This window comes from Rhipicephalus microplus, chromosome 7 (genome assembly GCF_043290135.1).
Source record: "Rhipicephalus microplus isolate Deutch F79 chromosome 7, USDA_Rmic, whole genome shotgun sequence".
In the NCBI taxonomy this organism is placed as follows: Eukaryota; Metazoa; Arthropoda; class Arachnida; order Ixodida; family Ixodidae; genus Rhipicephalus; species Rhipicephalus microplus.
In genome coordinates, this window is record NC_134706.1 from 24,475,925 (window position 1) to 24,548,013 (window position 72,089).

The window sequence follows — 72,089 nt, forward strand, 5'->3', positions numbered from 1 at the left end:
AGTCTCGATGCGTGCAGCGAAGGCGAACGAGCACACTGAGACACGTCACACGTGAGACATGAGCGATGTCTGGCAGTTATCTTCGAAAACGAAGCGACAGGTAGGTGCCACCACCATGTTGTCTTAGCAAGGCCTTGGAAGCACGTGCCTTTTCGTGCATAGAATTACATTGTCAGTGGGGCATGATAAATGCTACGGTCCTTTGAATTACTTATGTATCCCTTTTCTAGTACACATAATATTGACGTGTTAATATTATGGCTCTTATGCGCGAAATAATTGATTTTTAATTGGCAATCGCAAAAAGAACCCTGAAACTTGAGCAACATTGGTGGGTGCTGCAGATAAGGTTGTATTTTGGCCATTTTGGGTATCGCTTCGACGGAAAACACACAAGTCAACAGACAGACAGACAGACAGACAGACAGACAGACAGACAGACAGACAGACAGACAGACAGACAGACAGACAGACAGACAGACAGACAGACAGACAGACAGACAGACAGACCATAATGTTTGCTTTGAAGGTCCCTAAGAAAGAACTTTGTATTTAAAAAACGAGAACTTCCATCGCCGGGCGTCCAACAAACGACCTCTCGCTCCACAGTGCGCGGAACAAAACCACTAGGCTCAAATTGAAGTGTGTGTGGTCCGAATTGCTCACAGCGAGCTATTTAAGTACACCATATACTATTGTTGATGCAGTGACCATAGAATGGTATGGTCTCGAATTCCCCTAGACCAGAAGAAGGAACGACAGAAAATGACACTCAAGAAGTCAATCAATGAGCGAGCACTGAGAGGGAAAGTAGGAGAGTTCAGAGTCTCACTTCAGAACAGGTACTTTCTTATTGAGAAAACCAGCCTTAGCGTTAACGCAATTAGTGATAATTTGACGAGTGTCAAAACGGAGTGTGCAGTGGGAGTTGGAGGTATGGTACTTAGACAGGACACTGGCAAGCTGTCCAAGAAAACGAAGAATCTCATTAGAAAGCGTCAATATATGAAAGCCTTGAGCACAACAGACAAATAGAACTGGCAGAGCTTTCGAAGTTCATTATTTAGCGTAGGGTATCTGATTTAAGAAGGTATAACATGGAGATAATTGAAGATGCTCTGAAAAACTGAGGAAGCGTCAAAGCAGTGAAGAGGAAACTTGGGATAGGCAGAGAATTGGACGTACCCACTGAGGGACAAATAAGGCAAAATAACTGCTTATGTAGATCATCATCATCATCATTATTAGCAGCAGCAGCAGCATGACTACGTACACTGCAGGACAAAGGCCTCTCTCATGTTCTGCCAGTTAATCCAGCCCTATGCTTGATGTTGCCAATTTATACCCACAAAATTAATAATTTCATCTGACCACCTAACCTTCTGTGTCCCCCTAACCCGCTCGCCTTCTCTGGGAATCCAGTTAGCTACCCTTAATGACCAGCAGTTATCCTGTCTATGCGCTACATGCCCGGTGCTTGTCCATTTCTCTTTCTTGATTTCAACTATGATATCCTTAGTGGAATTCAAGATGAAGAATATATAGATAAGGTATAGGGCTAAGATATATAGATAGGATAGTTAACCTATATATAGATACAGTTAAAATAACGGAGGAGTTTTACAGAGACCTGTACAGTACCCGGGACAACCCCGACCTTAATACTTTAATGACTAGCTGTAACCCAGATGACACCCCACCAGTAATGATAGAAGAAGTCCAAAAAGCCGTGGAGAGCATGCTAAGAGGTAGAGTTGCTGGCGAGGTCCAGGTAATACCCCTGTCACACGGGCACTTAAATGTCTTTTAAGTAAGCGGTCTTTTTCCGAAAAGGAGTTCCTGACAGCGGACACACGGCAAAGAGCGAACTCCTTTACAGAAGCGGTCTTTTTCGTAAACGGAGTTCGTCGATCTCTTATACGGCTCCGAATGGGTAGCCTAGAAACCAGTGGGCGCCAGTAATTTTCGAGTGCTGAGAAAAAAAGAGCGAATGCTTATTTTTGCGTCCCCAAAACTCTTTGTAAAAACAAATTTCATATCCTGCAAAAGGTGTAATGAACTCTTTTAATGGTTATTTCCTTTTCTACTCTCGTAAGCAGCTTCAACGCGTCGGAAATATCACGCGGTGACGCTCGGTCTCGCGCCGCACCATTTTGCACAAGCGAGGAAAGCGTGGCAGTCGTGCTCACCGAGGTGAGGTACAGTTCCCTCGAACCACCTCTCGTTTCGTCTGAAGGCCCAGATCGATCGATCGCAGGCCTTCTCCGACAGCTCCAGTGCGCACAGCAAGGAATTGATGAACAGCAGTTGCTGCTTCATCCTCTCCTTGGTGGCTTTTGCAGCGTCTGCCTCACTTTCCAGAGCGAGAAGGCAAGCCGTGAGGCTTGCAATCCTCGCTTTTTCTTCCGTACGGTCGCCCATAACGTGTCGAGATCAGTCGAGAGCAGCGAAAAACAAATACGGTAAATAAAAACCTAGTGGTGCCAGACGGACTCGTGCACGTCGCTAGTTATGAGAATGCTTCCTTAACTAGTGCAACAAACTTTCACATTGGTGTTGCTTCATCTCTTATTCTTAAATTTATTTGAAGAAAGGAGCAGTGCAAGAAGTATTTAATTTGTACATCGTGATATATCGTTTAATTTTCATTGCTTCTCTTTTAACTGCTAGCGCCACGCTTTCGCTAGCATCTTTGAACGAAAACACTAAAAGGAGACTGTTGCTGCCGTGTGTCGGCGCCGCAACACCTCTTTGTTAAAAGTCTTTCAACCTCGTAAAAGCACACTTACTAAAAAGACTTTTTGTGCGCCCGTGTGACACAGGTATAACATAACATCTACTGAAAGATGGAGGACAGATTGTGTTAGAAAAACTAGCCACCCTGTTTACGAGGTGCCTCCTAACGGGAAGAGTAGAGTCTTGGAAGAATGCTAACATGATCTTAATACATAAAAAAGGAGATGACAAGGCTTGAAGAAAAACAGGCCGACCAGCTTGCTCACAGCAGTATACAAGCTATTTACAAAGGCGATTGCTAACAGACCTAAAACAACATTATAATTCAATCAAACAAAGTAACAAGCTGGATTTCGAACAAACTACTCAACAATCGATCACATTCATTCTATCAATCAGGTAATAGGAAAATGTTCAGAATATAGCCAACCACTATACAAAGCCTTCATAAATTACGAGAAGGCGTTTGATTCAGTAGGAATATCAGCATTCATGCAGACACTGCGGAATCAGGGCGTCGACGAAGCATATGTAAGCATCCTGGAAGAAATCTACAGGGTATCAACGGCTACCATAGTGCTTCATAAAGAAAGCAACAGAATTTCAATCAAGGAAGGTTTAAGGCAAGGGGATACATCCTACACAATTTTATTTACCACGTGCTTACAGGAGGTTTTCAGAGGCTAAGAATGGGAACAGTTAGGCATTAGAGGTATTGGAGAGTACCTTAGTGACCTGCGCTTCGCCGATGACATTGCATTGCTGAGTAACGAAGGGGATGAATTGCAACTCATGATTACGGAGTTAGACAAGGAGAGCAGAAAAGTAGGTCTTAAAATTAATCTGCATAAAACAAAAGTAATGTACAACAACCTCGGAAGAGAGCAGCGCTTCGAGATAGGTAATGGTGCACTTCAAGTTATAAAAGACTATGTCTTCTTAGCGCAGCTAATAACCGCGGAGCCAAACCGCGAGATTAATCTAAGTAGAAGAATAAGAATGGGAGCCCATTTGGCAAGCACTCTCAAATCATGATAGGTAGATTGCCACTATCACTTAAGAGGAAGGTATATCACAGCTGCATCTTGCCGGCACTTAGCTATGGAGCAGAAACCTGGAGACTTAAAGAGGATTCAGCTTAAATTGAGGACGACGCAGCGAGCAATGGAAAGAAAAATACTATGTGTAACCTTAAAAGACAAGAAGAGAGCAGAGTGGATTAGGGAACAAACCGTGGTTAAGGATATCATAGTTGAAATCAAGAAGAGAAAACGGACATGGGCAGGGCATGTAGCGTGTAGACAGGAAAACCGCTTGTCATTAAGGGTAGCTAACTGGATTCCCAGAGAAGGCACGTGGATTAGGGGGAGACAGAAGGTTAGGTGAGCAGATGAGAATGAGAGGTTTGCGGGTATAAATTGGCAGTATATTGCAAATGCAAGGCGAGAAGCAGTAGCACCGTCGGAACAGAAGCAGCAAGCGCTGGCTGAGTATACGGGCGTCGTAGCAGCAGCAACCAGGCAGTCCTAGCTCGCGCCTCGCGCCAACATGTCGATGTCACTGCGGTAGTGGGCATTCCTCTTTACTGCATATCATCCCCCGTCGGAAAAAGAGCCATCCTGGCGACTCACGGAGAACAGAGTACGAGCGGATCATAATATGGTTTCAACCGCTGTACGTGAACAGTTTCACGACCCCGAAAGCACTGGTTTATGGATGGCGTAACGGGTTCGACTATGTAGTTAACAGGTGAAGTCTGCGAGACAACGCTGTAGGGTCCCTGATATTTTAAAAGAAGTTTCGAAGAAAGGTCTGTAGGGACAACTGGAACCCAAATCCACACAAGTGTGCCCGGTACAAAGTTAGGGTACTGGTGGTTATCATCATGCCGAGATTTTCGTCTCCATTGGTCGATGATTGTGTACGACTGGGCGCGCTTACGGCATTCTTTGGCGCGGCGGGCAGCTTCAAAGATGGGCGTAGATTCGCAGAAATCGGGGTGGTTGGGCAGAATGGTATCTAGTGTGGTAGAAGGGTCTCGTCGATATAACAGGAAAAATGGCGAAAAGCCCGTAGTCGCTTGTGGAGCAGTATTATATGCGTTTGTCACAAAGGGCAGAATGAGGTCCGAATCAGAGTTGTTTGAGGCATCATACTTAGATATCATGTCACCAAGGGTACGGTTGAATCTTTCCGTCAAGTCATTCGTTTGGGCATGGTAGGCGGTGGTAGTACGGTGAATGATAGAGCATTCGGCAAGGAGTGCGTTGACGACTTTGGAGAGGACTCTCCTTTACCTTTAATGCCTAACTGTTCCCATTCTTAGCCTCTGAAAACCTCCTGTAAGCACGTGGTAAATAAAATTGTGTAGAATGTATCCCCCTGCCTCAAACCCTCCTCGATTGAACTTCTGTTGCTTTCTTTATGAAGCACTATTACAGCCATCCTCTGTCACTGAGAAGTTCACGCGGTGCGCCATGACGGAGAATGAAGTTCCGCAGGAGAAAAGATGAAACGTCACATGCTGTGGCAGCAGGCAAAGCGGCTGTTTCTGCGTATCGCGTCAAGTAGGCGACAGCGAGAACGATCCAACGGTTTCTGGAAGCCGTGAATGGAAGAGGCCTGTACAGATCGATTCCAATGCGGTCAGAAGGCCTGGCTGGACAAGGTATTGGCTGGATAGGACCAGAGGTGTGATGAGGCACAGTTTTCCGTTGTTGGCACTGCGAGTATGACTTAATGTACTTGCGCGAAAAGGTGTACATGCCTCGCCAATAAAACCAGGAGGAAAGCAGAGCGTATGTTCTGAAGACGCCCGCAAGTACGCCCTGAGGGTCAGCGTGGAAAGCTGAACGTATTGCAGCACGAAGATGGTGAGGTATGACCAGTTAGTCCTTTCACCCGTCAGACTTTTAATTCCTGCGATAAAGGAGGCCATAGCGGTTCTCAAAGTGAACCTCTTGATGGCGCAATGTTCGAGAAGATGCGTAAGCCGACGGGTCTGAAAGGAATCACCGAAGAGCGCTGATCCAGTCAGCCTTATGTTGCTCAGACGCTATGTCGCAGTTTTCTGGAAACGTAACCGTTTTGTCACTGGCAGATAGACAGGCAGAGCTTTCCGACGATACAGGTGAACGCGATAGGGCATCGGCATCAGTGTGACGTCGGCCAGACCTGTAGACAACACGCATGCCAAACTTTTGCAACCGCAAAGCCCAGCGGGCTAACCAGCCGGAGGGGTTCTTCAACGTGGATAACCAACAAAGCGCATGGTGATCGGTGACTACGTCGAAAAGGTGACCCTATAGGTACGGTATAAATTTACCTAGAGCCATATCATTGCCTGACACTCCTTCTCTGTCACAGAATAATTCTTCTCCGCTTTGGTGAGGGTATGGCTTGCGTATGCGACCACGTACTCCTGGAATCCCGATTTGCGCTGCGCAAGCGCGGTGCCAAGTTCAACACCACTGGCATCAGAGCGTACCTCAAGCGGAGCAGTCGGGTCAAAGTGACGCAAGATTGGCGGTGAGGTTAACAGGTGACGCAACTTTTTGAAGGCATCATCACAGGCAGGTGACTAAGCGTAACTTTTAGAGTCATTCCGTAAAAGTTCAGCCAATGGGGCGATGATCATCGCGAAATTCCGAATAAAGCGGCGGAAATACGAGAAAAGGTCAAGGAAGCTACGCAGAACTTTCAGAGACAGGTTTAAGGAACTCTGCAAACTGCCTGAAGCTTGGTGGTGTCAAGAAGAATACAGTCTTTGCAGGCAACATGGAAGAGGTTTGTGAGATGACTTGTGCCGAAGCGGCATTTTTTCAGAATGAGCTGAAGGCCGGTGTCAGTTAGGCACTGTAGTACTTCATCTAGCATGCGGAGATCCGTGGGAAAATCTGGCGAGAATGTAACTATTTCATCTAAGTAGCACAGGCATGTTTTCCACTTCAGGCCACGCAAAAGATTGTCCACCATCCGGTCGAATGTTGCGGGCGCGATGCAAAGACCGATAGGCATGACGCAGAATTCGTAAAGGCCACCACGTGTGACAAAGGCCGTTTTAGGCTGATCTTCGGGTGGCATAGTGACTTGCCAGTAGCCGCTTCGTAAGTCAATAGAAAAGCAGAACTCCGCACTTTGGAGGCAGTCAAGGGCATCGTCGATTCTCCGTAAGGGCTAAACGTCTTTTCAAGTTATTTAGTTAAGAAGACGGTGGTCAACACAGAAGCGAATTGACCCGCCCTTCTTCTTAACAAAAACGACTACTGGATAACACCACGCCTGAGAATGTCAGCTACTTGGTCACGGATCATCTGGTGCACTGTCGCGGACACGCGATAGGGTCTTCGACGCAGTGGTGCGTTACTGCCCGTGTCGATGCGGTGACACCAGCTGACGTGCGGCCGAGGGTAGTATGCTGGCAGTCAAAGGAAGAACGGAACTTCTTCAGGAGTCGCAGAGCTTGTTTTGAGCACATTGCGAAACGATTATCGTGTCGGCGATGGAGCTGCTCAGTATGCCAGGTCTAGCAGTCTGCGGCGAAAAGGCACAGGTCTATCCAGCGACTTAGTGTTCGGTGAAAGAACCAGTCGGCATGTCGATAATTGCTGAAGAGTCGAGACTTTAAACACGCCTGATACACTCGCCCCAAAGTAGTGTTAGAGGACATGACAAGAGGTTCAATATGAGCAGTCTGCTGACGCCGTCATGAAGTTCTAGAAGGGCATAAGGTAGCGGCGAACACTTGCGGCGAACGAAAAGGGCAGATGGCGTGAAAAGGGCACTCAACTCGGCGAGCGAGTTGCAAGACACCATGGTAAGGGCAAAAGAGAGCGTCGGTATGTTGACGTCTTCAGCAACAAATAGTTTGTCCCCTCTTTCAAGAGCATCATTTAACGGAGCGCCGCTAAACACTTCAAATGCCACCTCAGTGCGAGACCAGTCGATGACGGCCTTATTAGCGGAGAGAAAGTCCCAACCCGAAAAGAGGTCATGGAAGCAGGAATCTAACACGAGCAATTCGACGACATAGATGAGGCCGTCAATCGCAATGCGAGCAGTACAGGCAGCGGCCGGCGTGACGTGCTCTGCGCTCGCTGTACGAAGCGAAATACTTGCTAGTGGCGTCATAACTTTTTTGAGCAAGTGGCAGAGTCTGGCGCTGATCACTGAAACTGCGGCACCAGTATCGACACGAGCGATTGCAGTGACGCCGTCCACATATACGTCCAGAACATTCGTCGGTGAAAAGAGAGGTCTTGGTCTTTTCGCGGGTGACGCAGTTTCTGCCTCTGGAACTGCGGCAATTACTTTCCCCGCTCCGGCGATGAAGGACGACGATGCATCGGTGACAGCGAGCGACGGCTAACAGGAGGGTGGTGGTTGGCGTACGATGACATCTGGTCGGGTTGCTGTGAGCCTGTGAACGTAGGGGGTGGGGGCACGTAAGGGGCAGGTTTGAAGCTCTGGTGGTAGTTTTGGTGATAGTCAGGGACACGCTGATGTCAACATCACGCTATGTGGCCAGGCAGGCCATAGGCAAAGCATATTGGCCGATTGTCGGGTGTACGCCATTGTCCACTACTCTGAAGGAACCGTGGCTGAGCGAACCAATGAGTGGCATGGCTGATGGCAGTGACCTGAAAGTCTGAACAGGTGGCCTTGCGGCAACCTCGGCATAGCTTAGAGGTGCATTCACCTCGGCACAGGCCACAGGGGTCGGCAACGGCGAAGTGTCGCGGGCAGATGGCAGAGCCGCGCAAACTTTTTTGTGGATGAACTCACGAATGTTTGCTGGCAGATATGATGGTGGTTGGCCGGCTGTTGATAGCAGCGACAGCTGACGAGATACCTCAGCGCGAACAAACTCTTTGATCTGCGATACCAGTGACGGAAGGTCAGAGGTGGTTGTCAGGCTTGAGAGGGTGTTATCCGGAACGTTAGGGTGTCGCGTGAGAAGACGCTGTCGTCGCAGCTCGTCAAAACTTCGACAGTGGCAGGGTTTTCCGAGATGAGCAATTGAAAGGCGTCGTCAGAAATGCCTTTCATAATGTGTCGTACCTTGTCAGTTTCCACTATTGTCGGGTCAATACGCCGGCAGAGGTTAAGAATGTCCTCGATGTAGCTGGTGAATGCTTCACTAGTTTGTTGGGACCGGCTTCGTAGGCATTGTTCTGCGCAAAGTTTGCACACCCTAGGGCGTGTAAAAACAGCTGCTATGCAGGTCTTGAAGGTCGTCCAAGTAGGAATGGCCACCTCGTGGTTTCTTTACCGCAGCTTGGCGACATTCGTTAAATAAAACATCACGTTGCCGTGTTTCATGGCATCATCCCATTTGCTGGTAGCACTGGCTCGTTCATAGTATTGCAGCCAATCCTCAACGTCTTTCTCGTCTGTGCCGCAGAAGATGTCGGGTTCTCGCAGGAGCTGGGCAACGGGACAGCCCATGGGTGGTGAAGCCCGGGGGGGGGGGGTGTGAAGACAGCGTCGTTAAGTATAATGGACGGCATCTTTCGGCTAGGCAATTACAGGGTCGGGGAAAACCACAGGAGCTTCCAACAAAATATAATGCTAATGCAATGCGAAAAGTGGTAGCAGCATAGGGGCAGAAGCAGCAAGAGCTCGCTGAGTATACGGGCGTCGTCACAGCAGTTGTTGTTGTTCTCCTATTGTTAGTGGCGCATACCCACTGTGGGGGATTGGCCAAGAATCGAGCAGTAACCAGACAGTCCTAGCTCGCGCCTCGCGCCAAAGTGTCCATTTCGCTGCTGTAGTGGGCATTCCTCTTCACTAAAGCAGCAAGCACGGGACTGAGTTGCCTGGCGGAACATGGGAGAGGCCTTGTCCTGCAGTGGACGTAGTCAGGATGATGATGATGATGATGATGATGATGATGATGACGACGACGACGACGACGACGACGATGACGACGACGACGACGATGATGAGGATATACCATCGTCAGTCTTCAGAGCTCCACAACCTGAGGATGTTTTAGTCATCGGTAAGGAGATGGCGCGAAGGGTGTGCATTGGTTGTGCTCTGAAGGTCATCGCACCTCGTGGTCCACGCGCGCCTCGACCGGGTGTGGTCCCTCGTTGACAAGTGCTTATCATGTAATTCGAATGCGTTGCACCACTGTTGCTTCCACAGCTAGTTTTCTTGGAAATCTTCATGTTTAAAAAAAAATACGCGCTCACTGGCGTGGCCGCGTGCACAATAGGTGAACGCGGCTAACAGACGAAGTAATAATTTTTTCGTTCATGATAACCAGTGAATGTTCGCTACTTTGACTGCAAACGTTGTCGATGCTATTTGCTAAGGTTGGCAACAAGCGGTTTCGATCTGCCACAACGAAGCTCTATATGGCACTTCGAGCTTCCGAATCCAACGCTTCAGTGGGCACTTTAATTTTGTTTCCGCCATTGCTTCACCATCACGTGGCGTTGACCGGGAGACTTGCTCGTAGAGAAAACGTTAAGCTGTCTTCAAAAACGAGAGGTTCACTGTCATCATTTGTCGTCGTCTTCTTGCTCCCTTGGTTGAAAACATGATATGATGCCCGTGAATAATAGCGCCGTACTGCTGCAGAAATTCACCTCTTGGAATAACGTCATGGAATCTATCACGTAGAACAAGTCGACTAACGACAAACTGATATGACTAAATTTTAGCTGTAATATAGCACGTTCAATGTGAGGAATAACGATGTTGCCAGCAGCCGTTAATGTTTGCTAGTTATGGCATGGCGAAATTATTTGTTTACCTGCATTTTATTTTCTAGATCATTAGAAAAATGTCCACACATATCTGCAATAAAGCATTGATTTTGTATTCGTAAATTTTTCATATTAACGCGCATCCGAAATTTTGCTTCTACTTCACATCACAATAATGCATGCCTTTTGGACGGAGCAGTAAAGGGCATCTATTAAAAAAGCACACATATTCAAAAAAAATAAAGCACGGTGCACAGCTGCGAACATCACACAAAATATCAAAGGCAGGTGCTTGGAAAAACTTTTCACAAGCGTATTGTTCAAATAAGGATATAAAGCTGGCGGTGCAAAAGTTTACTGGGACGCTGCTATTCATATGAGCAAATATGCTCTGTTACCGATATATATTTGTCGCTTTTGCTCTGCTTTGCGTTCTGCCCATACTGCGGTTAGGAGGTCCATCATGCGTTGTAGCACCTGGCTTTGACTGGCGAAAACTTGCAAATAGTACCATCCAACGAACACAAAGAACCACTACACGTACGTAGTTTTAGTTTTTTTTTTCTAAAGTCTATGCCCCGCTTCTGTCGTTGTAGCGCCACACATGATCTGCCGTATAAGTTGTGATACAGCAATGAAAATACCAGAAGCCTCAATGATGTCATTACCAGCACTTATTTCTCTATCAGTGTGACTTGCGAATTTTTTTCTGCTTTACGTAATTCTCATTGTAAACCCACCCGGTATAGGGTTGACAGTAGCTCTAAATAGTAAATATATACTTAGGCGAATAATTAGTAACTTCGGGCTAACGCTGGTACGTGCCTAAGAAGTGGTTCACCTCCATGAATCAGTCACTACAGTGTTCGCCTTCTAATCTGGAGACCACTGGTCCGATTTAATTCGCAGTTTTCGAACTGTGGTAGAGGCCACATTCTTAAACTGGTGCACTATGTGATATCGAGGCCGCTTGAAAAACACCTAATGGTCAAAATTTTCCGAACCCTCCACTTCATTGTACTTAGTAAGCCTATCGCAATTGGGCATGTAAAACCTCGGATAATATATTATACCGCGCATTTGTTCAAATTAAGTTCGAAGTGTTCTACTAAGACTACTTCTGCATGCTAGTATGAAATAATAAAATTATTATGGTCAGTCATGTAACCCTTTCAAACGTGTAAGCAGGTTTGCAGATAAACCTCATTTCAATTCAACATTTTTTTTTACGGTGAAAGCTGTTATGAGGTCACTTTTTGGGTCACGCGCAATTGTTGTTCGCTGCCGCCGCCACCGGTGTCCGTAACCACATCGCGCGAAAATAGACAAAAAAAAATGACAGATCCAATGTACAGTGGCAATTGATGATATGCGAAGCACGAATGAGAAATGTTGATATTTCACTTTAAAATCAGCACAATGTTACGAGGTGGAGGTAATTAATGCCGCACATGACTTCCGTTTCATGATTATTACGATTGGATGGGTAGTTTACCTTCGTCATCCATTCACATCACGTGATACCAAATTTAGTATATGTGGAGATAGCGAAACGGCCACGAGCACGCTATGAGAGTAGTATCTTGTCATGTTCTTACATTACACGTGCGCCAGGATTATCATCTTTGCACCAGTCATATATTTCGTCATTCATTAACGTCACCTAACACAAAATTTGGTTTATGTGGAGCTAGCAAGACGGCCGCGAGCGCATCAGAAAGGGTACAATATACTCCAATGTAGCGGTGACGTGCGCGCACGGTGCGCACAGCGACGTATACGTTGGCAAAACGCGAGCTCTCTATAGTATGACGCCAGGTGCAACCAGCGTCTGTCGGCCCGGCCCGACAGCAACCGGCGCAAAACACGCCATGCTGCATTTCGCGCAGATGCGTTACCCTGACAACACTGTGTCTCCCTCTTTTCGTGACTGAGGGACGCCAGACGCAATGAAACGCACATGCGTCAGAGCAACGCAGCGCGGCGCGTGCCTGCAAGCATATGGCAGGACCAGCGCCTGGCGTGGCAACGCCGACGTGACGCGACGAAATGAACGCCGGCGAGCACGCGCACCGCGTCGCGTCGAAATGTATTGGGGCCTTGACTGTGGCAAGTAGTCATGTTCTCACATGACACACATATCATGATTATCATGTTTGCACCAGTCACATACCTTCGTCATCCATTGGCGTCACGTAATACCAAATTTGACATATGTGAAGCTAGCGAAACGGCCGCGAGCACATCATCAGTGTGGCAAGTAGTCATGTTGTTACATCACACGCATGTCCTGATTATCATATTTTGATGTGTCATTTACCTATGTCCTCCGTTCACGTCACGTAATACCAAGTTTGGTACATGAAAACCTAGCGAAATGGGCATGAGCACATCATGAGCGTAGCAGGTAATGATGTTGTTACATGACACGCATCTCATGCTTATCATGTTTGCACAAGTATCATACTTTCGTCATCTATTCACGTCCCGTAATACCGAATTTGGTATAAGTGAAGCTAGCGAAACGGCCGCGTCCGCGTCATGGGCGTGGCATGTAGTCATGTTGTTACATGACACGCATGTCATGATTTTCATGTTAGAGTTTGTGGTTGTGTTCGCCATGCAATTATGCCATACCATACCACTTTTGCATCATGTCAAGTGAACGAGGCCACCACATGAGTGGCAGAACCATGAATTGTAAATCATGACATTAATGACATACATGTCAAAATTTTCATGTTATGACTAGTCACATTTACTCTTCACACAGCCATGCTATGCCATACCAAGTTTGGTATTGATACCCTTATTAAAACCGCCAGGAGAGCTGAAGGTCGTAGGCAGCTGCAGGCATGACCTAGCACCAATGGCACAGTGGGGCTCGCACCCGGGTTCATTGAGTGCCAGCCTATAGTATTCTACCACTGAGCTACACTGGTGCTTGTGACTTGCTGTCAAACTTGCCTTAGGCAGGCTTGATGTCGGGAAGCAATTGTGCTACTATGACTTATAAAGTGTTTTACAACAGCGAAAGAACAACTGGTCGTCGCACAATGTGAAACGTGTAACGAGTGGGCCGTCCTATGCTCCAAACCATCACAAAAGCTTGTTCTTGTTTCCGTATTAACTGTGGCGCATACCCACTTCAGCCAAAATTCCTCATTTTCGTCAGCCACTGCATGGATAATTGGCACAAAAATTCTTGCAAGTGTTTAGCGGATACCACGCTTTTCCGAAGAATAAAAAAATAGCTTAACGAATGCCGGCCTACTACCCAAAAGTTTAATAATAATTCCCTAGTGTCTACCAAGCAAGTGTGCTTGCAGTATTTACCCAATGAGTGTTTGGAAAGGACTCTGAAAGGCCGCTCTCCTAGATTTCACTGCGCCTACCGCGCAGGCCTGGCGTTTTTTTTTTTTTTTTGCGCATAGTGATTCAGGTTTGAGACGTGAACGAAGGGAGGACGCTATGTGTCTATGATGAAATTGTTTGTTTGTACCTGTGGCCGGTAAATGAAACTCATACACAGCGATACATGCTAGCACTGATAGCGGCGAACAGATCGTCAGCCGTCGATCAACTGACAAGTGGTGAAGTGCGTTGGCATTCATACATATGCCGTCAAATATTCCTGCGCTATCGCTAGCAGCCACGTAAGTTACAGCATAATCTTCACGTAATCCTAACAAAATGATCTATTACGATACCACAGCTTCTCGAACAATGTAGACGCAGTTTGCACTATTATTTAGAGCGTAACGTGGCGATAACAAAACTTTTGGAATGAATTTGATAATATCTATCTTTTTATCTATCTATTTGTGTCCTCCTGTCATTCCGGCCACATTGTTAACTTGATATATACCATAAGTGGTATGTCATTACTTGACTTAATGTGAACACTTATGATATTGTTACACGACATCGTCGACGAAAGAGCATCATAGACGATGAAGACGATGAAAGCGACCGTGCTCGTGTTCTTGCTGCTGTTCTTCCATCTTGGCTGCAGCTGCCGCTGACTCTCCCTGTATATTTTGTAAATATATTTATTTCCTTCATTCTCTCACCCCCGTAACATTTGGTGGAGGTGCTGGGTAACTTGTCGCTCAGCATTAGACACGCAATAAGGACGTCGTCGGATGGGGCTGGCGTCTCCAGTGTTAATCCTATGAGTTACAAAGGATGTCTGACGCAAAAGGCGGTCATCAAAATCAAAGATGTCGCGGTAGAATTTCAGCAGGTGCCGGATGTTAGCTGTCTGCGCTGGAAGAAGGTCCGGAGCGATCATCTTGTCGATGGTGGCATCCGCTGCACTCTTCGAGGATGAAAACGGAGCAGAGGACGAAGAAGATTCGGCAACGAACGCCGAAGTGGCAGCATCTACAGAAAAAAGTTTTGCCAAAGTCATACCATCTGGGATAACTTGAGCGCACCAGCTGAAGTTTAGGATCGGAAGAGATGCTGTATTTCCCGTGACTGTCAAAAGTGTGTGAGGCACGGCAACATTTTTGGCCAGCAGAACGTCAGCAATAGGTGTCAACATGTAGTCACAATCGGGAACAGGGGGGACAGATCTCAAGTTCACGTAAGTAACGGCTTGAGGTGCTAGGCGAACGTGATCTGCCGAACACAGACGGGGTTGAGCTGGTGTTGGGTTGTCATGATAACACGGTAAATCAAGTTGAAGCATGCCAGTTCCACAATAAATAAGGGCAGAGTGGGCAAATAAAAAGCTCATGCAGAGGATAAGTTCCTAGGAACATTTCTCGAGCACAGCAAATAGCACTGTCGTGTAGCGATCAGCCACACTTATGCGCGCGGAGCCCATTCCAAGCACGGGAAACGTGCCACCATCGGCGACCTGGATGAGTGGCACTGTGGGTGGCGTTAAAACTTTCCTAAGGCGGCAACGAAGTTCTGAATTCATCACTGATATGTGAGCCCCTGCGTCCACCAGTGCAACAACAGGTGTGTCATCTACTTCAACGTCAATAAGGTTGCGTCGAGTCGGCAGCATGGTCAGAGCATTTGGCGGGCAAGTGGTCGATGCAGCATCACCTCCGGGAGCTGCATCATCTAGTTTTCCCGCGGCAGGTGGTCAGTCGGCGACGTTGATTGGCGAAATTGGGTCGAGCGAGACGATGGGCGACGGGAGAGTGGTGAACGGGACTGGTGAGCATGCGGAGATGGTGAGCGACGACGATATGGCGGCATAGAAGGAACGTCTTCACTGGTGGCCTGAGGTGACTCCCGGTAAGTTTGAAAGCGTCCATGATCCTTCTCTGGCCGATGGGGGTACCCAGAGGACGCTTGATGCCAATACCACCGAGTGTTACAATTGCGGGCCACGTGTCCGATACGGTGGCAGTTGAAACAAATCGGGCGATCGTCAGCAGTCCTCCACTCGGCTGGATTGCGAGGGCGCGCCGGAAGGTTTTGGCTTCGGGCATACGAAACTTGGGGTCGAAGACGGTTGATCGGCTGATTGGGAGCTGTAGTGCACTCGGAGGCCAGTCCAGCATTGGAAAGCTCTTGTCGCACAATGGCATGTACCAGTGGCACCACCTGAGGGCTAGAGTCACAGGCATGGGAGCACGTGGACGCAGGAGACAGAGCTTCAAGTTCACGTCTGATGATCTTGGTCACGTGCTCTGCAGTTAACGGCGTCTGTAGCGCAGGCCTGTCTTCGCACGACCAGGTTGCTGCTGTGTTTGGTAGTCGGGTGAAATCATAGGCGATACGTCGACTTTTGCGGCCTCAAAACGCTGGCACTCCTTGATGATGCCATCGACCGTGTTTCAGTCCTCGCATATGAGAAGGTTGATTGCATCATCTGCAATGCCTTTCAATATGTGAGCTATTTTTTCGGTTTCTTCCATACCTTTGTCCGCTTTTCGGCAAAGAGCAAGCACGTCCTGTATGTAAGTCACGTAGGACGCTGGTGGCGTTTGCGCACGAGATGCCAACTCTTTCTTGGCCGCTGCCTTTCTACCCACAGACTTGCCGAAAAGGGCGCGCATCTTTTCTTTGCACGCATCCCAGCTTCCAATTTCATCTTCGTGGTTCTCGAACCATACTTTTGCTGTTCCTTTCAAGTAGAACAGGATACTGGCTAACATAAGAGTTTCATCCCAGCGGTAATTCTTACTTGTACGTTTGTACAACGGCAACCATTCGTCGATGTCGACATCATCCGTGCCACAGAACGTGCCAGGATCTTTTAGCTGCGGAAGGACAACAGTTGTTGTTGTAGTCGCCTCGGCGGGAGCCGGTCCCTGGTTTGCCATGGTGGAAAAATCCAAGCGCCGGCCACTGCGAAGCTCCGTTATATCGTGTTGTACCCAGCACCACCGGAAAGTTTTGACCATACTTGTTTGGCCGCACCTTTTCGGTAATTACAGATCACCATGCCTTGTGCTGGCTGTCGTCCCTTAAAGATCCACCAGGACGACTTGGCCGTTGGACCTTGAAACTACAAGAATACAGCTTCGACGTGGCATACAAATTTGGCCTAATGCATCAGGATGCCGACTGTCTATCTGGTCACCCCGTGAACCCACCTGACCTTTCAGCACATGGTTCTGACCCTTGTGTCTTGGCCATGTCGGCTTTCACTGACATACGCAAGGAACAGCTCAGCGATGTCCATATGCGGTCTATTATGCAGAGTCTACGCTTGACCCACGTAGACCCGTCGCTACACTTGTTCGTTCTACGCGATGGCATTCTTTACCGACGCAACACCAACGCCAAAGGACCAGAGCTACTACTCGTAGTTCCTGCGACACTCCGTTCCGCTGTACTTGAACAGCTTCACGACGCCCCAACCGCGGGACATCTCGGGGTCATGCGCACGTACGATCGCGTGCGGCGTAGATTCTTCTGGCCAGGCCTTTACCGTTTTGTGCGCCGATACGTTGCTGCATGTGAGTCTTTCCAGCGCTCCAAACATTCCACGTTGCCACCAGCTGGTCCACTCCAACCAATAGACATACCCACCGTTCCCTTCTAGCGCGTCGGTCTTGATCTCGTTGGACCATTTCCAACTTCTCTCACTGTAAACAAGTGGATAGCCGTAGCAACTGATTACGCCACAAGATACGCTATCACACAAGCGCTACCGACAAGTTGTGCCACTGACGTCGCGGACTTCTTGCTTCATGACGTATTTCTTCAGTATGGCGCTCCTCGACAGCTGCTCACTGATCGTGGTTACTCATTTCTTTCAAAAGTAGTAAGTGACATCCTTCGCTTGTGTTCGACGCGTCACGAGCTCACTACGGCCTATCACCCACAAACAAATGGTCTTACCGAGCACCTAAACCGAACATTGACAACGATGCTCTCCATATACGTTTCCAAAGATCACCTTGATTGGGATAGTACTTTGCCTTATGTGACATTCGCGTACAATTCGTCACGCCACGACACCGCTGGCTTCTCCCCCTTCTATTTATTGTTCGGCCGCCATCCAGCGCTACCCTTCGAGGCTCTTCTCCCATCAACGACGCAAATGGTTACAGAGTACGCCCGGGATGCCACAGCTCGGGCTCAAGTGGCCCGCCAAGTCGCACGGGAACGTCTTCTTGGCTCGCAGCTCTCTCAGAAGGCCCGCTACTATAGCCATCACAGAGTAGTTTCCTACTCTCCAGGTTCATTGGTCCTCCTCTGGACACCATGCTGCCACGTTGGCCTCTCTTCTAAGCTCCTGTCTCGCTACTCGGGGCCTTACAAGGTTTTACGCCAGCTTACCGATGTCAAATACGAGATTGCTCCGTTGGACAGTCAGTCATCGTCGTCCGCACCCGCTACTGACGTCGTCCACGTGACCCGCCTCAAACCGTATATATCCGCATATGACCCTACTATTCTTTAGGCACCGAGACGGCGCTGCCAGCAGCGGGGGGTTATATGTTACACGACATCGGCAACGAAAGAGCATCATAGACGACGAAGACGATGAAAGCGACCGTGCTCGTGTTGTTGTTGCTGCTGTTCTCCCATCTTGGCTGCAGCTGCCTCTGACTCTCCCTGTATATTTTGTAAATATATTTATTTCATTCATTTTCTCACCCCCGTAACAATATATACCACAAGTGGTATGGCATTACTTGGTGTGATGCAAACACTATTATGGTAGACTGTGAAAACAGAATGCCTAGACGATGCAATGAAAAAAGCACACACACGCAGTACTTAATAGTGGCTCAATTTAGTGTTGTTTTGTTGGCAATTATTTGTGCGCTCGTGTGGGCGGTAGTGGCTTAATACTGCGCCAAAGTGTCCAATCCTGCTCTGGTAAGGGAGTGCCTTTCCAGCAGGTAGTCCCTAGTGAGGCAGCACCCCAGGTCGTGTTGATTGGTGGATCATGGGAGAGGTTTTTGCCCTGAAGCATGGTTATGATGATGATGACGACGATGATGATGAATAGGAACATGTAGGTAAGGTCCCAGAAACACCAAAGCCATACGCCCCGACTACTAGTTTCGTAACTATACTACATTTTCAGCTCCCGAAGAAACATATTTCTTTCTGTGACAGGGAAACACAGAGATAAGTGAGACAAACTTGTTCCCCTTTGTAGGTATCGAAAACTTCTCTAAGTTTGCGTGTCATCCTGCCTGATTACCGACTGGTGCCTGGAAAGGATGAGGTGCGAACCTCGGGAAGCCATCGAAATTTACAAGAAAGATGATCCACATTGGATCACTTCACTTTGTCTTGCTCTACTATGGAAACAAGCCTGTTTTCTACGGGATACGAGTGCGAACGTGCTATTGACAAAACTGGTAGTGGGGGCGTGTCGCTTTGCTGTTTCCACGACATCGCACGAGTTTATATTGACTTTTTGTCCGCCGATAACAAAATCACTTCTTAGTTAACACTGTTCGAGTTTTATTTTCGTTGTCCTGTCTTGGCGTGCTGTCTACGCGATCAGTATATGCCAACTCGCCTGCCTGTATTGAGTGACAAATGGCAGGTCGTAACACGAGCGTTTTGACATGCACGTCGTATACGTCCTCCTTGCCATGACACTAACTGGTTGCCCTCATCGCCATTTCAATAATTTGATATACACCGAAATTTCTACAGCAGCACATTTGTGCTTGGCAAACACTAATGACAGATTGCACCATAAAAATCATGACATGGTGTCAGGCACATCATGTTTTTTACGAGTGTTTGGGTAACTTGGTATGCATAAAATTTGGCGCTGAGTGGATATGAAAAACATAAATGACAGGTCATGCAAGTTACTTTGCTAAATACGCCTTACCTGACGCGGTATATCGCAGAACGTAGAGCCACCCAAATCTGTAACTATCGTGCACGAGCGCAGACTTTTTTGTGCGTCAGCGCCGTGCAACGAATTGATTAATATGGGTGGTTTAACGTCCCAAAACCACCATATGATTATGAGAGACGCCATAGTGGAGGGCTCCAAAAATTTCGACCCCCTGGGGTTCTTTAACGTCCACCCAAATCTGAGCACACGGGCCTACAACACTTCCGCCTCCATCGCAAATGCAGCCGCACAGCCGGGATGCGAACCCACAACCTGCGGGTCAGCAGCCGAAAACCTTTGCCACTAGAACAACGCGGCGGGGCGCCTTACGACGAAGCCAAGTTGCAAACAGGCTGAAAGTAAAGCCCGAACCACACGACGCTCCGCGTACGCTGCCCAAGAGCGCGGTTGGCGTCCCGGAGGTCGCGCATGCGCAGTTGTCGTAAGCGCGCCTAAACGCTCTGTGTACGCGAGTGTCTGCGGCTATCTGATTTCGGCCTCGAGACGGCGCGCGTCCAGCCACGCTGGTCGCACTTGGAGCCCTGCAGATACGAAAGCATGCCGTGGATGTACTCAGACATCGACCTAGCCGGCGTGTAGGAACCAAGTTTGATTACCTTTTTTTTTAGTGCATATGTTACATTCCTACATGCAAGACAACTACACTCACAAACAAAACATATGTATTCATTTACGAGGTATATTCATACATGTTTCGCCCAATATATGACTGCATGAGACCACTTAGCTCTATTTCGTCGTGCAAATCATAGCGATGCACATCATGCACTCTAGTGTGTTCTCGTGGTAGTCTGGCTATGTTTTGTAGTGCTGAACAGTTTTCACCGGCAGCACTCGTGGCTCTCGATCATGTCGCGGCGGATTTGGAGTAGCTGCCGGTGGTGCACTACGCGTCGTGCGCGTAGGTGTGATGTGCAATGCACTCGTGTACACACTCATGTTTGCCTGGCAGTTTTATGTGGTGTGATGTAGCTCTGTCCGGCACCACCTGGACTCACGGGGAGTGGTCAAGTTCATATAAATGACTTCGAAGCTCACAAAGAGCTCAGTACGTGGCGCCACCCGCTTAGCAATTTTTATTTATTTATTTATTTACTTGTTTACTTATTTATTTATTATACCTCAAAGGCCCGTAAAAAAGGGGTTTCACATGAAGGGAGGGCGTGTCTGTAGTAAGTAGCGTCATCATCATCAGTATGTAGCGTCATCATCATCGCCATTCATCATCATCGTCCTTCTTCTAGCCACCGCGCCGCGCCTCTCGTGCAGCTCATGCGACAGCTCGAGGCGCGTGCTGTGGAGAACAAGCTAGCGCACTTGGTGTGTCGGACGTGGAAAGCCACGCGGCTCCGCTTCAGCAAATCAACCTGGATAATAAAGTGGCGAGAGGACCACACGACCACGTTGGCCGCCATCCCGTCTTTCTCTCGCGCTACAAGTAGTTCTTCTAAGATGTGTTTGAACATGGTTGTGGCCTATTGAAGCACTGCTTTGGTGGGAAGGTAATTCCAGCCCTTTGATGTCAGGTTGAAGAAGGAGTATGCATGAGAGACATTGAGAGCTTTAGGGGGGGTATATGGTCTTTTCGTGGTTGGTCCAGCTCAAGTGGCGAAAAGCGGGGACAATGAGGTTGACTTCGGGTCATTTGTGAAAGAACTTGTAAAAGGCGGAAAGGCAGGCGACTCGACGGCGTGATACAAGGCTGGTAAGGTTTGCTTGTGATTTTAGTTTTGATGAGCTAGGGTTGTAGGAATAGCACGAAAAAATGAAACGTACGGTACGGCTCTGCACTGATTCAATCATGGTGATGTGGTTATACTGGTATCAGTCCCACAGGGCACATGCGTATTCGATTTTTGGCCTGACTAACGAGCAGTTGGTTAGAAGTTTGATTGAGGGGGGTGCTAATCGGATATTATGCCGCAAGAAACCGAGAACACAATTAGAACAATATTTCCGCCTGCTTGGGGTAAGCGCGTGCAGTGTGTGGCTGGAAATCACCATTTCTGAACAATCACACCCGAGGTATGGGTGCCAACGCGCTCCTGCTCGTGCTCGGGCCGCGTTAAGCGCATGCCCACAAAGCGCACTCAACTGGGCCCATCGTCTGCTTCACTGTTCCTTCGTGAGAACGTGGCCCTGCAAATTTACTTCAGACGATGAACATTTATCAGCTTATCTCATGCGCGGAAATGTGTTATGTGTCTGCGGGTTTCATTTTCTCTATTGCTTGCTATTCCTCGGAATATAAGGTTCGAGCAGGATGCGCAGCCTGGTCGTCTGAAGTGAGTTAATACAGGGCGGCGTTCTCACAAAGGAACGGCCTATCAGACGATGAGCCAAGCTCAGCGCGCTTTGTGGGCAGGCGTTTAAAGCCTGACTCAACGTATTCGTCGCAGTGCGTCAGGGACAAGCATACTGACGCGGCGCCACGTCTTCTCTCTAAAGGCCTAACCCCAAGTACCTGTCGTAGCGCGTCAGCGCGAGGCTTTTTGACACGGTTGCACGCTTTCTCCCTACGTGGGTAGGCGCTTAAGGCCTGACCCCACGTATCGGTCGCAGCGCCTCAGTGCGAGGCTTTTCGACGCGGCACCACGCCCTCTCTCTACGTGGGCATGCGCTTAAGGCATGACCTCACCTATTCGTCGCAGTGCGTCAGAGTGAGGCTTTTTGACGCGGTGCCACGCCTTCTCCCTAAAGGCCTGACCCCACGCATCCGTCGCAGCACGTCAGCGCGAGGCTTTTCGACGTGGCGCCACGCCTTCTGTATGGGAGAGGGCTCGACACCGCGTCAAAAAGACACGCGCCGGCGCACTGCGACATATAGGTGGTGTCAGGCCTTTACTCTTGCCCTGTTTTTATCTTGGCTCTGTCGCACGGCGCTGGCGCACAAAAAAGTAGACGGCGGTTCAACATGTTCAACAGGTCGGCTGTTCGAACATGTGTGTAGTACAAACATGCGGTGGTGAACGTGGCAGTACACCAATCTTTTGGTTTTTCCCGGTTGAAGAAAATGACATGTGTTATGCTCCCTTCTGTCCGATTCAAATGCCATTGCCACAGTGAGGGTAATCTGCCGTACTTTGATAAACAATTTTTAATGATTTTAAACATACTGTTGATTGAAAAGGCACGATATTGTGTGAAGTAACCACATAAATTCCACAACTCTTGTTAGCACTTCTTACAGACTGAGTCCCGCAAATAACTTTATTCGTGAAACAAAAACATGTGCTCACATATAATTATTTTCATTTACAGGCAACCCAAATACCAAGTGTGGATGATACCACCACTTTTGGCAAGGTGCTCGCAGCGTAAGACGACGCAATGAACTTCAGCAACACTGTTCATAATTGAATACAACATTGTTGATTAAGACTCGGAGCACTGCATTGTGCCTTTATCGCCTATTGAAAAAGAAACATTGCAGAGTTAGTGTGTACAAAAAATTTGGAGGACGCTTGAGCTTCTCCCACAAAAATAGAACGCGATAACGCAATCGAGTTCCCCCCTCCCCCAATGTCTGACCAAGTAAGAGCATGGCTTCGCTTCGCTCCTCGGTAGATAGGACGCCACAAAGAAATGATCGTTCACGCGTGTAACACTGCCAATTTCTAGCTATTCTACAACATCTGACATAAGTGCGGCAGAAAAGTGTCCATTTCACCTCCCTAAAGTACCACGTGCCCCTGCGCTTCTGTATACTTCGTTGATTCTATTACTAATATTGGTGATTAAGTATGCCCTTGGGCTTTGTAATGGGCGAGCCTTTGAACACCCTTAGGCAATTTGCATGAACTGGTTTTTGGTGCCACTCTACGCGCCAGCCACGCGATATACATATATACTGCAGGTGACTTCTTCCACTACATCACATTCCTTGACCTTATACTTAGGTTTTTTGTTCTTTTCGTTTTTCTCTTTCTCAAAGAAATTCCAATTGGTGGTGCGGCTCTGACGTAAAACACTTGTCTGTCACGCCCGCGGCATAAGTTTTTTTTTCTCACAAGAAATAATGAAGTTTTTCTAATATTTAATTGTTTTACTATAATGCACTTCTTGGTCACGGAGAAAATGATCTTTCTCCCACAACATACGACGCCGGCACTGACACCGAATTCAGCAATGAAATTTCTGCAAAACGAACTCATTAACTTTGCCGCAATAATGAAGATCTTTGAATCGTGAAGCAATTAACTCAAGTATAACCCAAGCTTTGTTAAGTGAATTGTTCATATATTTTTGTATGTTGACATTGCTTTATAATGAAGCAGAGAAAGCGATTACGCATTATGATTTCTATATAAAACGAGCAGTGGTATTCAAAGATGCCTCACCACATACGTGTTTCGACTGCGAAAGCCTATTCGTACTAAACAGCCACCGCAATTTGACTGCACGAAGGGGAATAACAATGTTATATGTATGTCGCTATATCACCACTTATGAGCCCGAGCAGCACCACAAAACGCCGTCTGCACTTTCATCTGGATACCATCAGCTGATCGACATTCGCACCTAAACTTACTTTCGCGTTTCTCAGAACTTGCTCGGCCCTTTCCCGTTCTCCAGATAATTAAATAAATGGCTGATGTTGCCACACGCACACTATACTGACGCAATACGCTATCGCACGAGCAATTTCAACCAGTTGCGCTGAAGTTGCGGGTATTCTGTCGTATGGCATAATTTTAGTGCAACCAATTCCCCACCAACTTCTTCCTCGCCGATTCCCCACCAACTTTAGTGCATCCAATTCCCCACCGAAACCCACCCAGTCGTCTGGCCTTCGTCTTCGACATTGGATCAACAATGAGTGCAGCGTGGCTTCAACCGGACAGCCACCAACAAGGCAATTTCGACTCTCGACGCCCTACTGGCAGACTCGATGACTCCTGCTGACAGGCTCCAGGAGCTCATCGACATCATCAATCAATCAATCAATGAACTTTATTTACAAATTGTCCTGAGGAGCCGATTCCCCTCAAGAGGGAGGGTCGGCTGCGGGCCGCACCCACGTGGGGACAGGAAGAGCGAGCCCCTCCGCCAAATTGCGGGCCCTCTGGACAGCCCGGATTTGGACCTCTCGGTCCGAGCTGGTAATTGCCGTCCTCCAGGCAGCTTCTGTGCTGAGAGGCTCGCCATCGCGCAGCGCCGCGCATTGCCAGAGCATGCGGGGTAACGTGCAACGTCTCTCTTCGCAATGAGGGCATTGCGGCTTTATCCTGTCGATAAACTTGCTGTACACTAAAGGCGACGGGTAAGCACCCGTTTGCAGCATTCTTAAAGTGACTGACTGGGCCCTAGAGAGTTGCGGGTGGGGGAGCGGAAAGCTACGCCTGGCCAATTGATAATTTTTGCAAATTTCGTTAAAGGTGAGGAGGGAATCAAGCTGCTGGTTGCCATCCCCAAAATTAGATGCCGATTGCCCGTCACGGTGGGACAGTTCGCGTGCTCGGGCATGGGCAAGCTCATTGGCATTGGGGATAACAGGGTGGACATCCTTGCCCCTGTGGGCAGGAAACCAGGTGATGTGGCCGTCAATTTCCGTGCAATGTGGTCTTTTGGTAAGAAGATGGGCCGCCTGCTCACAGACTTACCCGGTCATGAACGCTCGTGCAGCAGCTCGAGAATCAGTGAAAATGCGCGTGCGCATGGGAATCGCCACGGCCATTGCTATAGCAGCCTGCTCTGCCCTAGCCGGCGTGGTATCTCGAAGAGATGCTGCTGTGAGGATTTTACCGTGAAGGTCAGTGACCACAGCCACGAAATTGGATGTGCCGGGATACTGTGCTGCGTCAACGAACGCCACAAGTTCAGGGGTGGCAGCGGCGGAACAGAGGAGCGACCTAGCCCTAGCGGCCCGGCGGCCGACATTGTAGAGAGGGTGAACATTCTAGGAATTTGTGAGACCGTAATCTGCTCCCTCAATTTGGGTGGAAGCTGTATCTTTTTGTCTGCTACCATAGTTGGTTCGCAGCCCAGAAACTCCAGGATGCGTCTCCCAGCTTTGGAAGAGGACAGTCGTTGAGGACATAATTGTGGCGAAACGCGCTTACCTCATCACCTTCGACAAGGATATTGTGCTACACGGTGAGGACCTCGAGGCAGACTTGACCACCACAAGCGAATACGAAGATTGGGTCATCAGCGCTAAATGAAGGGTTTGACGCGGTATCGAGCATCAGTCGCCAACCCCACCGTCATACGTCGACGTCACAACCGCTCCCCTCAGTGAATCCCTTCTCAGGCAGATCGAAGCCACCCACAACCTTACCTTCGCCCGGCGTTCCGGCTTCCACGACGCCGTCTCGGCTCGCACTCCCCAAGCTGCACATACTAAGTTTCTCAGGTGAGCAACGTGACTGGCAAGTATTTTGGGACCAGTTTCAAGTTAGTATCCAGAACAACAACTGGATACCGAAAATTGACAAGTTTTAATACCTATGGACATACCTGACTGGGGCAGCAAAGGCAGCCATTGAAGGTATTCGCCTGGCCGAAGTGAATAAGGACGTTACCATTCAAATCCTGTTGGACCACTTCGGTCGTTGCGACATGATTGAGGACGACGCCTTCGACAGTTTGCTATAATATCAATCGCGCCACTCCGAAGTTCCGCAGATGTAACTCTGTTAATAAACCTACATGATAAAGCCACATTCTGCATCAACGCCTTGGAACGACTCAGAGTATCTCCAGGCGAGTATGGCAAGGTGCTGCGGCGTGTTCTCTTAAAGGCGTTACCTCCGGACCTCAGTATACTCTATCGCCAACGGCAAAAAGAAGCCTTGCCAATTGAGAACGCCAGAGTATCCCAGGAAGCCAAGTCACAAGTGAAAGACCTCCTGAGCTTTCTCAAAGTACAAGTAGAAATACGGGAGGTAAGCGGTCTCCCGCCACCGATAGCAGCTACAAGCCGGAGGCCTCCGCAGTGAGGCTTGCTGATCCGTCAGCCACCCTTGCCCTTCGCTGCGGCCTTATCAGCGTAACTTCTCTCTCCATACTCGCACCCCTGCGTACTGTGCACCTCTCCCAAACAATCTCTTCAGGGTTGCTCGACACGTTTTCTTCTAGAAGAGATGTGGCAGGGACTTCACGAAGAGAGGCTATGTTTTCGCTGCGGCAAACGCAACCACTTAGCCAATGATTGTGGCACTGCAATGCCACCCATGCGCGGGACGACATTTAACTTCATTGTGCCCCATTAACAACGTAACAAAGCACTCTCAGAGTTCCAACAACGCCTCGGCCCAAGATCACGCACCAGGATCCACCACCACCCTTTCTCGGGCCGCAACTTCGCTTTCGACCAGCTTCGCGGCCCTATACTCTCGGCTCCTCTCGCTTCGGCATCGGAGCAGGCAACAACTTTGCATTGGACCAGCCTTTGGACTCCTCTCTTTCCGACGTTAGAGCAGGCCGCAACTTTGTTTTCGAACAGCCTTTTGACTCCTCTTACCTCGTCGTGGCAGCAGGTGGTCACTTCGCCTTCAACTAGATTCTCTACCCCATTCGCCTTGACGCTGCAGCAGGCCGCAACTTCGCTTTCAACTTGCCTCTCGATCGTTTTGGCCATGATGTCACCGCAGGCCACGATTTCACCGTCAACCGGCTTCCCGACTCCTCTCGTCTCGTCGTCCCAGCGGACCGTGACATTAAGGTTTTCAAGGCTTCCCGACTGCAACACCACTATTTAGCATCGAACTAACCCAGGCTACGTTGTTCGTCACGCACAAGCCTACATACAACTTACATCGAGCCCATCCCCACCAGTTGAAGTGTTTAGGGTACACACTCGAAAAACGCGATCTATGGTGCTTGGGTGCAAGGACTCGTTCGGAAGGTACGCCATGGAGATCTCCATGGCCAAAGGAAACCCCGGGCGCACCAAGTGCATATACTACAAAGACCCGGTTTCTCACGACCTAAACCACAGCTTGCTAAAGCACTCCTACTCCCCAGACCCAAAGGGCAAATGCATGTACTGTCCGACGTGCCACACAATGTACCCCCAGGACTTGCCTCATGGAGAACAACATGCGGAGCCCTACTTTTCGTCCTACATGTGCCTCAAGCCGATCCTGGTTGTGGGGTTTCGCGTTTATCTTGCTCCAAGTCCAGGCAAGGTAACGATCGGTACGGTGAGCAGAGCTACTACGGCTCACATTCAACAAAGTACGTGCACCCCAGGACCACTTGCGACACCACCGAACATCACAAGAGGATGTCACATGACGCCAGAGACGTTCACTGGATGTATGATCGTCACACCACACAGCTGCAGTACTACGTTGTGTGCATTACGCGGGAAACCGGTGGCAACGAGGACTCTCGCGAAGCAGGACCCACTGGGATCGACAAGTCGTCAGGAGACTTCTGCAGTGATGCCACCAAATCCGCCGTCATGGCTGATTATCTCGCACTCGTAAACGTCAGCTCGTGAGGCGCCGTCGTCCGCGATGCCGTAACGGACACCGACGATATGCTACCAGCAACAGCGCACGCAGACAAACCTCTGTTGTTCTCGAAAGCGGCCGAGAATCTCGCCCTCGCCACCGCCCGACGCAACCAAAACCTTTGATATCATCGTCGTTCTCGTCAAACGAAGAAAAACTGTCATCGAGCTTGAATCCTTCATTCAGATCAGAAGCACCTGCCAGCCAGGCAAACGATCAGGACCACCTGACATCCGAAGTTTTCAAGCGGAGCATGTTCGCCCAGCACATGCAGAGGCTGAACATGAAACGCCAACCACTCAAGGATAACGCTGAAAAGCAGGCTGAAAGCTGACTCTTCTTACTACAAGTGGCGCAAGAAGTTCAAAAGTCACCAGTATGACCTGCAGATGGCAAACAACTTGACTAGAAATTCATCTGGACACTACAGCGAGAATGGACGGCTTCCCGCGCTAGACAAGCAACCGCCTACCAAAGTTTCATCGCCGTTGCCAAAGCCCTTCATCATATATGTGTAACACCTCTTGGCAGACTCACTCAAAGCTTTCGTAAACCATACGCTAATTTGCCGGCCGTGGGAGAGCGTTACAAATGAAAAAATAAAGGGTGGTGGGAACGAGCACGAGCCTGGGGTGCTGGCTCACTCAGTTGATCCCCTGAGCTTCAAGGCAGTCAGACGATCAGGTCTGGGTCCCCTTTTTGGTTTCTCACAGATATGTGGTGTTTAACGTCCCTAAACTACCAATAGACTGTGAGAAACACCGTAGTGGAGCACTCCAAAGATTTCGACCACCTGGGGTTCTTTAGCATTCACCCGAATTTAATTGAGCACACAGGCTTACAGCATTTTCGCCTTCATCGAAAATGTAGCTGCCACAGCCGGGATTTGATTCAGAGACTGGCGGGTCAGCAGCATAGTACCTTAACCACCATACAGCGGAAGCGTGAATGTTTTATTTCACTAGATTGTCTATTTGTGGAAGAGATCACGTGCGAGTATACTTGTTGTGCAGCAAAGATCGAAACCAAATGGACGATGTATTCAAATATTAACAGTTTTCTGAAGAACTTCACTACAGCTTTCGTATCCTCACTTGGCAATGCGCACAACTGAAGCATACCTAACAGATTGATGTTAAATCTTGGGTGATGAACTTTGCGTCCCGCAATGTGAATATTTCTTACATTCAAAAATAGTACAGTGTACTTGAACAGCGAGAAATGCTTAGGGCAAGAGAAATGTACACGCTTGCTTCCAGTCACTATTGTTTGTGAGACAGTGGGGATAGTTACCTACATGATATAGAAAAATGCAAGTTTCATGAACTTCACCTCAACAGATAACTGACGAAAACGCTGTGTTAAACGAAAAGAAACTAGCTGCCAATATTGTGGTCGTTATCTATATGATCAGATACGTTTATTGAGTGTATAGAGCCTGTTTGCGCGTATAGCGAGCTTTACTGAGAACGAAGATTTATATAGACACAGCGGAAAAATTTCACCGCTATAATTCTTGCTACCAAAAACACATCAGGCGCTGTGCTACGGAAGTTTATTGAAAGAGGGCGACGACGAATAGGTGAAATAAACACAATGCGGACACTGAACCTCTATTTACGTGCTAGTAGCATCATCAAGAAAATAGTTCCTTTGAATCAAGTAATATATTAGAAAATACTCTGCGAAGTTGAAGAAACAAAATGGGGAAAGAAAAATGAAATAAAAAACATTATAATACACACGCAATTACTTAGTGGCGGTTTTATTTTTAGGGGCAAAGCTTCTCTTAGGCTAGCCTTGTCATGCGTCACAAGTAACCGTGAGGATAACAAATGAGAAAGAAAAGAAGGCACTTTCGTCTCCTTTCCTAGATGGCGTTACTCAACCGCTACTCTGCGATCGCCTGCTGCGCGCGCTTTGCTTGAGTGCGCAGGGAACAAGTGCCTCTCTTAGTCTCTGGATCGTCGCCGTACGTGTCGGATCGTTGGTGGGGCATAGACGAAGCAGAGTGGCGGGCGTGTTGAATGCACTTTCTTGGCTCACATCTCGTCAGTGTTGCCCACAGACCTTCTGCATTCTCGATCGTGATCGCACGCATGGACGCATGCATGGACGGACGGACCCACTGATGGATGGATGGACGCACGCACGCACAGAAGAATGGATGAACGGAAAGACAGCCAGACAGATGAACGAACGGACGCACATACAGACAGAGAGACGGAGGACGGATGGATGTACGGACGAACGGACGAACGATGCACGAACGGATGCGTGAATGGGCGCAGGGACCAGCACATGCATGAACGGATGGACGTGTGGACGCTTCACACGACTCATGATAATTCACTTCGTGAATATGCTGTAATTTTTTTCCAGTAATATGCCGGATCAAATGAGAAGTAGGCGCTGTCAGCCACCTGTTTAGAGGCTTACATATCTACAAAGAACTAGAAAGTAAAACGCATTTGCAAATGAAAGCCTCCACTAGCTACCACAAACCTATTGGCCCTCTGCATTCGCCTACTAGGGTGATAAATTTTATATAACGGGCCAGTTGGTATGAGTCTATTGTAGCAAACAGCCCAAAAAAGATTGGAACACCGGAAGAACAAGTGCTGCTTTCTTTATACGTAAACACGCGGCAGACGATCTCAATGTAGCGAACACAGGCCACTAAGATTACACATGTCAACCAGCTGAACAGCTAGCAGGTGCGCAAGAAAGGTATGTTCAACGATCAGCCATAGACTGTAAACAGGCACTACTCCCTAAGAGTGACAGACAACTGCACATTCAATTGACTGAAACGCTATAGTATAATCACTGAACGTTCAATGATTTCCTAAGTAAATGAGGTTTCATGCCAAGTCACTCAGTGCGCACAGCCATATTTTTGCTCTAAACACGCAGCGAATACATAATACGTCACACGTAACAAGAAAGGAGACCATTGTAGCCTCGTATATACAGCTGGCAAGAATATGGCAACATTGGTCAAATACTTCTTTAACTCTTACGCCACTCATAATCACAAATGCCTTGACTCCCTTCCAACATGAAAAAATACACACACGTATTTTAATGTAACTCGTGATCTTTTTTTGTTCCCACTTTTCGTTCAAACTTGTCCTACAGCTACCGCACGCTATACCAATTTCGGTGACTATCAAGCTAGCCGACCGGCCATGTGCCTCCCATGAGGGCGCCCCGTAAATCATCCAGTACGCGTTAGGCATATAATAATTTTTATGCAACTACCGGCCTCTCATGTTCGTGGTACAGAGAATACATCTTGTCATAGAAATATTTCCAGATATTCATTAACCAAATGGCAGGGAGCACCCCGAGATATGAGTGAGGCGAGCTGCGCCATTTCTGCGGCGAAGCTCACCGAGGGCGTGTAGGGGTGAAGCGAAAACCAACGCGGCCCTTTTTCAGTTTTATAGTGTCTTGAGCCGCCGTAAGTTTTAGGGGCGAAGCTCCTTATGGCGTGGCTTGTGCATCCCTCGTAGTACGTAACCAAAAATGGCACATACCCGAAATAGGTATAACATTTCACCTCCAAGGTGGTGCCGGTGAGAGATTTCTTCTGTGCGTTGTTTAACAATAAAAAATAGTGCTCAATGTACATGCCAATGGCAGCTAATGGGGAATGAGAGACAGGAGCATTCGGCTTTTAGTTAACGCGCACGCTGCGATCCCCATTAGCAGCCATTGGCATGTACATTGTGCACTATCGGACAAGAAAGGGTTGCTACATTATACTCGCTGGGTGTAACCTCCTTAGTTTTAGAAAGGTTTGGCGAGCGTTGAGCCGCAGGGCCATGAATACAATGAACTAGTATATACCATGAATGAATTCGAGGTGGTTAAAGGACGGAAGCAGATACGAAGCGCAAGCCGTAAGAAATTAAAAGCTGAATCCTCCTGTCTCTCATTTCACATTAGCAGCCACTGGCATGTACATTGAGCACTATCTGACAGGAAAAGGTTGCTACGCTATACTCGCTGGGCGTAACCTCCTTGGTTTTAGAAAAATTTAGCGAGCATTGGGCCGCAGTGCCATGAATACAGTGAACTACTATATACCATGAACTCAAGGTGGTTGAAGGTGGGAAGTAGACCCGAAGCGCAAGCCGTAAGAAATTGTGCGTGTGCCACCTCTCGTTTAGTCCTTGGAATGTCCACTGAATGGCGGTGCTTCTATACGGGGAATATATGATAATAAGATGCGAGATGGTGGGACTTGGAGTGTTGAATAGATGGAAGTACGGACACACAGGCAGATGCATGGATTTGACGCATGAACAGACGCAGGGGCGGATGCATGAACGAACGCAGGGACGGGCGCACGAACAGACGCATGGACGGTCACACAGACGGACGCATGGGCGGACGAATGCTTCGCCCCACTCTCCATCATTCACTCCGTTGATATCCTGCCATTTTTTTTCTGCTCCATCTATCGTGAGAGGCATTACACAATAGGCGTGAATAATTTTGTGAAACGTCCCCAGGTGTCGCTATACGTCCGCTGTGTATTTCTACGACTTCTTAGAAAGGCAAGGAGTTACGCACAAGTACAGCGTTGGGCGACAGGTGTTCTCCCAGCATTCACAGCACCGCATTTCTCTGCAGTGGTAGTGTCGAGTTGAACAACACATAGAGACTTTGAAACTTCAAGCAACATGAATGAACAAATAGACGAAACTTCTACAGCCTCAAGTGTGTCCTAACAGTAAACGTCATTTATTGTTTGCTAGCTAATCCAGCCGAAACTATAGAACCTAACTGACCAATTTTGCAGGGGCATAAGTATTTTCTCCAACAATATTAATATCAAGTCGTCCATCAGAATAATACTGGAACAGTTATTGGTATAGTGCGTCTTGCCAAGTTCTGCTTTTTCTTTTCTGTTGCTGTTGCTCAGCGAGAATCATTGGTTTGGTTCATTACTTTGTCATACTGCTAATACGCGACTTGAAACTCACGCAAGGACACTCAAGTTACCTTCAATAAGAGGCCCCTTGTACACATTTCTGGTGCGGGTGTTAACGATCTCAACCGAACTAAATGCCTTCTCTTAATCTATGAAGGATACTAATAGCGGTTCGTCTTATTCCTTACACTTCGCTATCACCTTACTGATAGTATGAATATGGTCGATTCTTTAGTAGCCTGCACGGAATCCTACTGAATCTTTTGATTTATTTAACTTTGATGTCACGTTATTTTATTAGCTATATATTGGTAAATGGTTTGTATATACTAGACAGTAAGCCGATTGGCTTATTAATTTTCAAGTCCTTCACGTCCTCTTAATTATGAACTAGGATTACCTTTTTCCGAAACGGTTTCTAGGAGTTTAAACAAAAATACGGGTAGCTGTGGTGGTTGCATTTTCGATGGAGACGGAAATGTTGTAGGCCCGTGTGCTCATATTTGGGTGCACGTTCAAAAACACCAGAAGGTCGAAATTTCCGGCGCCCTCCACTACAGCGTCTCTCTTAATCACATGGTGGTTTTGGGACATGAAACACCACATATAAATCAATCAAAATGCAAGTAAACTGGCTAGCGTACTTGCGTAGGATGCAGCGCATGCTCACCATCGTGCGGCGACAGACATATTTCTTTTGAGATATGTTTGTTGCACCTTCGACGCAAAAATTTTGGTCTGTCTGTCTGTACAATTCTCTGTTTGTCCATCCTTAACGGTACCGGGAATTCCGAACGGTAACAGTCGATACGCCAAACGGCCGACCCAATCAGCAGCGCCCACCAATGTCGCTCAAGATTAAGCGTTCATAGTTGTGCGATTGTCAATTAAAAAGCAATTATTGCGCATATCTGAGGCACCATAAGAACACGTATATATACTGTGTGTGCGTTTTTTACTAGAACAGGCATACATATGTGATTCTCACGCTGAATTTATAAGATTTATTGATTAATATGTGGGCTTTAATGTCTCAAAACCACCATATGATTATGAGAGACGCCGTAGTGGAGGGCTCCGGAAATTTCGACCACCTGGGGTTCCTTAACGTGCACCCAAATCTGAGCACACGGGCCTACAACATTTCCGCCTCCATCAGAAATCCAGCCGCCGCAGCTGGGTTCCAACCTGCGACATGCGGATCAGCAGCCGAGTACCTTAGCCACTACACCCTAAACGAAAATGACCTGAAATAACCTCAAAAACTGGGTAAACCATTTGTCCTCTAGCACAATACATTTTCTGGGTTTTTTTTACCACCTACTATTGAAGTAAGAATTTACTCTCGTGATAACTGAGTTTTTGAACGTAGGGAGAGTAGAAATTATTTACCCCAGTGAGGTTTTGAGCGAGTATAGAGAGAGTAAATTTTTACTGCCTTCACAAGGTTTTTGAGGTGATTTCTGGGAGTTATTTCCAGTGGTAAAAAAATTTAAATTGACCGGTGCAATCGCCAAGAGTCGACAAATTTATTAGGTAGCAGAATTGATTGAATTTATTAAACGGCAGAATTGGTGACACATAGATTCACATACAGACAAACACGAACACAGAACAAATGCAGAATAATACACCACTCGAACAGACTGCACGCATTGCTCGACTACACTTCGACAATCCGATATATATAGGCACGACCTTTAGACCGGCCGTGTAGTACCGGTAGGAGAGCTCTTTTTTGCATTGATTAACAACAACTGTTGAAAGCGCAAGCGTAAACTTAAGGTGCGCTGCAGTGCACTAAATGTCACACCGACCTTTTATTACCAATCTACCCGATCTCACCTTTTTCATTATCCAATAATTACTTGGCACACCGAGCTCATGGCCCCACGCGTGTTAGCACTGCTGGTGCAGAAGTCCATAAAATATACCTAAGTACGCACAAACCATGGCAGCTCAATGATTTTCATTGAGCGACGGTGCACAAACACAGTAGCAGCACGTAGTTATCACAATGGGCGTAGAAGAGCGGTCCACGCCTGCATACAAGTTGCTTACCGACGGCATGCTAGGCCTTTTCGAGGAGCACGGCTATCGGATGAAATACAGCTGGCGATCACGGAACACATATCCTGTGCGGATTTCGTCATCATTTCAGACACAAATGAACGCGTGACCGCTATCTCACGCGGACGGGGCGGTCGGTGTATGCATACTTGCAACGAAAGACCACCGTCCGGGTTTTCTTCGTGCTCACCGGCAGCCGCTTGTTGGTTCCGTCTGCCTCGTATTGGCTTCGTGCTACATGTTTGAGAACAGTTGGTGCATGAGGCGGGCAATTCGGGCAGCATTTTACTCATGCAGACATCGCCTACTGTGGAACAAAATATATGCGATGCTTCTTTCACCTGCCCCGGCGTCACACTCCCACTGGTCACTGGCGGCCGCGGCTCGGTGCCGACGACAGTCAGTCAGTCAGTCAATGAACTTTATTTACAAATTGTCCTGAGGAGCCGATTCCCTTCAAGAGGGAGGGTCGGCTGCGGGCCGCACCCACGTGGGGACAGGAAGAGCAAGCTCCTCCGCCAAAGTGCGGGCCCTCTGGACAGCCCGGATTTGGACCTCTCGGTCCGAGCTGGTAATTGCCGTCCTCCAGGCAGCTTCTGTGCTGAGAGGCTCGCCATCGCGCAGCGCCGCGCATTGCCAGAGCATGTGGGGTAACGTGCAACGTCTCTCTTCGCAATGAGGGCATTGCGGCTTTATGCTGTCGATAAACTTGCTGTACACTAAAGGCGACGGGTAAGTACCCGTTTGCAGCATTCTTAAAGTGACTGACTGGGCCCTAGAGAGTTGCGGGTGCGGGAGCGGAAAGCTACGCCTGGCCAATTGATAATTTTTGCAAATTTCGTTAAAGGTGAGGAGCGAATCAAGCTGCCGGATGCCATCCCGAAAATTAGATGCCGATTGCCCGTCACGGTGGGACAGTTCGCGTGCTCGGGCATGGGCAAGCTCATTGGCATTGGGGATAACAGGGTGGACATCCTTGCCCATGTGGGCAGGAAACCAGGTGATGTGGCCGTCGATTTCCGTGCAATGTGGTCTTTTGGTAAGAAGATGGGCCGCCTGCTCACAGACTGACCCGGTCATGAACGCTCGTGCAGCAGCTCGAGAATCAGTGAAAATGCGCGTGCGCATGGGAATCGCCACGGCCATTGCTATAGCAGCCTGCTCTGCCCTAGTCGGCGTGGTATCTCGAAGAGATGCTGCTGTGAGGATTTTACCGTGAAGGTCAGTGACCACAGCCACGAAATTGGATGTGCCGGGATACTGTGCTGCGTCAACGAACGCCACGAGTTCAGGGGTGGCAGCGGCGGAACTGAGGAGCGACCTAGCCCTAGCGGCCCGGCGGCCGACATTGTAGAGAGGGTGAACATTTCTAGGAATTTGTGAGACCGTAATCTGCTCCCTCAGTTTGGGTGGAAGCTGTATCTTTTTGTCTGCTACCATAGTTGGTTCGCAGCCCAGAAACTCCAGGATGCGTCTCCCAGCTTTGGAAGAGGACAGTCGTGCAGCTTGTGCTGTTTGTTGCGCTTCTGCAATCTCACTAAATGTATTATGCATACCAAGAGCCTTGAGCTTTTCCTCATTTGTGTTGTTTGGAAGGCCCAAGACCCTCTTAATGCACTTTCGAATAATCGCATCCAGTTTCCCTTGTTCTTTCCTTTCCCACCTATGCGCTGCGGCAATGTAATTAATGTGACTCATAAGAAAGGCATGGAAAAGCCTCATGAGGTTGGCCTCACAAAGCCCTCCACGCCTGTTAGACACCCGAAGTATAAGCTTGACCATGCTCTCCGCCTTTGCCGCAATACGAGTCAGAGTATGAGAGTTACTTCCGTGCTCCTCCAGGAACATGCCTAATATCCGAATTTTATCGACACGGGGGATGGCCTGCCCTGACCGTGTGTGAATTTCGATCCTGATCTCTTCCGGCGGAAATGGAATAGTGGTGAACTTGCGTTTCTCCGGCTGTGTGTACAGGAGGAGCTCCGACTTGGCGGTCGACAAGTGCAGCCCCGTGCTATCCAAAAACTCCTCCGTGCACCTGAGGGCCTGCTGGAGGGACTCCTCAACGTCTCCGTCCCTACCCCCAGTGCACCATATAGTAATATCGTCCGCATACAGCGCATGTCCGATGCGGTCGATACGAGAGAGTTCGAGCGAGAGTTTCCTCATCGCGATATTAAAAATTAGCGGCGAAATGACCGATCCTTGAGGGGTTCCCCTAGGTCCAAGGTGAAATTCCTTGGAGCAGAGGTCCCCGAGCCGAATGGTGGCAACGCGATCCCTGAGAAAAGAGCGGACGAACCCGTAAAAGCGGGCGTCCAAGGTGAAATTCCTTGGAGCAGAGGTCCCCGAGCCGAATGGTGGCAACGCGATCCCTGAGAAAAGAGCGGACGAACCCGTAAAAGCGGGCCCCCAATCCCAACTCAGAGATCGAATCCAGTATGTGAGGATGTGAGATATTATCGAAAGCTTTCTCCAGATCGAGTGCAAGAATCCCTCGGACATCTCTGGTGTCTATGTCGAGAATTTAATGTTTAATCATTTTCATAACGTCCTGCGTAGAGAGCGCGGGACGAAAGCCAATGAGATTGAAAGGGAAGAGCTCGTTTTGTTCAATGTGATGGGAGATTCGGTTAAGGATTGCATGTTCCGCGACCTTACCCACGCAAGACGTGAGCGAGATCGGTCGGAGCGTGCCGAGCCCGAGAGGCTTACCAGGCTTGGGAATGAGGACGACAGAGGCCGTTCGCCACTCCTTCGGCACCTGCCCCGACTCCCAAACCCGGTTGACCTTGTCAGTTAGTAGCTCAATGGATCTATCGTCCAGATTTTTAAGTAGCCTGTTAGTGATACCATCCGGCCCGGGAGCTGATTTTCCATTGAGATCAAAAAGGACCGCCCTGATCTCTGCCGTACTGAAGGGGGAGTCCAGCTCCGCATCCTCCAGACCAGAGAAATCCGGGTAGTCTGCATCCGTGGTAGCCCCCAGGGGGACGTACCTATCCGCCAGCTGTTGTAAGATTTGATCATTGGAGAGCCCAGCAGACCTCTCCTTGTGAATGAGCCGATCAACAGTGTGTTTCTGATTAGCTTTAGTTTGCTTATCTCCCAGGAGGTGCTTGAGAATGTTCCATTTCGCCCCTGACCGCATCTGCCCATCGACAGCGTTACAGACCTCATCCCATTGTTGTGTGGCCAGGCTTTGGCTGTACGATTCAATCTCCTGTTTGAGCAGAGCAATTTTCTTTCTGAGCCGCCTGTTGAGTCGCTGCGTACGCCATCTGTTAAGTAAGGAGTTTTTGGCTTCAAGGAGCCTCGCTAGGCTGCTGTCCATGCGTTCCGTTTTAAGATCCGTCTCCACCACCTTAGTGGCATCTTTAACATCTGCCTTAAGACGCTCAAGTAGCTGGCCAAGGTCATCGTACTCTTTTTCATCGCTTTGTCTGAGTTCCCGAAAGGCATCCCAATCAACAATTTTGAAAACCCGCGGCGGCGGTGCTTTAACATCGAGGGAGATAGACGCGATGAAATGGTCGCTCCCCAAGTTCTCATGCAAGTTCTGCCAGAAAGGGCACACGACGTTCCTGACAAAAGCCAGGTCCGGCGTGGTGTCCCTTGCTACAGAATTGCCGAGACGTGTGGGAAAGTTGTGATCAGTAACTAGTAACATATTAAGATAGGTAGTATGCTGCAGAAGCGCCCGCCCCTTAGCCGTATTATTGATATAGCCCCATGTCTGATGTTGCGCATTGAAGTCGCTAGCAACTGTCAACGGAGCCGAGCCCGCGATTTTGGAGGCTTTGCAGAGAAGCACATTAAAAGTCTCCCGAGTATCAGATGGTGAGCTATAAACGTTGAGAATGAATAGGTGCTCCTTAAGCCGAGAGTTTGGGATTAACTCAATGAGTATGTGTTCCACCTTTAGGTCTGGATGTACATCGCGAACCTCAAAGGAGAACTCTTTGGATATGAGGGTGGCGACCCCGCGTTTTCCTTCCCCCCAGCAGGCCACGGAGCGATAACCCCGGAGGGCCACCTCTCCTTTAAGGGTCTCCTGTAGGAGTATTACGGCTGGCTTATTCTCCTGTGAGCTGACGAACTGCTGCAAGACTGCCTTCTTCCTGTGGAAGCTCGCGCAATTCCATTGCCAAATGACAAATGTTTTATTTAGCTTCGCCATGATTGCTACTTAGGTTTTGCTCCACCACCACCACCCTTGCAGAAAGGGACTGGATGACAGAGCTGACACCAGCGATGGCCTCCTTAATTTCATGGACCACCCCCATAATTTCCTGTTTAAAGTCACTGAACTCCTTCTCGATATCTACCGGAGGGTCAGCGGCTTTTCGCTTACCGCCTCTAGGTTGTGCCTCGGCCTGCTGCACTTTCACCGCCCCTTCCGGCGTGCGTTCGCGCTGCCTAAGCTCCTCAACTAATGCTTTAATCTCCTGAAGCTCACTCTTCAGAGTTGCATTCTCACGCTCTAGCTGCTGTATTCCAGCCGTAGCTTGCTCTGGCAACTGGCGCTGCACGATAGTGCGAGACTCACGTTTTGGGCCCACTCGTTCAGCCCAGGTAGGTTCCTGCTGAATCCGGGCACAGGAGGCAGACCTATTCCTCGAGCGAGAGCGGTGACCCGCACCCCGCCCAGGGTTATCAAGGATGAACCCAAGCCCGGGAGCTTGCTGTGGCACGAACTCCGCGCGCCGCTTGTTTGCTTTTCTCCGTCGTCGCCTTCTACGCCGAACGATGTAGGGAACCTGGTACCTGCTTTGGCAGGCCCGATCCGCCGTCGGATGCGCTCCTCCACAGATGGAGCACTTCGGCTGGCACGTATGATTCTCAGGGGGCGATGAGACCCCACAGTCCGGGCAGGTGATGACTGTAGGAGTGGGACAAACGTCCGAGCGATGTCCCAGTTTTCCGCAGGTTCGACAGGCGTCGATTTGTCGTCGGTAGAGCGTGCACCGGATCAGGTTCGTCCCACACATGACGTAGTTTGGAACTTTCATACCGTCAAACAGGACGATCACCGTGGGCGTTTTCTTGATGCGCCGTACTCCAAGAACCTTCGGATTTCTTGCGTGCACGAACAGCTCACCAAGCCGGTCATCAGAGAGCTCAGTGTCGATACTGCGAACAACTCCTCTGCACGTATCCCCGGGTGGCGTCACGTAAGTAGAGACTTCATGGAGCGTTTCTCCCACTCGAATTTGCTTCACTTTAGCGTAGGCTCCTGCGTTCCTAGCGTGTGGCGTGCTGATCACAAAAATGTTCTGCATTTCATTGGCACAAACAATATCTTCCTCAGCCTGCGGCGGGCCGAGACAAGCAGCCATCACCAAAGCTTGGGTAACCTTGATTCCACTGACCTTGCGCACATCCATGCCTCCCTTGGGACGTACGACAACCCGGTAGTGATCTTTAGGCAATCGCGGCAGGCGCGACGCGGCGATGAGCTTGTTTATCGGCCCCTTCGGGTGCGCTGGACGGGCGGCACGATGACCGGCACTGGGGCCAGGGCTGTCGCCGGGCGTAAAATCCTGACGCTGCTTCTTCCGAGAGTGGGCAACAATCCATCCGGAGGCTTCATCCTCCTGCCTGGAGATTTCTTCGCCGAAGACCATCTCCTCGAGCGGCATCCTCGAAGCGTCTCACTCGGCAGGCCGAGCTGAGCGCTAACGTGGCACAGGGTGAAACACCCAAATAAAAGTTCGAAAGCTTGACCTACCAGCAAAAGTCGGGTATCCACTCGATCCTTGAAAGAAACTGGATCAGATGAGTCGAAAAACCGAGGTCGATCGGCAAATTTGCGGTCAAAAACATTTAAAAAAGCAGGATCCGATGCGAGCGCGTCCGGCTCGCGTCTAGCAAGCGGCGTTCCTCGCCGACGACAGAGTGAAGCATTTTGCCTATTGCTTCTCCAGTAGGCAAGCACGGACGATGACACCAGATTGATTTTGTTGCCACTGGCAGATCTTCGCGATTCGGCTCGGAAGCGAGATATCTGTGACGAGCAGGTTCGGAGGCGCTCGGAAGCGCTCGGAAGCGCTCGGAAGCGCTCGGTCGCTCGATGATGTAGGAAACACGTGAGATCCATCAGCCCAATCAGACACACAGATACCGAGCTTCTTGCACCGCCTGTCTCCTAGGCCACCACCGAGCAAAAGAACAATTTGCGCAAATATGTAGGACAACTTTCCACAGCAGGTTTTCTTCCTTTGTTTTCTTTTTTGAGAGCCCCCCCCCCCCCCGTCTTTTTTTTTCGTTCACAGAATGCTGTTCTCGCTTGTTGTGCTTATGCTGCCCCCAGTTCCAGCAAAAGTGCGTTGACTCGAGGTCAGTCCTGAGGCACGGCGGTGCAAAAGAAACAAAAAAAAACATGTGTGGTCCTCGCATACCTTCAGGACTCACTGAGAGTGTCACAAGGGGGGTATGGGGCAAAAGCCACGAAAGCAACTGCACCTTGCAGTCACGTGGTAATAAACTCTGAAGCGCAGGTTAAAAATTACATGATAGAAAACTCCCTACGTGGTAAAACTGGATTTTGACATCCTTTTACCACTTGCCTGAGAGGTGGTGGTAAAACTTTGTCATGTACCATCTTTTACTTCTACACGAGGTAGTAATTTTAAACGCGAGAGAGTTTTCAGAGGCCATGAGCCGCGAAAACCCCAAACTTGGATAGTTTTTGCTTACAGTGTAGACCACCGCGGCGGGGCGTGAATTTATAAGAATTAAATAAGGTTAATTTATAGGAATCATAAGAATTTATCACGCTGCACTGAGCATGCAACGTTTGCACGCAAAGGCGAGTGTATACAACGCTCTGCTAAGACAAAACGGTGGTGGCGTATACCCGTTGCCTTGCGATCTACACCTTATCACCTCAGAGACGGGTGCGCCCGGCCGTCTGAGAGCCGCGCGTTTCGTTCTCCAAGCAAACTGCCAGATAGCGCTTATGTCTTACGTGTGACGTGACTTGATGCGCTCATTCGCCTCCGCTGCACGCTCGAGGCACTCTATACGCAGCGCCTCCAGAATACCATTCAACGATTTGCTTGCGCAAAACACCAAATAAATGTTTTGTTCACTCTCTCCACACGCAAGACCATCGTCATTCGACGACATTTGCAGATTAATATGCACATACGGGACGAATTTTTTGGTGTGGGTATTTACTTCATGGTAAAAATAGTCGTTTTGTTTGTGTGTTTTTCGTAGAGTGCCATCTTGTGCGAAGTACGCTTGGCGCAGTACCAATATATCTAATATGTGCTGTGTTTCCTTACATCTCACTGGGCAGTGACGCAGTTTCTTGTCTTACGCGATACCTTTGTTCATGTCATTGTGAATCACAGTGTGGTGCTGTGTCCACTATGCACCTGTACCTTCTTTTCGTTGCGCATAGCCTCTGACCATGGTGCACTGCACCTGTGTATACATTCACCTACCTATGTATAGAAAGTGCCAGTAACATATCTGCATTCATTCTGACGAAGGCCGGCCCACCAGCCAAAACGTGAATAAAACCGGCTTCCTTCTCTCTCTCTTTCTTGAAAGCGAGGCGCCAACCGCTGAGCCACCCAGGAGCACATTCTTTCTCTCTCTCTCACACACACACACACAGTGCGTGTGCGCGTGTTTGTGCGTTTAAAGCGCGATATTAAAAGTATGTACACACAAACAGTGATGCGAGAATGCCAGGAAAAACTGACATCGGCAGTGTTGAGTCCACCAGTGCAAAATATAAATATCAGCACTCCGCAAGAATCACACGCCAGAAAGGCCAGAATTTCGTGTTTCGGACTTCGGTATTTCACATTTTTGGCCGCATGTATTTTCCTCGTTCCCTCGACGCAAAAATATGGCTAGGCGTGTTAGGATGCATCTTCTACGCTTCGTCTTGTGCGAGCTCTTGCTGTATGTGTTCCTCCCGGCTGCATTAGAGGTGTTGCTGGCTGTGTAAGACTACCACCTGCTCCTGAACATAGTCGAAGACAATACCTTGGCCGAGCGAAGCAACCTGGTCGAAGACCTCCTCCAGTGCCTCATCCAGGACGTGTTTCGGTGTCATCTCTCGTGTTATCTCCTGAATAACCTCCTGTATCTGTAACTGAGATATTACGTCTTCGTGGTAACATGCTGTGAAGTTTTTTTTTTTCTCGTGTTACTTTGGACACTACTCGAAAACACAACATTGCTCGCGGATGTAGCACCAATATTTATTGTCAACAAATAGAAATAAAAAAGTAGTACGCTACCACTTTGATAGCATATAGTTACTGCTTTACAATTCCAACAGCACTACGCTTGCCACGAGACAACACTTGGTCAAGAGAAACGAGGTAACGGAAATTGTGAATGGCGACGCCACACTAAAGGTAACAAGCCGGCCACCATAATGTTTCGTATTTCGATGGTGTCTGCTACATTTTACGTAGCTCCTAATAAATATATACGAAATAATGTATCTTCTTATGGGGCCAGAGACCTAATGGATCAATTTCGAGAAACCCTTTTGAGCCCTTGTGGGCCGAATAAAGCTAAAAAAAAATTTTGAAATCCGTGACCTTACGTGCACTCATTTCGGTGCTGAGTTTATAAGTAAAACATCGATTTCAATTTTTACTTGCGTATTGTGCCTACGATAGTGAAATAATTACAATATCGTTTGAAAAGCACAACTCGTCAGTATAAAGGTATTCGCTGTTTCGCTGTAGTGTCTCTTTAATAAATGCTTCCCCAGCATAATAAAAGTGCCAGGATAATTAGTAATATTTAAAAAAAATGAGCTCAAAATAAAAGTAGCTCTATCTTTCATCAAGCCTTTTAAAACTTGACATTTCTCTAAAGACGAAGGATGACAGCGAATTGCCGTTAAAATAAAAGCCCTATATCATAGTAGCAACCGTCGATCAAAAATATACTGACGAATAATAAACTCCATAACGTACGTGTGTCGCGTGCTGCCGTGCCGTCCTAGCGACGAGGACGAAGTGGCATTAGGCGTGAGGAGGTGAGCACTTGCACTTCGAAATAAAACAGTTGGTTTTGTTGTTTCAATGTAGCAGCATCCTCCTTCCGCTGCCTCTTCAGTGTATTGGCGACTCCGGATCATGAAATATCATTCCAGGACATGCCACCGGACGCTAGTGGCAAGCAAACCATCACATGACCCACCAATCGCCATGGCACGACTACCAGATGAAAACACGGCACCCTGCACCCTGTCACCGCCGCAATAGACCCTTTTCGAAATTCAGTGCCACATATCGAAGAAAACTGAAAAAAATTCGGCAGATCCCACGTACCTGAAAATCTACGTTAAGCGAAGCGTGCTGAGGGAAGATGCCCCATTGCAATTATTTTATTGAGCGACAAGTTTTGAAATGACGCCATATACATGCACAATGTTGCACGCACAGACATATGTTGAAGAGTTGCAGATGTTTATATAAGCAGTTATTCGCACTTGTGCAACGATGTCAACTGCAACATGCGTATTAGCAACACTAGAAGCTAATATGAAGCGCTGATGCTCGCGAAGATGCTGGCCCTGTACACTGCTACATAAATCAATATCAGCGCATGACACCTAACCACAATTGACGTTAATCTAACGTGATGGCTTTATCAAAGGAGTACATATGTAGTGTTTACAAAATTGCATAGGCAGCACTACAACCATTATTGACGTTTCACAAAGATTAGCGTCTATTTGAAATTTAGTCCCAATACCTGGCTCAGTGGCAGAATGCTTCACTGCCAAACAGAATGATTGGGTTCAATTCCTGCTGGGACCCAGAAATTTATTCTTTGCATTTGTTGGTAGGGGATCAAAGCTGACTATGTCCGATTTTTTTTTTCTTTAACACTGACATTTATTATATCCTTTCGTTGGGTCGACGCCTCCGATGCCGGGTGTTGCTTAACGCTGACGCGTTAAAATCGACCTTGTGTTTTCTCTTCGTTCCTGGGTAGATAATAAGTGTCAATCACCTGTGGCATATACCCGCATACCAGCGGCACATACCCGCCCATGAGTATGTGCCACTGTCTGGCGGGAAGTGTTCGACGACGTATCCGACGGGATTGTGACATTATTCATGTCTTTATCAGCGCGCCATATTGTCAAACGATCCTACCTTGTCAGTCTGACCTTGGTTCACGCCTAGTTTAGGGAATGACCACGAGCGCACCCAAACGTAAGAGGACGGACGGATGGACGGACGGACGGACGGACAGATGAATGGATGGATGGATGGATGGATGGATGGATGGATGGATGGATGGATGGATGGATGGATGGATGGATGGATGGATGGATGGATGGATGGATGGATGGATACGCTCAAAGCCGCCAACGTTGGCTAAGAAATGCGTTGCATTTGAAACATATTTTCCGCCACGGTCCTGTTCCCCCAACGAACGTTCATTGGCGTACCGTCCAAACGTAGTACACGTCCTGCAGAAGCTGAAGTGGTGTACATGTGCACTGCAGAAAACGCTCATCAGCGTCGCTGGGACACAAAGCCCGCCAGCTCGCACGAGTGAACAAGACATTGCGGAAAAGCCATGTTGCCAGAATAAATTTTCTAAAGCGTCGAATTTCAGCGACGAAACCCAGCCATCTGGCTCCTAAAGATGGAGGCTGGTTTCTGTCTGCGTAACACCGTCTCGCTGAAGGAACGGTACACCATCACCGTAGCCCTGCTTCCTACTGCTCTGTGGTGCCTTGTGCCTCCTCCTTCCTGGACCGCAGGCATATGACCGACTTCGAGGTTTCATGCTAGCCCTTCCGCATCCGGCAGTGCCACATCACTTGCTGCCTCCAGTGCTGAACGTTAGTTTTGAACCTCGGGCCATCACAACCTCACCACCCAAAAGAGCCAACCCAAGTTGCCCGATTACCCCATCTGTTAGCGCTACGACATCGGCCAGTTCACAGCCACTGCACGACATAGTTATTGAATACCTAAGACGTCACTATGTACGTCAGCTTCTCCTGCAATACCTGTCATCACAGACACCAGCGTTCGTCTACCAGAGCAACTCGGCAAATTAGCACCGATATCACCTTTTCATGTGCCAACGCCAGCGGCGTTACAATATTTCCTGAAAGCTGCCGATCCTTCTTCTTCAAGCAAAAAAGGGACGCTGTCCTCAGATGCCACCGTGACACTTGATAGTTCTCAACGCTCACAGCGGGCGTGCTCGAGCTGACGAATGAGGCCTCCTGCAGAGCATCTGCAGCGCTTCCCTTCTGTGCCCACATACCAGCTCTGACGCTGCCGCACTTCAGTGCTCATGATCATCAGTGGAACACGCCGTCTGAGACGCTTCTTGTGCCACCACATCTCTGTTCTTGCTCGATTTCGAAGTTAATCACTAGGTGTATATTAGCCGACGTGACAACGTACAAAATGGAAAGAATTCAGCATGGTGTAAAAAGTGGCAGAAGCCTAAGAGCGTTGAAGACAAACTTGTGCATAGGCCAAAATCAGATGTATGCATGAAGGAGCAAGGAAGGCAATGTCATAACCAATTAAGATATGATCGTCAAAGTAGCGGAGGAGTTCTCCGGAGAGCTGCACAGACAGGATCATACTGTGAGAAACAATAATAGTCCGGAAAAATTTGACATCCTACCAGTAACGACAGGGAAAGTAAGGAAAGTGCCGAAAAAAATGCAACGAGGCAGAGCCGCTAGTGATGATGATGTAACAATGAACCTCCGCAAATATGTTGGAGAAATAGTGTTAGAAAAACTGGGCACCTTATACACGAATTGCCTCTTGACAGGGTGTGTACCAGAATCTTGGAAGAACGCCAACATCACCTTGATTCATACGATCGGAGACGTCAAGGACATGAAAAAAATACAGGACGATCAGCTTACTGTCCGTTCTCTAGAAACTATTTATAAATATAATAGCTAATAGAATTAAAGTAACAATATTGTTCAATCAACCAAAGGACAAAGCAAGATTTTCTACAGGCTACTCCACAATAGACCACATTCATGTTATCAATCAGGTAATATAGAAATGCGTGGAATACAACCAAGCCCTATACATAGCCTTCGTAGATTGCGAGAAGGCGTTTGACTCAGTCTAGATATCAGCAGTAATACGGGCTTTGCGGAATCAAGGCATCGATAGATATGTGGGGTTTAACGTCCCAAAACCACTATATGATTATGAGAGACGCCGTGGTGGAGGGCTCTGGAAATTTTAACCACCAGGGCTTCTTTAACGTGCACCCAAATCTGAGCTCACGAGCCTACAACGTTTCCGCCTCCATCGGAAATGCTGTCGCCACAGCCGGGATACGAACCCGCGACCTGCGGGTCAGCAGCCGAGTACCTTAGCCACTAGACCACCGTGGCGGGGCGGAATCAAGGCATCGAAGAACCCTATACATGAACACACTGGAAAAAATCTACAGCGGATCCAAAGCCACCACAATACTATATAAAGGAAGCGAAAGAATACCTATAAAGAAGGGTATAAGACAGAGAGACACAATTTCTTCTATACTAATCACCGCATGTATGACTCCAGATTGGAAAGAGTTGGGTATAACAGTTCATAGAGTATCCTAGTATCCTGGGATTAGCTGATGGCATTGCCTTGATGAGTAACTCACGGGACGCTTTGCAGCGCATCATTACAGAAATGGACAGAGAAAGCAGAAAAGTAGGTCTGAAAATTAATGTGCGCAAAACTAAAGTGATGTGCGACAGCTTCGGCAGAAAACAGCACTTTGCGATAGATGGAGAGACGCTGGAAATCTTGAAGGAATATGTCTACTTAGGACAGGTGGTAACCACGCAGCCAACCCATGAGAGGAAAATAACTAGAAGATTAAGGGTGCAGTGAATCACATTTAGCAGCATTCTGAAATCATAAATGCTAATCTGCCGCTAACCCTCAAGAGGAAGGTATACAACAGTTGCATCTTGCCAGTAATTACTACGGCGAAGAAACCTGCAGGCATTGCCTTCTCACGAAGAACATGCACTCGAAAAAAACCGAAAGGGAAATTTCTTTCGTTCGTAGTCACTAAACATTATCACTTAGATACATTTTCTAGAAGAAAGCTGAATAAAGTATTGTTCTTATGAAGCAGTGCTGTTATTATGTGAAAAAATAAACGTCAAATACTTTTGTTGACCAATATAGCATAATGAGTACTTGCATGTATCTTTTCCTCGAATGAACCCCCTCAAAAGACGCACAGTCTAAAAAAGAAAACGAGTATGCATTACGTTTCCGGGCAAGTTTTTAGGCGCCACGTATGCAACTGTCTTAAACAAAATACATGAACTTCTTTTTGAAGGAGTTTGAGTGTGCCCTAGAAACATTGTTTGGCTCCTTTTGAGTTAAGTATATTGACTCTCAGCTTCCGGATGACATGGCGACTCTTGAGACAGATAGTCTACTGCAAGCGTGCAATTGTAATTTTCAATTTTGAGCAGCTTGCAAACCCACTCTTACAAGTAACTTTACTTAACGCTCCCTTACACTGACACAGTGTCAAGATACTCTCTACGATGAATAAGTTATGTACGTCACTTGACCTTTACTCTACTATCCCGCGGATAGTGTGGAAAAGTTTTATTTTATTAAGCTTAATCACGCTTGTTAGTGTGTCAATTTGGTTAACAAGTGACTTCAGTTTCGGTATTCATTAAAGCTCTTCCTGATAAATTAGATGTTTGTTCCAAAGCAAATTAGTAGGTAGTAGTGGTTGCGATGTTGACTCCACCATAAGCAGGGAGAGCGAGTGGAGAAAGAGGCCCCCCGTTTTCATAATTTTGAAACATCAATGACGCATTGAAGGAAAAAATAATTACGTCTCCAGATATCACACCTCCGGCCTCTTAAGTGTCTTTCTCTCTCCTTTCCAGTCAGCCTAGAATAGCTTCATCTAAAAAAATCACAGCATATCTAAGGAATTAATTATGACGAGTGGCGCGATGCGTTCATCAGTCCGTCCATCCGTCTGTTTGCCTGTCCATTCATTTGTGCATGCATCCATGCGTTCGATCACGATCCAGAATGTAGACGGCACGCGGGTAACATCGATGAGACGCGAGCCAAGGAAGCCAAGCGCGAGCGCCTTCAACGCGCCCGCCACTCTGCTTCGTTCATGCCCCACTAATGATCCGCCACGTGCAGCGACTGTTCAGGAGACAGGCAGAGGCTCTGGTTCTTCCTCTACCTAGGCACAGCCTTCGCACCAGCCAATAGGAGAGTAGCCGTACGCCACCATCTAGAATATCCTGACTTAACTGCAGTCTGTATGTACTTCTATGAGACAGCACCGTCTATCACACTGTTCGGGAGATACCGCCTTCTTTCCTTTCTCGTCTCTTCTTCTCTCGGTTACGCGTGACGCATCACAAGGTTAGAAAAAGGGGAGCTTCGCTTCTAAAATGAAACACTCGCTCAGATGAAGGCCCCACATTAAATTCCGAGTGGGTGCGTTGGCTCGTCTTAGTGTTGCAGCATGTTCAAGCCGCTTCTTTTCTACGTGCAGAACAGCAAGAGTCAGTGTACACCAAGATGCGACCAACTTGTCATCATTAGAGCGCACAATGCTTACACGCATGCGTAACACAACATCGACGAAGATGGAGCAACGCGCTGCTTTCAGCATCATCGAAGTCACGTTTAGAAGATAAAAGACGCCCTCCCTCCACGGATCACTTTAGTGGGTATGTTGGCTGTTCATCTTGTCGCATATATGTTTGTGGCGTAGTGCTAGGGGCAGCCAGCTGGCTAGAAGGACTGATGGATAGAAATAACTTTATTTATACGTCCTGTACAGGGTTTAGTTACCTGCCTCGCTACTCCTACGTTGGGACTGGAAGGTCAAGCCTCCTAGCCCTGTCATGGGTGTATTGGACAGCCAGGACTTGGGGGATATTGTCGTGAGACTTTATCATCCCTGTAAATTGTTTCCTGGAAATGCCACGGTCAATCGACCCGCAATCCCAGAGCATATGCTCACGCGTGCATACTTCTTTCTTACATGCCCTGCAAACAACATCCATATCTTTTATGTCGTACCATTCTTTAACCTGTGCCGATGAGTAATAATACTGTGTCTGTAGTTGTCTAAGCGCAATCGCTTGTGCTCTGTTTAGTGTACTGTGAGGAGGTGCAAACACTCTCCTCCCCAGTTAGTAATATTTAGTAATTTCATTATATGCCATGGACGTATCCCGTAGTCAATTTTCGAAGCCAGCAGAATCAAAGCCATGTGTAAAAGCGTCACAGTCTGTAAGTTCGCGGGCAATGCTGTTGGCCGATTCATTTGGATTCATGGGATTGTCATCGAGTGATCCAAGGTGCGCTGGAAACCAATATATGTAATGTGTATCAATGGGCTGTTTACTATTACTAATTCGAACTTCTTGTGGTGTGATCCTGCCCCTGCTGAAGGCTCCTATGGCTGGTATTAAGTCACTGTATATCTCGGTGTATCGATGATCTGTCAGGGCCAACGCGATGGCAACCTGATTAGCAATTTCCAATTTTGAAAGTGTAAACAGTGACGCAGTTGGTACACCTGCCCTTGTGGTCAACTACTACCGCGGTGAGCTTATTTTGGTCTCTATATGAGGCTAAGTCGACAAAGCAAGCTCCCCTGATTCTTTTATCCATCTCCTTCAATAAAGCCCTAGCCCGGGCTACCCTTCTGGCGACGTTGAAGGTTTGGTGAAAATTTATTGGCAACGGGGCAACGATGCTGCTCTCAGCAAGGTGCTGTGGTTTGTTGGTGTACGTCTCCTGGTAGATGACAGAGTTGATCATGATTCTATCGAGGATCGATCTCCCCGTGCTAGTTGTAGAGAGTTTTTCTATTTGTGACCTTTTTTCAGCCTCCGCAATTTCTCTAGTCGTGTTGTGTACCCCTATGTTGAGCAATTTTTGAGTACTGGTGCGAAGCGGGTGACCCAGTGCACTCTTGATAACTTTCTCGATCACCGCGTCGAGCTTCTTTAATTGGGTTTGTGTCCAGTTATACATAGAAGCCGCATATGCAATATGACATAGCACGAAAGAGTTGATCAACCTGATAAGATCGTCCTCTTTCATGTCTTTTTGTTTCCCTGCAAATCGTTTGATCATCTGGTATGCGTTCTCTGTCTTGAAGATAATTTTCTTGAGTGCCCTATGATTCCTGCCATTTGTATCTATAAGAAAGCCGAGTGCCCTCACCGTGTCAACTCTGGGTATATTTACCCCACTTTTGGTCAATATATGTATGTCACTTTCGGATAGTGGCTTCCAGCCCTTAAGTCTCCCCCGTTTCTCTTTTCTGTAAAGTAATACCTCCGATTTCTGTGGGGAGCACCTTGGACCAGTGGGCCTCAAGCATTTCTCACCTGTCTACACCGCCATTACTACCTCTCTCTGTGAAAGATTCGACGCTGGCTATTGCCCCAGACGCCATCGGATTCACTGCAGGAACTTGTTCAGCTGCATCGTCTGCTCCGAGCAATTTTACATGATCCACCTACAGAATCTATACCTGTCCCAAGACCTGTGAGCACCCACGACAACACTCCCACCATGGGCCCAAAGCCCGCTGTCGCGCGGCACGCATCAATTTTCTCAACACATCAGTGCATGCTGCTCAAACGCTTGTAGGTCACGACTTTACCTTCACCGCCTCAGAAGGCAGACAGAATTTTCAGTATCTGCTTGTGATGATATAGTCTGATTTTTCTGTGGAGCCAAGCCTCACGCTCTGTTGCCAACCCATAACACTCCCACTATCCAGTGTTGCGGACAGCCATTCCTCATTAGCGCAACCATCTTGTCATCAAGTCCAGAGAGGCAGCCTCACGTATATGTACAGCGCACGACTCGTGCTTCATCCAGAACACACATTGCGTTGTTCACACACGCACTGTTGTTGGCACTCAAGAAGCCACAACGCACGACGATTGGCGTTACGTAGACCTCGGCGTTCACACCTTTTTCACCACCCACAATTCCAACGCACCTTCCTGCTTTGCTCACTGTTCCTAGCGACGCGCAGTCATCGTGGTCCTCGCCCGCAGCGTGGTTTCCAGTGGTGCACACCAGAACTGTCAGACTTCTTCTTACGCCTTCCACCTTGACCACATTCGGATTTCCTAATGGACCCTTACAAGAACTGCCGCACTTGTACATAGTGTTTATATGTTTTTTATACTTCTTTAGGATTCTATCACGTAACACGCTAGGCTCACAGTCCTTGTGGCATATATCGCTAGTGGTGGCAAACTATCTAGAGAAAAAGATGACGAGCGCTGGTGGCTTGTGACGCGAGGAGCCTTAATGTTCGTAAGCTTCTGGCTGGCTGGACACCACGGCCGCCGCTCTACTTCGGCAGCTCCTTCCTCCTCGAGTCGTCCTTTCATCAAACCAGTGACGAAGGCATGTCTATGTCGGACTCGCCACGTCGCTACATGTTGAAACCGCTTCTTTTGTACGTGCGGGTCAGCAACTAAAACCATCTGTTAAAACCAACAACCTTTGTTATGTCCAGCTTACGTGTCCACGTAGTTTGTATACCTGGTGTTGTAACATTCAAGAAGTGTTTTGCCGCTACTGATGTCATGCGGTGACATTGAATCCAATCCAGAATTCCCCACTTCGGAATTGTTGAGACAGTTGATTGGGTCACAAAAACATTCAGAGTGGGCTTAATGATATTGAGCTGAAATTGAATACTGTCGAAAAAAATTTTTGTATAATATAAATGTTTTACCGACAAAGTTGTTTTATTGAAAAGATGGTTTCAAACATGGATGACGAGCTCGTTCATATAGAGGATAGAAGCAGACGTAACAACCTTATTTTCGGCTTACCGGAAATGAACGATGACGCTTCTATTACGTTATGGACAGCGTAGTTAACAAAGAGCTCAGGCGCACTTCAGACGGGAAGTGAAACTCATTTGTGCGGGTTCATATGGCTATAGGCACCACAGCACAGTAAGATGCGATCACTGATCATTAAGTTTTTCGACCACAAGGATAAAGTTAGCAATCTAAAAAGTGGTTTGAAATAAAGAAAAAGCAATGTCAATCTAGGCATAATTTTCCGCAAGCACTAGGCAGGTCAGATTGCAATTCTGGAACTGTACTTCTGATCTTAGGATATCGAGCACAAAGATAAACATTCTGAATGACAAAATTAAAATTGACCATCGACTACTTACATTACGTGAAGTTCAGTGTGAAATGGTCTCTGCGCGCATAGCTCACCAGCAAAAAGTACATGAAATGAAACAAGGACAACAGCAAGATTTTTGTGTGTTTAAATGTTGAAGCCGATAATTCAATGATATGTAGGTTTTAACGTTATAAATCTACCATTTCTGTTAAGCTCATAGTTTCATAGCGAAAACCGATGGTATCATCTACTTATCACCCTAAGAATCCGATAATTATCGAAACCTGGCTTCTCAGGGACATTAGAGCAATGAGATCACACCTAAGGGTTGCAGTGTACTCGAGACAGCTGTATTCGATGTGGTGGAGAAACAATCATGTTTAAGGATAGGAAACGTTCCAAGTTTTGAAATTAGACGATATACCAGATCTTGAATGCGTTATTGTGAAGGTAGACACCGGTGTTCTTCAGTTCATAGTAGGTAGCTTTTGCCGCTCTCCCGGTGCAGGCGAAACAGTTTGAATGTGCATATTTATTCTTTGTACACGTTCCGTCGTTACTCGAGCAATATATTACTATGTGGTCACTTCAACGTCCCTTCATTTATTAGCGATTCTGATGTTCCTGTACCGTCTTTCAATGAAGCTAAGCACGTGGTAAATACAGTCAGTTTTTAATATTTAACCCAATGGTGTACATAAGCGTTAATCCTAAAGAAGTATCAAAGTTCAAGTGAGAAGAACACATTGCCTCTGTCTCCTGACTTTCCGATGACGTAAAATACTAGGAACCTTATAATAGTGCTTTTCTCTATCTATTTTGTTCACTGAATATAGCACGTGCACTACTAATGACCTTTCTTGTTTTTTTAAGGAACCTTGTGATGCAGAAAATTTATTATATTGCACCCACAAAAGTGTAAACAATAAGAAATGTTAGCCCATGCATCACTGTGCCAATTGTTCGCTTGGGATTAAAAGCAAAGAACACAGGAAAACAGCAACGTCAATACTGCACTGCGTGAAACGTGCACAAACTCAGAATCGTGCGTAAAGAGTTAGAAAACAGCATCACAAAAGCAGTAGGTAAGTATTAAAACGTGACTTGGGAAAACTTCTTGCTCCTGTGGCCAGCAAAGTTCTATCATCATTTTTTCGTTAAACATAACTGTTTTTATGATGTATGTGCATATGGGACTATTGGTAATCAGAAAGAAACTATTGCAGAATTTTTTATTGTCTTTTTTGTTCAGTGCTTACTGATGACATTGGTAGGAGGCCGTGTTAAAAATTGTCCATGATAACACATCGATAAAGGGACGGTCTACCGTCTTCGTTTCTCACCTGCTTTTGTCGCAATTGAAAGCGTACCATTTTCAGTGTCTAACCTTGCAGCGGTTTCTCTGGAAAGTGCGTAGAAATTTTTAAAACAGAATTTTTCTGTCTGCGTCTGTCTCTCCTTCTATTGATGGGATGAATGCCCACAAAACTGGCCGGCGCCGGTGAAAGTCGGAAACTCAAACCGTGTATGGTTTTGGCCCGCTTCATCAAGTTCGGTTATTAATAAAACAAATATCTTAGTGGTCGTTTTTGGCACATACACTTTTTTGTTGTTCTCATGAGCGGCGGGCGGCAGCAGATGCCGTAGCCGTGTTTCTCCGCCGTTTGCAGGCAGGCATGTAGGCAAGCGACCGCACTGCTGGCAGCGCCACCAGGTGCCTATTTGAGCATGTCAGAAAAAAAACAAAAATTGGTCTCTGCCACAACCTAAAGCTGCTTCAAGTGCACAAAATACGATTTCAAGTTAAACGTGTTCGCTTTTAGGCAAAATAAGCCTACCTGTGCGGATTTCTTGTCCTACCTATAGATAATCAAGATTGACCACATCCGCTGTTGGGTAACGCTAGTGGCCACTTTTTATCGACTTTCAACATCAAGTAAAAATTATTATTCTTTGTTTCTGGCTCGAAAGCATGCTCGTTGCCGCTGATGTGATGATGATCTTTTCATCTGTGTGACAATCAGAAAACTTTTTCCGAGTGGTAGATAGTCCCTTTAAGTGACCTTACAATATGCGGCGAAGCATTCTTGCCACTGATTACGGATGCGAAGCATCTTAGAGCGGCTTTCGACCCGGTGTTCAGTGTGAACACCCTTAAGGCGCAGTCACACTTGGCCTCGAAGGGACCGCAAGCAGCGAAACTCGTCAATTCACTCGCTTCGCCACCTAAGTGAGCGGCAAAACCACGACACGCGGCCGGAACAAAAAACGCCACTCAAAGGCGCGCTATCAAGCGGCTCCAGCGCAGTGTCAGATGACGACTGCACAGGGAAGACGCGCGCGTCGGCGTCCATATGTCTACCAAGGCTATGACGGCCCTCCTTTGGAAAGCGCACACCGGCGGCGGTGAGTCGCGCGCAGCCGCGGCCGAGTGCGACGGAGGTTCCGGCTCCGGTGCGTGACACCACTGATCGTCTGCGCAGCGCATCGAAATGCGCGCACACCGGCGGAGAGCCGCGCGTGGCAGCGGCGGAGTATCATTACGCATGCGTACACCAGTGCCACGCGAAATTGGCTCAGCGATGCCAGTGTAGCTAACGCTACAAAAAGTCGGTCTGAGGCAAAGTCTGAGGGCGCATTCACACTGAGCATTCCGGCCACCGAAAGTTCACGGAATCTGATTCGGTGGCGGGGAGATTCGCCGAAAGAGCCCTCTTTGCGCCTATCGCTCTAGGACCGATAGGAGCGCTAGTCGAAGAATTTTGAAAAATGGCGACTAAGACTTATTCACTTGGCCCTGGTGAGTCTTCTGCGGCTGATCAACAGAGCTGAATGAATGGCTCGTGACACTCATGCCCTTGAATAGGGGCACCACCATTCCGGGCAGACTACGCTCTTCACCCTGTATTTTCCTCAGGGCACTGGAGTTCTCGTCTATCAGGTTTATGTATATAATAAAATTTTGTACTACTACTACAACTATTGTCATGTCACTGTGCACGTAACTGAGTGCTGTAACCAACGGGAGTTTAACCCCCTCTGCGCCTACTTCACCTCCTTATTTAGGGAAGAGGTGAACGATCTTGTCGCTGGCGTGACTGAGCTTGCCGTTGTCTTGTGAACCAAGACGAACCCACCTACGCCGCAGGCGTCAATGGTTTTTTCTGCTCTTCATGTAATATAATAGGCAGCGACTTACCAGTAAAGTAAGCAGCACTGCTTCTTCTTGCTTTTTGTGTAGCAAAATCATCGATGTCTAGACCACCGGATTGTGCAGTGGCGTTTGCGAGCCGCAACTACAACCAGGTGACAACGCATCCATCCCGCGTTCGCCCCGTGGTAGATGGCATTTTCGTCCAGTGCGAACGACGCTGCGCTTCAGCGGCAGAATTTCGCTCGCTGTAGAAAGCGGCTGCTTCAGTGTGAACTATAGGGGTGAGACTGATTTTCACGCCACACAAAACCATATCCGCTTTCCGGTTCAAGGCCATAGATGCACAAGGCTCAAACCACGTGGTCTAACCAACACCGCCTAGGCAATTGACAAGGCCCCTCCAGGGAGAGGGTGACGTCACGCTAGTTGCCCACCTGCACCCCGGCCGTCGTCGCCACTCGTTCTCGTTATATCTGCTGTGGGCCCTTATTGAAAGCCGGTTTTTCTTTTTTTTTTTGTTCCTGCGCGGTCTGCATTTGTTTACGCCTGCCTTTACACTTTAGTGATCAAACTGTAATAGTCAGAAATGCATTTGTAGAAGTGGTTTTATTAGGACGAAAGGCTAAAACCATCCTACCTCATTTCTTGTTCAAGGTTTTGATTTTTCTGTCAGCTGCCTTTTTTTGTGCGGTGCTTTGGATGGTGTCATTTCGAAGTCTACAAAAGTTGTTCAGAGCGGCATTCGTTGCAACACGCACTACATGCCGCACGATAGTCTTAGAGGTATGGCCATTTTCACAAGTCTCTAGCTCAACATCTCCTAGCAGTGATGTGGTAATGGAGCTTACAATGCCACGTTGGTTGTTCGACGCGAGGAACGCCTTTGCATTTTCTCCCTTGGTGAGCTTTTCGACAACAAGCGTTGTCACCAGCACCATGTGCACATTACATAGCTGCGGAAACTTTAAGCTTCCTCTTGACAAGCTGTCAATCATTGTGTTACCTTCCACATCTATGTTCCTGTTCTCCAGGACGAGCTTACTGCTGCAAAATGCGCATGACAGCTTCTTCAAAGCTGAATGAGCACAATATCTAGCGATATAAGCAACGACCTCCATGTCATGGTTTGGGTTGGAAATTTCATCATTTGAGATGTGAACAGAGAAGTTAAGTTGCGATACTTCTGTGTCACTTTCGCTGCTGATGTCTGGCTGCGGAAGCATCAGCAGCTTTTGCAGATGAATTTTCTTTTCAGACTCCAAAAGCTGCCTCGCGGAAACATGATACTGTGCACCAGCAAGCTGGCGGTAGCGACCGAAGCGATCTTCAAGAGTGTCAGTTTGAAATTTTCCCAGCAAGACATACTTGAACTTCAGTTCTTCAAAACAGTACCGCGACAGCTCAACAAGGGAGTAGCAAGTGAGTTTCAACGCAGAATGTGTTTCCCTTGTCAAGCAGCCATGGCTCATGTTGACGCTGCTCCAAGCATCCAGCCAGTCTACCATGCCACTAAGGAAAACCAGCTGTTAATCCACCGTAGAATTCACTGGATTTTGAAGGGTGTCGTTCAGTAGGCGACCTTTCGAAGGGGTCTTCACGTTGACGATTTTCCACCACGTCGACATGATGTTTATGAAGAAAGCTGTTGAACTGGCACATGTCTTTTCAAGAGCATCGCCACGCGTCTCAAGTGCGTTTGATACAAACGGTGTAATGACATTTAAAACCAACTTTACATTTTGTCTCTCCGTAGGTGTTGGATTGATTGCCTTGGAATTTAGCTTGTAGCCAAGCTTGAGAAGCGATGTCTGCTCCAGTGCATACAGCTGCCGTACGGCTTCAAATGATGCTGCTTTCATTCTGGGCGGCCCGTTGGGCAATATTCCTGACAGGCTCACTTCAGGAAAGTAAAAGCATATTCCTTCGTTTTTTTTATTCATCCAGTTGTTCCTGGTGCATTTCAGTATGTGCACAGGATCTACGACATAAAACAGGCCGATTGTTGTCGGCTGGATGAGGATATACAATGCTTACTTCCTGTTTCTCTGAGAAAAACGACATCATTTTCCGGTTGAGGGAATTGTTGTCGGTAAAACAGCAATGACCCTGAGACCCAAAGATTCCACTTCTAAAATTACTTTCTTGCAGAACTCATGTAGAATTTCGGTGGTCATTTTAGCAACAGGAAGAATGTGAAGCACATCTTTGCTTGATGACAAGAGCGACTGAAGCATGAAAACATGAGCGGGTGTGGCAGCCTCTTGAGAATTGGCTGCAGATCCAACTATGCTGCCCCTTTTATATTCGAAGTATGGCTTGATATTAGTTTCATCAACCATTAGCGTCACCGTCTTTTCGTGCGGCTGCATGCACTTCACTCTTTCTCGAATGTAGGAGAGGAAGTTTGCTTCGTTTGGCTCCTTCAGTGGATCGCCTCTATACTTGGAACAAACGCGGCGCAGGGTTGAAGGATGGAGTAAAGTCAACGTCGACGCTGATCTGGCAAAGTTATAGGCGTGCGGAGATATGGAGTGCAGGATTCTAGAAAACACTAATGTTTCAGCACTTTAGCGACGAATGGGGGCAGCGAGTGCGAGAGCTATTTGCTCATTTAGCAAACGAAACAAAGCAGTGTGTTCTTCGCTCGTGTCACTGTCTTGGGACAGTTCATTCAATAAGGAGCCGATATGCTGCAACACTGACGCTGTTTTTGACGGACTTGCAACTTCAGGCGTCTCAGTCATGTGGTTTTTCAGCTGCTGGAGCAGCGAGGACAACGTCCGGATGTCACGCACTGCGTCTGGAACTGCGCCTCCGCAAGGTAATGAAACCAGCTTGATCACGCCTGCTGAGACTGCAAGTGAGAGATCAGCAAGCACAGTGACGGAAAACCTCACGTGCGGTAAAGGATTATCTTCGATGCGGAGAAACATCACACAACGATCGTTGGCTTTGATGGTCCAGAAATTTTTACTGCATACAGCAGAAAGCTTGCCTCTTAAGTGTTCGAAAGAGGACACAGCATTTCTCTCCTCTTCGCTTTTTTTTGCGCATATAGGGTCCTTAATCGCTTTGCTCAAGGCCTCGTCTTCCATTCGAGCTCGTTTCAAGACAGGAGATTCTCGACGATTGCGATTCGTGCTCAGGTAGGACGGACAGTTCGGAAACACCGATGGTATAGCATCTGACACTAGGCGCACCCTCTCGCTGTCGACTGTCAATGTCCGTCCTGACGCTGCGTCGAAATGTGACAGCTTTGTGATGAAGTCAGCCTCGAGGAAGTGGAGTTCACAGACCTGCGCCAAGCATAACAGTGGCTTCATTACTTTCATACAAAACGGGCTAATGAGAACTTTGACACGAGCCTGAGTATTTCTGTTCTATTTTACCGCACAGCCCTACCTGAAGCGCGACAAAACTAACATCACCACTCACGATACGCGCTCCGTTCTACAGTAACAGAGCCAGAACGCTAGTAATGCGATAGAGCCGGTAAGACAACAAACTTCAGCAGTTTCTCACCTTGGAGTGTTTGCTTGGTGTGAAATCCTTTCGCGGAATGGCTTTTATCCAAGACTTCTTCCATGCTTCATCCTTGGGGAATGCGAAAACACGCACTTTGGGACCTCTGTCATAATTGCCGCGGCACCCGGGAACACAACAACGTCCCATGTCGAACTGATCGATGTGTAATCACATACTCACAAATACAACGCCAATAAAATAGGACACGTGGCAACGGACGAAGACTCAGAGCAGTGCGATGCAGCACCAAGCCTAACGCAGTGTAACGAGCGAAGCAGGTAGCGATCAAAGGCAAACCTGTCGTGGTTTGTCCGCCGTTCGAGGTAAAAAAGTGCGCGGGGTGACCAACACCACCACCTGAGCGACGCGTCCTCGGCCACTGGACAGTCGGTGATATGCCCTGGGAAGGGTTGAGGCTGCCCCCCAGGATCCGGCGAAGGACGACTCTTGCGACGCATCTCACGAACAAGTAGAAGATGCGTTCAATTTACATATTTGCAAGAGAAGTACATTGCAACGAGAGCGTACAGACACGCCTTTCCATCACAAGGGCCCAGAGCGCACTCGAGACGAGCAGGCCAGCGAAGTCCAGAGAGAGAGCACAGCGCACTCCCGACACGCTCCTTTTATAGCCGTCCGTGCACGCGCTAGACGCCGACTGTGTGTCCCAGCGACGCTGATGTGCATTTCCGGCGGCCCACACAGACGCCTCCCGCGTTCCTGCAGGACGCGGACAGCGTTTGACCGTTACGACGATGAGCGTCTCTTGCAAGCCACCTCCTTGCTGTGCCGGTCATAACATCGGACAGCTAGCGTGACGTATGCCGTCTGGAGAGAGGGGTATGAACGGGCCTTGTGAATAGTCTAGGTGGTGTTGGTCTAACTAGCCAGCCGCAGATTCAACATCTTTTATTTCAACGTCCTATTTTTATCTTATTCAACATGTTACAGGTTTTTATCTTTTATGTGGTTTACATCGTTCCTTATTTTTTGTCTGCGAAAAAAAAATTTTTTTTTATTCATAACTAAAGACACCAACCCCTGATTGCCGTACACATATGCTTTTTAGGGGCGAAGTTTCTTATAGCGGCACCCGTTCGTCCCTCGTAGTCGTAGTCGTAGTGTGTAACCAGTCTTACATTTTGACCTCCAAAGTGGTGCCGGAAGGAGATTTCTTCTGTGCGTTGTTGAACAATAAAAACTTCGCAGCGTGTGCGTTAACTAAAGGCCGAATTCTCCTGTCTCTCATTCTCCTTAGCAGCCATTGGCATGCACATTGAGCACTATCTCACAAAAAGGGTTGCTACGTTATACTCGCTGGGCGTAACCTCCTTGATTTTAGAAAGGTTTAGCGAGCGTTGGGCCGCAGTGCCATGAATACAGTGAACTAGTATATGCCATGAACTCGAGGTGGTTAACGGTGGGAAGCAGACACGAAGCGCAAGCCGTAAGAAAGTGTGCGTGTGCCTCCTCTCGTTCAGTTCTTAGAATGTCCGCGGGATGGCGGTGCTTCTATATGAGGAATATATGACGAAAAGATGCGAGGTGGTGGTCCTTGGAGTGTTTAATAGGTGGATGAACGGACACACAGACAGATGCATGGACGAACGCAGGAGCCAATGCATGGACGAACGCAGGGACGGACGCACGAACAGACGCACGCACGGGCACACGGATGGACGCACGGACGGCCACACAGACGCACGCATGGACGGACGGATGCTTCTCCCCACTCTCCATCATTCACGCCGTGGATATGCTGCCATTTTTTTTCCCGTTTCCGTGCGCAGACACACACTGTGCATGCGCGCCTCTACCGGGTGTGGTCCCTCGTTGACAACTGCTTATCCTATGACTCGTATGTGTTGTACCACTATCGCTTCCACCATTAGTTTCCTTAAAAATTTTAATACTTAAAAAATACATGAAGGTCCCTCCGCTAACAGGCGCAGCCGAGTTCACGATAGGAGCACGCGGCTAACAGACGAAGTAATAATTATTTGTTCACAAGAAACAGTAAATGTTCGCTACTTCGACTGCAAATGCTGTCAATGCTATTTGCTAAGGTTGGTAACAAGCAATTTCAATCTGCCAACGCGAAGCTCTGCGGCACTTCGCGTTTCCAATTTGAACGATTCAATAGGCACTATATATTTGTTTCCGTCATTGCTTCACCATCATGTGGTGTTGACCAGGAGACTTGCTCGTAGAGAAAACGTTAATTTGTCTGCAAAAACGAGTGGTTCGTTGGCATCATTCGTCATAATATCCTTGCACTCTTGGTTGAGGACGTGATATGATGCCCCTGAATAATAGTGTTATGATGCCCCTGAATAGAAATTCACCTTCAGGAATAACATCACCGAATCTATCAAGTAGAAAAAGGTGGCGTGCGACAAACTGATATCACTCAATTCTAGCTGTATTATAGCACATTTATGGTGTAGAGTAAAGATGTTGCCAGGAGCCATTAAAGTTCGCGAGTTATGCTTGGCGAAATTGTTTGTTCAGCTGCATCTTATATTCTCGATCATTAGAGAGAAGTCCGCACAAGTGTCCAGGAAAGCTTTGATTTCGTATCCGTAAATTCTTGATATTAACGCACGTCCAAAACTGTGCTTCTACTTCTTCGTATCATAATACTGTATGCCTTTTGCATGGAGCGGTGAAGGCCACCTAATAAAGAAGCACATATATAGCACAAGCGCATTGTTCAAATGAGGATATGAAGCCGGCGGTGCAAAACTTTACCGGGACGCTGCTACTCATATGAGCAAATATGCTCGGTTACCGATATATAGTTGTAGCTTTAGCTCTGCTTTGCGTTCTGCCCATGCTGCAGTTAGGAGGTCCATCATGCGCTGTAGCCCCTGGATTTAACTGGCGAAAACTTGCAAATAGTACCGTCAGACGAACAACAAGAAGAACAACTCAACATACGTCATTTTTCTTTCCTTACTATAGTCTATGTCCTCCTTCTGCCGTTGTAGTCCCACACATGTTCGGCGGTATACGCTGCGATACAGCAATGAAAATACCGAAAGCATCAATGATTTCATTACCAGCACTTATTTCTCTAGCAGTGTGACTTGTGAATGTTCTTTTTTTTCCTAATTGACGTAATTTTCTTTAAAAACCCGCCCAGAGTAGGGTTGACACCAGCTCTAAATTGTAAAAACTTAAGTGAATAATGAATAACTTCAAGCTAACGCTGCTACGTGCCTAATAAAGTGGTTTGCCGCCATAGATCAGCAACTGCAGTGCTCGTCTGCTAATCTGGAGGCCGCTGATTCGGTACAAGTCGCAGTGGTTGAATTGTAGTGGAGGTGAAATTGTTATACAGATGTACCCTGCACTATCAGCAAAGCTTGAAAAACACCTAATGGTTGACATTTTCAAAACCCTCCACGTCAGTATGTCTGATAAGTTTATCGTATTTTTGCATGTAAAACCTCGTATAATATTACATTCATTATTGTGCATTCGTTGCCATTGTGTTCGAAGTATTTTGCTAAGATTACTTCTTCATGCAAGTATGAAATAATAAAAACATTGTGGTCAGTCATGTAACCCACTGAAACATGGAAGCAAGTTTGGAGATGAACTCATTTTTAAATTGGAAAGTTTTCTTGAAAGACCTAGGGGTGCTTAATATTATTCAAAAGGTTTGACGCTTCTGCAAAAGCCAAATAAGTAAGTACCATTTCAAAAATGCTGGGAAATTATGTACTTTTATACTAAATACATCAATACTCCCATCAAGCAAAAACTGCCACAGTCTCGTGTAGAAATACGAAAAGATTAGCAGCTGTATTTCGAAGGCCAATAAAGTTACAGGTAGTCCAGCACTTCTCTCGTTGCAAATTTCAAAGAGTGACCGGTCGCACGCATCAACACGTGTGCCAAAGACGCAGAGCTACAACTGCGACTTTATGGTGGTTTGGGACGTTAAACCCAACATAAAAATCATTACAACTGCGACCTTCTGCGTTTTTTTAGCATATTGTCACGGGGTCAAGAAGTGAACGAAGGGGGCAGACGGAACGTCTAAGAGGCAACTGTTTATTTGGCCGAACTTGTGGCTGGTAAACTGAAACTCAGATTATAGCGATAGACACTGGCACTGATAGCAGTGAACAGAGCAACGGCCATATATCAACTGACAAGCGGTGAAGCGCGTCGCCATTCATTCATGTGCCATCAAATATTCTTGGATCATCACTAGCAGCCACGTAGATGGGGGGGGGGGGGGGGGAGATGAACAACAAGAAAGAAGGCAGGGAGGTTAACCAGGCACAAACCCTGTTTGCTACCCTACGCGGGGGAGAAATGTAAGGGTGGCATAAAGATGAGAGAGAGAGAGGAAAGAAAAGAGAAAGAGAAAAAAAAACAAGATTGTCAGTCAATGGCCTGACGCGTATGCAGCGGTGGCACTACACAAAAGTTAAAGGTGGTCACGTAGGCCTGTAGTCCTGAAAAAGCACAAGACAGCTTTGACTGCTTTTTGAGCCGACGAAACGTGAGGACGGTGTTCTAGTAGCATCTGCATAGAGAGTGGCCGATCGTCCAATTGTCGCAATGCGTCCGAAAGCTTCTGTCTTTCAGAGGCAAATCGAGGGCCATGGCATATCAGATGGTCGATGTCTTCTTTGGTGCAGCAGACGTCGCATTCCGCATTGTCGGTAAATCTGGTGTGGGTTGTATATGCTTTTGTGAAGGCAACCCCCACGTCAGTTTCAGAATAATCTGTAATGCTCACGTAGCGCGCTTCATCTACACAAAATGATCTACTACAGTCCCGAAGCCTCTCGAACACAGCAGACGTAGCTTGCACTATCATTTACTGTGTAACGCATAGAGTTTCTCACAAATACCTAAAGGGAAGTGTGGCCTCACCGCGTATGCGAATTTTTTAAGGGGCTTTCCCGAACTCCGTTGGTGATATCTCCTCTCCGTCGACTTGCCCGACGTCCATTGCAGACGCCAGCACAGCGGATGGGTAGCACCTGTTTGCGACGCCGAGGTGTCAAGCCTACCATGCCCGTCAACTGGCTTGTCGGGCCAGTGTGGCGATACGGAAAATCTTCTCTGAGTAGCCGAATTATGGGCTCACCTGCTTAAATATAGTATCAGGAGAATCCGCAAGACTTTTGCAGTTACTTAGGAAGACTGTGAACAGAATGGCTGGCAAGCAAATGCCAAAAACCATGAAAATCCGCGGAGCCGATGCAATGCACGTCCGCACTCCGTGGCCCCCTAGCGATCATCCTCGTCCTCTGAGGAAACATATTTTTCTGTGAATGGGAAACGTAGATAGCAGTGATAAAATCTTATTCTTTATTGTAATTATTGAAGGCTTCTCGAAGTTCGCGTGTTATCCTGGCCTACTACCCACTGGTGCTTGGAAAGGATGAGGCGTGAACTTTGGGAAGCCTCCGAAATTTACAAGAAAGATTCACGTTTGATCGCTTCACTGCGTCATGCCCTACTATGGACACAAACCTGCTTTGCACGGGATACGAGCGTAAACGTGCTATTGACAAAAGTGGTAGTGAGGGCGTGTTGCTTTGATGTTTCTGCGACATCACATGAGTTCCTGTTTCCTTTTCTCAATTGAAAACAAAATCCCTTGTTAGTTAGCATTGTTTGAGTCTTCTTTTCGTTCTCCTGTCTTGGCGTGTTGTCTTCGTGACCGGTATAAATCAACTCGCCTGCCTGTAATGAGTGGATAAATGGCACGTCATAACATGAACGTTTTCACATGCATGTCGTATACGTCCTAGCTCCTTTTCATAAAACTACTATTTGCCCTCAAACCCATTTGAATAAATTGATAGACAACGAAATTTCTACGCTAGCACATGAGTGTTAGCAAAAAATAATGGCAGATTGCATCAAAAAAATTATGACATGGTGTTAGGCACGTCATGATTTATAAAGCATTGATTTTCTGTTTTAGCAACAGTTTCATAAACTTTGTCCGCACTACAATTGGCATGATACAATGTTTATTTATCGAAATCATAAAAATAAACTATGGACAATCTCCCGAGCGAACCTTCATGGGATGCAAAGCAGCAGCGGTGCGCCCGGCTTTTACCCGGTTGAAATGGGCGTCGACGTGGGGGCTGGAAGAACAGTTTGAAGCGAAACCATCGTTCTCTATGGCGAAACTCGGTGAAGCGTTTACTCGAGTAAACGTTTGTGTGAAACTCAAGGACATGGGAGGCAGGACGCGTTGAAGACGCTTGCGCTCGGCTTCCTTGGCTCGTTGTTGTTGTTGTTGTTGTTCTCCTATTGTAAGTGGCGCATACCCACTGTGGGGGATTGGCCAAGAATCGAGTGGTTTCAAAATTTACTGTTCAGATTTTGAATGATGGAGGTTTACCAGAAAGATTACCGATAGCCTAGGAAAGTGTGTTGCTTAATGTAATGCATGCAAATATTTACATAAACAAATGTATTCTTAGAATTGAGCAATATGATTTTATACGTATATAATTATGTGGACCTGTTAGGATAATGAAACTGGTTAATTAGTCAACCTATTAGTTTCATCAGTATAGTCCCGGACGGCCGCGCATACTGTCGCATTAGAGAAACCAGAAATGGAAGCTCCAAAAGACAAAATGACAGGCAGAGATAAGTCCATACCAATACCACGTAAAGGTATTTCTAATAGGGTTTTTCGTAATGTGTTAAACCGCCTGCAGGTCAAAAAGAAATGGTCTATTGTTTCCAGTTCATCACAGAATGCACAAAGTGGCGAAGGTGCTTGAGCAGACCTGTGTTTATAGAAATTTAGATTTGGTACCCGGCAACGCAGCCTTGTGATAGCTACTTCTTGTCTTCGAGTGCGGCAAAAGTCTCTTCACCAGGGATATAATGCGATATTCTGTAGAGTTTGTTTGTGCTGAACCTTTAAAAACTTGCATAAGCGTACGTCTGCGGAATCGAGCAGCAGTCACATAAGCGGATGATGGACAGAGTGGTGGAATTGGTTCGCTGATTGACGACTTAGCTAAGAAATCGGCTATTTCATTTAGAAACAAACCTTTATGTCCAGGCACCCAAACTAATCGTACTTTTCTCAAATGCGCAGGTACTAGAGCACAGAACGCCTTTGTTACTTGATTATCAGCACCAACAGAAAGTGCCGCACAGAGAGATAGGGAATCTGTTATTATGACAGCTGATGTAATTGCTGTATCTAACTTGCGTAAGGCGAGCACTACTGCCAGAAACTCAGCCACAAAAACGGGTAAGAAATCGGGTAGTCGAAGGGAATAAATCCAATTTAAAATCGGGCTGAAAATACCAACCCCTGATTTTTCGTCGTATTGCGATGCGTCTGTAGCAATAATAACGTTCGTTGTAATACGGCGCAGTTATCTTGTAGTAAATCATCCAAAGTATTATGGGGAAGTGATTTGGCATTATTAGGAAAAATGTCGTCGAATTGAATTTCCACCGGGGCTAAATTATCACGACTCGGCATGATGCCGCTTATACGTAGGTATAGAGGCTCCAGTAAATTTTGCACAAATATAATTCGTGGCGTGTGAAATCGCGGCCATCAAGCAGAAAAAAAATGATTCCAGGGTGGAAATAAAGGCTGTTTCTGAATGTCGTAATGGTGATTCATAAATTCTTGAGAATCTCTGAACAGTCAGAAGGCGAATTCTACAAGAAAGCGGAGGGACCCTCGATTCGAGATACAACACATTGATGGCACCTGTTTTGGGAAGGCCAAGGCATAAGCGCAAAGCTTCTTTTTCCAGAAGAATTAGAGGCCGCAACTTGTAAGCTGGAACTCCAGAGAAAAGTACACACCCAAATTCTAAAATGTGACGAACGTACATGCGATATATCATTACCAATGTGTCTCTTCTCATACCTATGCGGTAGTTGCTTAGCCTACGTAATATGCCAATGGCCCGCACTCCTTTTCCGGCGATATATTCGATATGAGGTCGCCAGTTAAACGACGTGTGATAAATTACTCCAAGGTATTTAACAGATTCCAGCTGTGGTATGTCCTCAAGGTGGTAAGACAGAGAGATGTTCACAGGGTATTGCAGCGGGAAAACAAGGAGGGCACATTTACTCAGTTTAGGTAAAAAGCTGTTGCCATCGAGCCAGCTCTCAAATATATTAAGGTAAGTCTGCAGCCGTTCATATAAGGTCTGAATGTTATCTGCCATTGCAAAAAATGCGATATCGTCTGCATAAACATAAGTTGTTATATCCTGTTTACGTGGAATGGTGCTCATTAGTAAATTAAATAGCACCGGGGAAAGTACCGAGCCTTGCGGTACTCCTCTCGTTTGGGTATGAGTAGATGATGAAAACCCATCTTTAAAACAATAAAATTTTCTGTCTGCAAGAAAATTGTGAACCCACGCTACTATGTATGATGGAAAATCAAGGTATTCTAATCGATCTATCAAAATAGAGTGCTCCACGGTATCATATGCTTTAGCGATGTCTAAGGTAAGTAAGGCTACATATTTTTTATGCAGCCGAGGTAATTTGAGCTGACTCTCTAAATCAACGTGGGCATCCCAAATTGAACAACCAGCCCTGAACCCAATTTGACAGGGACTTAGAATTGACCTCATGGTAATAATTTCATTAATTCGTATATTGATGATTCTCTCAACCAATTTCACTGAGTTTGGTGTCAGTGCAATCGGCCTTATGTTATCCAACGTGTATGCACAATTTTCATTTTTTAGCAACAATACAATTTTGGGAAGTTTCCATTCTGGAGGTATCCATGCGTTCCCTAACGAATAATTCACTAGTTCTAGCAAAATATTAGGCGATTCCTGGAGTAAACATTTCAACATAGAGTTCGTAATCCCATCTGGTCCGGGAGCCGTCCTCGGTAAGCATAATACTGTCTGACTCAATTCAGCTAAAGAAACTTCTGGAAATTCATGCAAGTTTACCAGAACGAACTGAATAGCCAAAAAATTAGCAGTGAAGCGGCGTTCTAAACCTTGCGCTATGTCTTCTAGAGAGGTGTTCATTTCTTCCGGTGTCAAGACACATGACTGCAACGTTAAAGGTGCTGGCAGTACTTTTCTTGTCCGAAGATAAGCGAACAAAGCACGCTTATTTTTAGATTTAGAAAGATAATCAAAATGTCTACTGTCGTATTCTTCTTTCGCGTGGTTCACTGTACGCTTAAATACGCCAGCAAGGAATTGATAGTCCTTCCAGTTTGTTGGGCTCTGATTAAGAAGAAGTTTTTTTTCAAGCGGCTTTTCGTCTTCTATAATCGCGCGTACACTCATCATTTTACCAACAAGAGGAGGATCGTTTATTGGATGGAATAGAAAATTCGGAATTTTTTCTAGATCCCTACAGCATTGAACCAATCGTAGATGCAATCTCCTTAGCACTGGCAGTTCCAAGCTTGGAAATGGCAGAACGAAGGCAGGTTTTAAATTTGATATGGTTGATGTATGTGCGTTTTGGTTGATCTAAAGTTATTGTTGGACAAGTAATGTCAAAAACTACAGGAAGATGGTCGCTGTTAGTTGCCGAATCCAGAACAGCCCATGAGAAAACCTTGATTGCATTGGAGCAAAACGTTATATCCATTACTGAGCTAGTTTGACGTGGGACAAATGTTACATGACCTTTATTCAGACAGGAGAGTTTGTGATCAATAGTCCATTCCCACAGTCGCCTATCACAAGAGCCTGTCCTTATACCCCAAGACAAATGATGTGAATTAAAGTCTCCTGTGAGTACAACTTCCTTTCTACATGCTACCAAAACGCTATCAAGATAACGCGTACTTTGCGCACCGGAGGGGAAGTAACAATTTACTATTGAAAAAGGATGGTATCCGGGGAGACAAAAGTCTAATGCTAATATTTCACAATCCAAGCCTAACATTCTGAAAGAAATTTTCGCCCTATGGCATAATTTACTTGATACAAGGATCATTAAACCACCACCACGTGATGGGCGATCTAATCGAAAAGAACGAAAACCTGTAAGATGGGAATTTTTATCTGGTGTGAGCCAAGTTTCCTGGAGAATTATAATATCAAGATTAAAATTATTGCAAAAGTAATGTAAGTCAGTTGAGGCTGAGAACATAGAACGGCAGTTCTACTGTAGTACCCTCAACTGACCTATGGTGTTGAGCGCACCACAGAGGCGCATGTCGCGCCCTTGTTAGCATCTTCACGCAAAATAGCTGATTCATTCCGTTTAGATTTGGACTTGAGATTGGTGAAGATAGGGGATCTGGTACGTTTATTAGTTCGTATATCGAGTTCCATATCTGTAGCAGTACTTGTGCTCGGCTGAGGCGAATGTCGGTCGAAGTGCACCTGTGTTCCTGACTGCTTAGCCTTGCCTGCAGATGCAGAAAGTTCGTCGAACACTACATTGCGTAGCTGTGTGGCATCGCTGGTAATGTCTAATACTGCTGGTTCTGTACTAGTCTTCACTGTTTGTCCAATCTGACTTGAAAGAATTTGCACCAAACAGTCGGAAAGGTTCGGAATTTGCACCAAACAGTCGGAAACAGTCGGAATGTCGCGATGACAGATTCGGTTGGTACACTCTCATTGTCGACTAAGCGATTACACCGGTAAATTGAAATTACGCCTGCTCCAGAGAGCCTGTCTAGGGTCTCAGCTGGACTCAGCTTGGAGTCGACTCCCCGTACAAGGCCTTTGGTACATGCAAGGTGAGGTGGAATAAAAGCACTCACCGGGGTAGCAGCAAAGGTGGTGCATTTAAGAAGATCCTGCACGCAGGTCTGATCCGGCGACCTACACACGATACCTCCTCGCCCAAATGGGCGCACATCTGTGATGGTCTGGAAATGATTTGAAGTTGTCTTAAGTTCTTTTTGAACCGCCTGAGGGTTTGTAAGTCTGATTAAGCCTCCATTTGTAGGTACCAGTGCCACGTGAATACTGTCGATACCACTGCGGAAAAAGGAGTCTAGCGGTAATTCATTAGACGGAAGGGACGCTGATCGCGCCTGGCCAGGAGAAGTAGTCGACATGAGCGCTAGAGATACGGTTAGACTCAGAAACAGATAAACTATAAAATCGCACTCTAAGACAGAAAGTTAAAACCACTCAATCCTCAGCCAAGAACACCCCAATAGGTTGAGCACGGGCAAGCCAGGCCTCCTTCTTCTTCTTCTTGGCTCGTGTCTCGTCGGTGTTTACCGCGCGCCATCTGTATTCTCGAACGCGATCGGCGTTCTTGACTCGCATCTCGTCGGTGTCACTAGTCTTCCACTGCCGGCACATTCGTTCGACTTCCTTGGCTCGCGTCTCGTCGGTGTTGATGTCATCATTCGCGAACGCGATCAGCTTCACTAACCCTAGCAACGCCGCCGACAACTGCGAAAGGTACGCGCACACTAGCGGGAAGCATGTCGCTACCGCGCCACACCCGTCGGCGCGATCGCGCGGCAGGCAGTGGCGTGCTGTCCACATTGTCAGCGCCGCAAGATTATCGAGGCTACTTCTCGCCGACAGATGGAGAGAGGTGGCGGAGGTGAGATGTGGAGAGAGGTGGCGCAAGTGAGATGATGCCTACGTGAGGAGTGGTATCAAGGGTTGCGAGTGATGGAGAGGGTGAAGCTAGAGAAAGCTGACACGCGACGAGCACGGGGCAGGAGATGAAGAGAGACGTCACCACGCACTGCTACAAGGGCGTGACGTACTTGGCACCGCTCCAACACCTGCGGTGAGGGGAGTGGTGCGGACGGAGGCAGCATTACGCAGGCTAGTCAAAAAGCTGCTTCTCATCTGAAAGCTCCTCATAAATGAAAAATCGCATGATGTGTTTCATGTGCATCATAATCTACATATTTTTGTGTTAGAGCTCCTACGACTGTTTGGTTAACTTGATATGCATATCATTTTGCGTCGAGGGAATACGAAAAACATAAACGACAGGTAATGCGTGGTAATTTCCTCAGTACACCTTACCTG

At 47.4% G+C, this 72,089-nt stretch overlaps 1 long non-coding RNA gene across 1 annotated transcript; it reads left to right on the top strand.

Annotated features, from left to right (window-relative positions):
* Positions 1-10,825: 10,825 nt before the first annotated feature.
* On the top strand, positions 10,826-23,152 carry LOC142766873 (uncharacterized). The gene is made up of 2 exons (XR_012884638.1): positions 10,826-10,994; positions 23,029-23,152. It is a non-coding gene; the product is annotated as an uncharacterized LOC142766873 (long non-coding RNA).
* The last annotated feature ends 48,937 nt before the right edge of the window (positions 23,153-72,089 follow it).